The 72089-nt window shown below is 42.7% G+C and overlaps 1 protein-coding gene across 1 annotated transcript; it reads left to right on the forward strand.

Moving 5' to 3' along the window:
* Positions 1-18011: 18011 nt before the first annotated feature.
* On the forward strand, positions 18012-52393 carry LOC309568919 (uncharacterized protein; the record flags this gene model as incomplete). The annotated part of the gene is made up of 13 exons (XM_082274692.1): positions 18012-18447; positions 29024-29251; positions 29380-29460; positions 30802-30900; positions 33268-33494; positions 37265-37452; positions 41318-41390; positions 42439-42536; positions 43216-43296; positions 47745-47916; positions 48769-48886; positions 49751-49780; positions 52212-52393. 13 exons carry the CDS (start codon positions 18012-18014, stop codon positions 52391-52393), a joined length of 2013 nt encoding a protein of 670 aa, XP_082130818.1.
* Positions 52394-72089: the final 19696 nt, after the last annotated feature.

Below are 72089 nucleotides of genomic sequence, written 5' to 3' on the forward strand. Positions count from 1 at the left end.
AAGACTTGGGCTTTTACCTTTTAAATTAGACTGTGTCGTTCACACATGACTGTGTTTTTATCTGGACTTTGTTCTTTATTTATGGCCACACAATAAAGGTTACTTCATGGTTTATATGGAAGCAAGTTTTATTTGTTTATTCATCATCCTCCAATTTTGTTTCTCATGGATACCTTGACTTTACCAGTGCGCAGCATATAACCTTTGCATTTCTGTTTTGGATCTCTATTCCACCAGTGCATTCAGCACAGGACTGGGTCAATAGGATGCATGTTACTACTACATATAACTATTAGCAAATTCTATGGTTGAACGCCTTGGGTCTGTTTGTTGCCCTTTTATTCTGTTCCCACTGTTAGCATCTGTTACTGCACAAGTCAGTAACCCCCACATCACTACAAGGCACAGCAACAGCTTTTGGGTTTTCTAGAATATATCTATTCATCATAGGACCTTGGGCTTCTGATCATATTTAAAAATACATTTTATGACTATAGTGAAAAACAACACAAACTTTTGGTATAAATATCTATACCAAAGATTATAAGAGATTTAATCCCTGATAAGCACATTCATAAACCTGGAAGCAGTCCAAACCCCCTCTTCATTCTGGGTTAAGTGCAGAGAATAACAATATCTCTCCTGCGCTCGAGTGGTATGCGGGAAGGTGAATCTTCTAGGCGGTTTTATGACACAAATGAAGTGGTCTTGCTGCCCCCCTCAGGACCAAGGGCATCCAAAAGGCACTACAAGAAAACAACAAGAGAAGGGCGCAGCGACCTTGTGCATTACCACTTAAACGTTTATTAAAATCAAAGAAGGGTAGCGTACAATATACTCACAAACGTAGCATATGAACAAGCATATAGGAAATGGCCACCGCTCGCTTCCAGGACACTTCTCTACTGCTGGATAGCGTGATGGCGTCCTCAAACCTGATGTGGCTTACGCGTTTCGAGGGAGGACCCTCTTCCTCAGAGCCAAAATCGCCACCCGAGTGCAGAGAATGCCATGGAAGTCTAATATACTCCCAATGTCTCCATTAAAAGAACCTGTCACACCCTATTTGCTATCACATTGGGGGTTTATCATCACCTGTGTAATAGCGACCAATAGACATAGTAAGACCACACCTAACAGTGGGAGTTGCTTTAAGAAGATCTATCAGATGCCACCTTAAGTGTTTCTAGTCAGTAATGAGTGTTCCTATAAATTTTGGTGGTTTGTATTACCCCTTAGGTGTTGCTTGCCAATGATGTGTGTGGCCCCTTAAATATTATGGTCAGGGGTCTGGGCCTCCATTGTCGGTCAGTGGTCTTTGCTCCTCAGTGGTGATTACTGTTCTGCACCTCTATTTGTGGTCAGTGGTCTGTGCCCCCAATAATGGCCAGTGGCCTGTGCCTTGCATTGGTGGCTGCTGGGAGCAGTGTTTACCTATTTTACAATACTGCAGTAGTCTCATGCTGCTTCCTTCCAGCTCTCTGAATTTTTTAGGTCTTTCAGGCCTGAAAACACATTTTCCTGGTGCCTGGGTCTAGCAATAGCTGTACTTATGAAGCAGACTGAGGATAAACAGATTGACTGACTGATGTCCAAAAGCTGTGATATACAGTACTGTGCAAAAGGTTAGGGCAGGTGTAAAAACATTCTGTAAACATTGAAAGCTTTCAGAAATAGAAGTGGTAATATTTAATTGTTATCAATTAACAAAATGGAAAGTAAATGCACTGAAGAGAAATTCAAATCAAAATAATTATTTGGATGTGACCACCCGTTACTTTCAGAAAAGCATCAGTTCTATCTTCAATTCTTCTAGGTACAATTGCACACCGTTTTAGAAGGAACACAGATGGTAGTTTGTTCCAAATATCAGTGCATGTAGGCTTCCTCAAATCCTTCTGTCTCTTTGTGTAATCCCAGACAGGCTTAATGATGTTGAGATTAGGGCTCTGTGGGGGCTAAACCATCACTTTTAGGACTCCTTGTTCTTCTTTAATCTGAAGCAAGTTCCTAAGGACATTGGTTGTATGTTTGGGGCGTTGTCCTGCTGAAAAATAAATTTGGGGTTAATCACATGCCTCTCTGATGATATGGTATGATGGATAAGTATCTGCCTGTATGTCCCCAACTTCATTTGCAGAAATGCAGCCCCAAACTTGCAAGGAACCTTCAGTGTGCTTCATTGTTTCCTGCAGGCACTCAGTATTGTACTGTTCTCCAGCCCTTCTGCAAAAAATAACTGGCTCCTACTACAGTCAAATATTTCAAACATTGACATATCATGTCCAGAGCACCTGCTGACATTTTTCTGCACCCCATTTCCTATGTTTTCATGCAAAATATGTGGAAACAAGAATAAGCGACTCAACTATGTGTAAAAACATTGTGTATTGTGTGTATGTGTTGTATTGGACTGTATTATATTGCTTTTTTATGTATTCTGCCATTTAGAGCAGTTTAGGGCCACTATAACTTGTTTACATATGTGTTTATTATCCCTTCTGTCCTCCTCTCCTGTTTCATGCTAGTAGTTAATTCAAACTTAGCTAGATCCTCCCTGTTTCTTCCATGTTCCCTCAGTCAGTGTAAGTTCTTCAAAGAGACAGGGCTTAGGAAATTCATTGTCTTCTTACACTTTAAAAGACTGGAAAACATTCACTGCACTGATCGCAAGTAAAATATAATTGGATTCAACTTCTGTGTGTTATTGAAGCGTTAATCTTCCTGTGGATGGTGCTAAGTCAGCAGGGGGCCATAGTAGACTGACTGGGTCTGTGGAGGTATGACAATACATAAAGGGGCATTAGAAACAGAATAATAAAGATTAGGATTAGTGTTAAGCGAACACGGACTGTATTATTCGGGTTCATACCGGATAATTGGATTTTTGCTACCCGGACACGGACCGGAAAACTTTACTGTATGTTCGGGTTTAAAATCCATGTTCGGTAATTTTATTTCCTGTTTTGTATGTAATGGCGCGCTTTTAATGGCGGGCTTTCAACAGCCAATCAACAAGCGTTTAACTGGTGTGCCTTAAGCCATCCCAGCCATGCCTACTAATGTATTAGTAGCTGTGATTGGCCATCTGAAGCATGTGACCCATGTCTTTATAAGTTCGAGAGATACAGCGCGGTGCGTCATTCTGCTGTAGTTTAGGGAGAGAGCACACATCATACGTGCTGGCTGCTGATTAGGGACAGACAGTGAAAAATTGTGCCCGAAAAGAATGCAGGGACAGGTCGGAGTGTAGGCAGGGAAAGTTATTTGAGCATTTTAGGGACAGGCTGGAGAGATTAGGCAGGGACAGAACATTCGTCCGTTAGCAATCTACATCGATTTTGCAGTGTGGGGGGTGGTGCAGTGAACAATCTTTTTGCCCTCACTTGAGCCCACTGAGGAGGAGGGAGAAAAAAATATATTTGTATCAGTCTGTTGTGTGCAGCGTTCAGCTATATTTTACTACAGATTGCTGTTCTAATCTGCTATTTAAAAATTACAAAGTTAAAGGGGAATTTTTTTTTTCCCCTTCATAGCCTGCTTGCTGCTGAGCTGACCATGACATAAGACACTGCTGTGTTCACATGTGCTATTGAGTGATTTTCAATTTTATATACTTTTTTCTATTCCACTATTCAATATACACCCTTTTGGGTTAAAAAAAAATTAAATTGTGGCATAGTCTGTACTAATCTGCTATTTAAAAATTACAAAGTTAAGGGGGAATTTTTTTTTTTCCCTTCATAGTCTGCTGCAGAGCTGACCGTGACATAAGACACTGCTGTGTTCACATGTGCTATTGAGTGATTTTCAATTTTATATACTTTTTTCTATTCCACTATTCAATATACACCCTTTTGGGTTAAAAAAAATGAAATTGTGGCATAGTCTGTACTAATCTGCTGTTTAAAAATTACAAAGTTAAAGGGGAATTTTTTTTTTTTCCCTTCATAGCCTGCTGCTGAGCTGACCGTGACATAAAACATAAGACACTGCTGTGTTCACATGTGCTATTGAAAAATCACCAATTTTATATCATATTTTCTATTCCGCTATTCAATCTACACCCTTTTGGGGTAAAAAAAATTAAATTGCGGCATAGTCTGTATCGGTACGTGGGAGATACACCTTTCAAATTTTTTGGGCGCATCTTCCACCGCCGAGGATTGCAGGGTGCTTCAGTTTGCCTCCTGTTCCGAACTCCTCCTACTCCTCATCCTCATCCTCATCCTGCCTTTAGGGTACAAAAAATTGTAATCGGGGCCTAGTCTGTGTTTGTACGTGTGAGATACACCGTTTTATAAAAAAATTTCTATTCCGCTATTCAATATACACCCTTTTGGAGTGTAAAAAATTCAATTACGGCATAGTCTGTATCGGTACGTGTGAGATACACCATTTTAAAATTGTTTGGCGCATCTCCTTCCACCGCCGAGGATTGCAGGGCGCTTCAGTTTGCTTCCTGTTCCGAACTCCTCCTACTCCTCTTCCTCATCCTCATCCTGCCTTTAGGGTACAAAAAATTGTAATCGGGGCCTAGTCTGTGTTTGTACGTGTGAGATACACAGTTTTGTAAAAAAAATTATATTCCGCTATTCAATATACACCCTTTTGGAGTGTAAAAAATTAAATTACGGCATAGTCTGTATTGGTACGTGTGAGCTACACCTTTTAAATTAGTTTGGCGCATCTCCTTCCACCGCCGAGGATTGCTGGGTGCTTCAGTATGCCTCCTGTTCCGAACTCCTCCTACTCCTCTTCCTCATCCTCATCCTGTCTTTAGGGTACAAAAAATTGTAATCGGGGCTTAGTCTGTGTTTGTACGTGTGAGATACACCGTTTTATAAATTTTTTTCTATTCCGCTATTCAATATACACCTTTTGGAGTGTAAAAAATTAAATTACGGCATAGTCTGTATCGGTACGTGTGAGATACACCTTTTAAATTTGTTTGGCGCATCTCCTTCCACCGATGGAGACGCACAGTTTTAAAAGTCTTATGTCGGTGGCTGTCCCACAGTACGTCGTGCCCAGCCACCACTACTTTTCCAGGCAAGCCATCCCTTCCCTGCACAACCAAGTGGGGAAAAAAATCAGGTGTGCACTGCGCAACGCCCTCTGTGGCAAGGTCCACCTAACTACCGATACGTGGACTAGTAAGCACGGTCAGGGGCATTATATCTCCCTAACGGCACACTGGGTAAATGCAGTGGCGGATGGGCCTGAGGCGGATAGCAATTTGGCGCATGTCCTTCCACCACCGAGGATTGCAGGGTGCTTCAGTTTGCCTCCTGTTCCAAACTCCTCCTACTCCTCTTCCTCATCCTCCCTTTAGGGTACAAAAAATTGTAATTGGGGCCTAGTCTGTGTTTGTACGTGTGAAATACACCATTTTATATCCTTTTTTCTATTCCGCTATTCAATATACACCCTTTTGGGGTGAAAAAAATGTAATTGCGGCATACTTTGCATATCTGACTGTGAGATACACCCGTTGTATTTGTATACTGTTTTTCTATTCCGCTATTTAATAAACACCTTTTTCGGGTAAAAAAATTTTTAATTACGGCATAGTTGGCATATTTGACTGTGAGATACACCCGTGCGATACTGTTGTTGTTTTGTTCCGCTATTCAATAAACACCTTTCTAGGGCAAGATCATAAATTACAGAAATATGAGGAGACCGTCAAATAGGGGCCGTGGCCTGGGTCGTGGTGCTGCTGGTAGAGCTCCTGTTGCAAGGAGAGGACGTGGTCGATCTGTGCCAGCTACACGCACAAGTGAAACACCTTCCTCAAGTGTGAGTAGGCAACAGAACCTGCAGCAGTATTTGGTAGGGCATCATGCGCCTCTACAAGTGTTGAGGCGAGAACAAGTAGAGGCGATAGTAGATTGGTTTGCTGCTGACAGTGCCTCCAGTTCCTTCACATTGTCTCCCACCCAGTCTACTGCAGAAAGGTCAGAGTTGGCACCTGCAGCCGATGTCCAACCGTCTTTCACCTCACCCCCTTGCAAATCAGGCAAGCAGTCTGAGCCCAAAGTCATGCAGCAGTCTCTTCTTCTTTTTGATGACTCTGTCAGCAGGGTTTCCCAGGGCCATCCACCTAGCCCTGCCCCAGAAGTGGAAGAGATGGAGTGCAGCGATGCCCAACCACTTATTTCTCAAGATGAGTACATGGAAGGACCATCGCAGCACGTCTCCGATGATGACGAAACGCAGGTGCCAACTGCTGCGGCACTCAGAATTGTGGAGACCGACAAGGAGGGCAGGGGTGAAGACTGGGTGGAAGATGATGTGGAGGACAATGAGGTCCTCCACCCCACATGGAATGAAGGTCATGCAGGTGACCTGAGTAGTTTGGAGGAAGAGGCGGTGGTCGCACAGAGCCCCCAGCACAGCAGAAGAGGGAGCAGGGTGCAGAAGCGGAGCTGCCGTGCCCTAGACACTACGCCTGCTACTGCCCAACGCAGCAAGGGACCGAGCGCACCAAAGCCAGCTCAAAGGAGTTCTCTAGCGTGGAAGTTCTTCAGAAAATGTGCTGATGACAGGACACGAGTGGTTTGCACCCTGTGCAATCAGAGCCTGAAGCGAGGCATAAACCTTCTCAACCTGAGCACAACTTGCATGGTCAGGCATCTAAGTGCAAAGCACGAGCTGAAGTGGAGTAGACACCTTCAAAACCAAGAAAGGTCTCTGGCTCCTCCTGCTTCCTCTTCTGCGGCCTCTTCATCCACCTCTGTAGTGATACCGGCACCTGCCACCCCGCAAACAGACGATCTGTCAGTAACACCACCACCTGGGTCACCAACCATCTCCACAATGTCCCGTGGAAGCGTTCAGCTTTCCATCTCCCAAACACTTCAGAGGAAAAGGAAGTACCCCCCTACCCACCCGCGATCCCTGGCCCTGAATGCCAGCATTTCAAAATTCTTGGCCTTTGAAATGCTGTCATTCCGTCTGGTGGAGACGCACAGTTTTAAAAGTCTTATGTCGGTGGCTGTCCCACAGTACGTCGTGCCCAGCTACCACTACCACTACTTTTCCAGGCAAGCCATCCCTTCCCTGCACAACCAAGTGGGGAAAAAAATCAGGTGTGCACTGCGCAATGCCCTCTGTGGCAAGGTCCACCTAACTACCGATACGTGGACTAGTAAGCACGGTCAGGGGCATTATATCTCCCTAACGGCACACTGGGTAAATGCAGTGGCGGATGGGCCTGAGGCGGATAGCAATTTGGCGCATGTCCTTCCACCACCGAGGATTGCAGGGCGCTTCAGTTTGCCTTCTGTTCCTAACTCCTCCTACTCCGCTTCCTCATCCTCTACTGCCTCCTCATCCGGTCAGCGTAACACCTTCACCACCAACTTCAGCACAGCCAGGGGTAAACGACAGCAGGCAGTTTTAAAACTTGCCTGTTTGGGGGAAAAAACCACACACCACGCAGGCGTTGTGGAGGAGCATGGAACAGCAGACAAATGAGTGGTTGCTGCCAGCGAGCCTCAAGCCCGGCCTGGTGGTGTGCGATAACGGGCAAAATCTTATAGCAGCTCTGGGCCTAGCCGGTTTGACGCACATCCCTTGCCTGGCGCATGTGCTGAATTTGGTGGTGCAGAGGTTCCTTAAAAATTACCCCGATATGTCAGAGCTGCTGCAGAAAGTGCGGGCCGTCTGTGCGCACTTTCGGCGTTCTCACCCTGCTGCTGCTCGCCTGTCAGCGCTGCAGCGTAACTTCGGCCTTCCCACTCACCGCCTCATATGTGACGTGCCCACAAGGTGGAACTCCACCTTGCACATGCTGGAAAAACTGTGGAGTTTCAGCTGCAGCACGCACGCGTGAGTCGCTCTGCGGAACAGCACCACTTCACCACCAATAACTGGGCCTCCATGCGAGACCTGTGTGCCTTGTTGCGCTGTTTTGAGTACTCCACCAACATGGCCAGTGCCGATGACGCCGTTGTCAGCTTAACTATCCCACTTCTATGCCTCCTTCAAAAAACGATTCGGGCGATGATGGAAAAGGATGTGGCACAGGATGAGGAGGAGGAGAAGAAGGAGGATGAAGAGGTAACATTTCCAAGGCTTTCAGGGCAGTCATTCGCAAGTGGCTCCGAGGGTGGGTTCCTGCACACACAAACGCCAGGGACACAATTGTCCAGCAGGGGCACAGTTCTGGAGGATGAGGAGGAGGAGATGGAACCATGTTCACAGCAGGGTGGCACCCAGGCCAGCTCATGGCCTTCACTGGTGCGTGGCTGGGGGGATACAGAGGACACAGACGATACACCTCCCACAGAGGACAGCCTTTCGTTTCCTCTGGGCAGCCTGGCACACATGAGCGATTACATGCTGCAGTGTCTCCACAACGACCGCCGAGTTGCCCACATTCTAACTTGTGCTGATTACTGGGTGGCCACGCTGCTGGATCCCCGTTACAAGGACAACGTACCGTCCTTAATTCACTCACTGGAGCGCGATCGCAAGATGCGCGAGTACAAGCGCACGCTGGTAGACGCGATGCTGCTGGCATTCCCACCTGACAGCGGGGCCACAGTGGAAGCACAAGGCCAAGGCAGAGGAGGAGGAGGAAGAGGTCACCAACGCAGGGCCCCGCCAGCACCTCAGAAGGCAGGGTTAGCATGGCCGAAATGTGGAAAAGCTTTGTCAGCACGCCACAACAAACAGCAGCACCAGCAGCTCATATGGAACGTCTTAGCAGGAGGCAGCATTTCACCAACATGGTGGAGCAGTATGTGTGCACACGCCTACATGTAGTGAATGACGGGTCTGCCCCCTTCAACTTCTGGGTCTCCAAATTGGGGACATGGCCTGAGCTTGCCCTTTACGCCTTGGAGGTGCTGGCGTGCCCTGCAGCCAGTGTATTATCTGAACGTGTATTTAACACGGCTGGGGGCGTTATCACAGACAAGCGCAGCCGCCTCTCCAGAGACAATGTGGACAAGCTCACGTTCATTAAAATGAACCAGGCATGGATCCCACAGGACTTTTCCGTACCTTGTGCAGAATAGAGATGCATACCGACCTTACCCAGCCATTGTTATATTTTTGATCTTTCTCACTCTTTTGGGGTGTACCCTAATTTAAAATGACTGAAAAAAAGCAGTGTTGGCTACCTCGTCCCCCTCCACCGCCGCTTCCACCTACACCGCCACATCAACCGCCACCTCAACCTCCCTCCTACTCCATATGGGCCTCGTCCTTCACAGATGAAGAAAATTGTTTTATTTTTCTTTTTTTTTTTTTTTTGTTGTTTTAAGTTATTTCCCTATCCACATTTGTTTGCAGAGCACTTGCCATGCTCTTAACTACATTTTGCTGCTTTTTGCAGCACTCTAGCCCTTTCCATTGGTGTTTTAGAGCCATTTTAGTGCCTGAAAGTTCGGGTCCCCATTGACTTCAATGGGGTTCGGTGTCCGGGTGAAGTTCGGAAAAAGTCCACACGGACCCGGACTTTTTTTCCAAGTTCGGCCGAACCCGCCGAACACGGACATCCAGGTGTCCGCTCAACTCTAATTAGGATATCTACTGTTAAGACATTTGTTCACACATAAGCGCCTCTACGGTTTACATATCTGCAATCCCTTTTGCAACGAGTGTGTAAATACATGCTTTTGCTGCTGGCAATGTGCACAAAACTTTAATTTCAAAACTACACATGGTTGCTGTCAGAAAGGAGCATACATGAAGTCAATGCTTTCAAAATATGTGATGCTATTAGCAATCGCTCTAAACCGTCCTTGATTTCGAACTAAGTCCCTCTGTCTTTCTTTCCACCTCATTTGTGCTCCATTTTTGTCTGATCTATATAGTTGTATATGACATGCACTTTTTCAGTTTCAAAAAGTGTTTTTCAGTGCTAAACCTTTCATTCAATTTCTAAATTTCTGCGTTTGTAAATTTCAAAAGCCAGTATAAAGGCATAGTAGTGGTAAAAAAAAAAGCACTTGTGGGTTTAACTGATCTATTTTTATTGTAAAATTCTCCTTTAACGCGGCGTGGCAGCAGGTGTGTGCTATGCCTAGATACTTTTGCTAATTGGTGTCCCTCGTTCCCATCCCAAAAAGTTGGGAGGTATGTATTAGCAGTAAATATGCACAGAGACAGTGTTATATAATAATGTTACCAATGGATATAAGGAGAGATACATGTATAAGCTCTTGCTTGGTATCACGAGGGAAAGACCACCTGGGACTGTACACTCAAGATCTAGTGGGCCAATAGAACAACTAAACAGGTGTACCCAGGTACCGGTTCTCACAGATGCGGGATCAGTGTGACCAAACGCAATTGTAGGTGTGCCAGAGTTGTAGGATCTAAGGAGCTACCTTGTCTTCACCTGAGCCACTGGAGGTGTGGATGTTGTGCTGGAAGGCAGCCCTCAAGTTGTGGCTCTCTAGCACACTCATGCGGGCACAGTGCAACCAAATAGCAAGCTGGAAGGACATGGCTACGCACAGGAGACTAGGAACATGGAAACCTATAGCAGCTCGCTAGGAAAGTATGCCAGTTTAAAAGGACACAGGCAGCAAGTGTAAGACGCAGGAGAGTGGGGGATGCTGAGCAATGGTGTAGAGAGAGAGAGACATAGCAAGCTAGAAAGGACTGTAGGCAAATAAGAACAAGAAGCAAAGTGGAGAAAGACACAAATGGCAACAGGGAATAAAGGGATCCACTGACAGAAACCAAAGGGAATATGCACAGCAAGAGGGAAAACACAGAGAACAAAGATAGGATCAAACAACACACAAAATAAGAGAATGCTCAGACAGCAGTGAACACCACAGAAACAGAGGGGTCGGGCTTCTATGTGAAGACACGTTGTTCGAACACTAACACACAGAGGCAAAAGCTTACTCGGACAGGGGGTAAAACACGGTGCCAGCTCAGTACCAGTCTACACAAATTCATTATCATGTGCACTGGTGTAATTATAAAATTCTTGGTGTCTTTTTGGTCAGGCATTAGCAATTTCATCAGTATCATAAAATCATCATTTTAATTAGATTCACTAAAATGAGTACAAACTGTTTTTTCTTTTTTTTTTTTTTTAGCATTCTAAAAACTACAGTCAGTTTATATATGAGCACAATGCTTTCCTCTAGACACCCACTGAATCAAAGTCGAAATTTAGCAGTACACAATTCATGTACAGATATAAGGTCCAAAATCTCAAAATAGACCAAGTTTAGCAAGAAAGACATCCATCAATGTGGCATTTATACAAAGGTATCCCTTGGCAATGGGAACATTTTTTTTACATGATATGCATAACAGCACTGTGAACAGGTAAGTTATAGGCAACATGCTTCAGCGGACTGAGCGATCAGCGATGTCTGATAGCTCAGTTCTCACTGCAGAGCTACAGGACAGATTCAGCATCAGATAAATTGTTTTTGTAAATCCCAAACGTCTCTTTTACTCCCTGTACAATCTGGACTCTTTGACATATCACAAACAAATTTTAAATAGAATTTGAATATTTGAGCTAGTACTGCTTGTACTGCTATATATACAGTATCTCACAAAAGTGAGTACACCCCTCACATTTTTGTAAATATTTTTTTATTTCTTTTCATGTGACAACACTGAAAAAAATTACAATTTGCTACAATGTAAAATAGTGAGTGCACGCCAAGGCTTTCAACTCGGTTGAGTGGGGGTTCCTCTGGAAGTGTTTGGAGGGTTATGGATTCCGTCCTAGCCAATGGTTGGACGTCGGATGGTTTCCCTATTGGCAGGGGTACCCACTAGGGCTGCTCCTTATCCCCCCTACTGTAAGCGCTAGTGGCAGAGCCACTGGCTATTGCAGTGCGAGCACACCAGGGTATACGGGGCCTCTGTGTGGGCTATTTGAAAGAGAAAATTGGGATGTATGTCCATGATACCCTGTTATTTTTTTGCCGATCCGGGAAACTCCCTACTTACCGCCTTAACCCTAATTAAGGAATTCAGCCACTTTTCCAGGCCTTAAAATGAATTGGGATAAGTCCCAAATACTACCAATAGATGATGTGTCCTCATTCCCTGTCAGCCCTGATCTTCCTTTACTCAGGGTGAATCGTATTAAATATCTGTGAGTTCAGGTGACAGCTGCACCAAGCGGATTATGTCCAGGATAACTTACAACCTCTGTTTACTCTGGTTGAGGCTTAAACCCAAACCTGGGCCTGTCTCCTCCTGGGAGTGATGGACCAGGTTAACCTGGTGAAAATGGTGCTCCTGCCTAAGTTACTTTACGTGCTCTGGCACTCTCCAACTTACCTCCCTCTTAGGCATTTTCTTCAGCTAGAGTCCCTCCTCAAGCCATTCATCTGGGGGTCCAATAGATGTAAACTTTCCTGGCGAAAACTTAAGAATCCCACTGACCTGGGGGGGGGGGGGTGTCGCTACCTGACTTCAATCTCTACTATCTGGCGGCCCGGCTCTCACAACTCTTCCACCTTAACAACACTGACAGGTTGAGGTTCCTGGCCCTCATGGCCCCCATTTGCATGCCTGCATCTACGCCTCCGCTGTCCATTGTAGTGACAGGCCTCCGTGGAGCCAAGACACGAGGCAATAGTAAATCTATGCTATTCTACTATAGACGGATTTGGGATGCGGTGTCTGCTAAGCTGGCTCTTCCCCTACTTCACGACCATAGGCCCCTATGGCATGACACCCTACTCCTTGAATTCCATTCCATCCCGGATGCGCATGTGTGGGCCCAGTTCGGCATCAGTTTTCTCTCTCATATCCTCGACCGTGACACGCTTAAGACTTTTGACACTTTACAGAGTCAATTCGGACTGCCCGACTACATGCATTACCGCTATCTTCAGCTCCGCCATGTGTTCCGATCACAGTTCCCCCAGCCACTCAGTGCCATTGCCCCAGTTCCTATATTGGAAGTTGTTCAGAGCTCGGATCCTAAGCATCTTATTTCGATCCTATATGACATGTTACACACGCCAGCCTCTGCAGTACTTGCATATGCCCTCAAAGTTAGGTGGGAGGACGATGTGGGTAGACTGGAAGATGATGAGTGGAACGATGCACTTGACACCTGTAAATTTGCTTCCCCCAAGCTGTCCGACCGCCTCAACCAGCTATATATACTCCACCGCGCCTACCTCACCCCCCTCATGACGGCAAGATACAGATGTGACTCCTCAGACCTATGTCCCATGTTCCAGTTGGATCGAGAAACTTTCTTCCATCTCATATGGAGCTGCCCAGAGCTACAGGGATACTGGACGCAAGTCGTCAGATTCCTACACGACACTATTGGCTCCCCCCTGTCGCTGCACCCCAAGCCATGTTTATTGGGAATCTTCCCCGATACTAGCGTAGACAAGATCACTACCATCTTTCTCCATGAGACACTGTTTCTTGCCAGAAAGATGGTGGCACATAAATAGATGGGTGTTAAACCCCCCACATTTAACGACTGGCTGCGAGAGGTCAACAACATGGTGCCCTACAAGAAGCTATTATATACTCACCGAGGCTGCCCTACCAAATTCAATAACATTTGGGACAGGTGGCTGCAGGCTCCGGAAACGTGTATTTGAGTACTAAGACACTAATATGCAGAGTACGCTACTGCCTTCTCATGTCATATACTTGCAACCTTCTCTTGATTATGTTTGTCTATAATCTTTTTGCCCTGCTTGCCTATGCTGGATGTACCCATTTATATTATGAAATTCTATGTTCTGCTGTGTTCCCATGGATTTTTATCTTGTTTATTCACTTATATGTCTTTTTTTTCAATAAAGAATCATTTGATTTAAAAAAAATAGTGAGTACACAGCATGTATAACAGTGTCAATTTGCTGCCCCCTAAAATAACTCAACACACAGCCATTAATGTCTAAACCCTTGGCAACAAAAGTGCGTACACCCCTAATTGAAAACGTCTAAATTGGGCAAGAAGTGTCAATATTTTGTGTGACCACTATTATTTTCCAGCACTACCTTAACCCTCTTGGGCATGGAGTTCACAGGTTGCCACTGGAGTCATTTTCCACTCCTCCATGACGACATCACAGAGCTAGTGGATGTTAGAGGTCTTGCACTCTTCCACGTTCAGTTTGAGGATGCCCCACAGATGCGCAATAGGGTTTAGGTCTGGAGACATGCTTGGCCAGTCTATCACCTTTACCCTCAGCTTCTTTAGCAAGGCAGTGGTCATCTTGGAGGGGATCATGCTCTGCTTCAGTATGTCACATGTTATGTTGGCATTCATGGCTCTCTCAATGAACTGTTGCTCCCCAGTGCCGGTAGCACTCATGTAGCCCCAGACCATGACACTCCCACCACCAAAGACACACTTGTCTTAGTACTCCTCACCTGGTTACCGCCACACACGCTTGACACCATCTGAACCAAAAAATGTTATCATGCTCTCATCAGACCACAAGACATGGTTCCAATAATCCATGTCCTTAGTCTGCTTGTCTTCAGAAAACTGTTTGCGGGCTTTCTTGTGCATCATCTTTAGAAGAAGCTTCCTTCTTGGATGGCAGCCATGCAGACCAATTTGAATGCAGTGTGCGGCAAATGGTCTGAGCACTGACAGGCTGACCCCCCCCCCACCCCTTTAACCTCTGCAGCAATGCTGGCAACACTCAGGGTCTTGGCAATCTTCTTATAGCCTAGGCCATCTTTATTTAGAGCAATCATTTTTTTCAGATCCTTAGAGAGTTCTTTGCCATGTTGAACTTCCAGAGACCAGTATGAGAGAGTGAGAGCGATAACACCAAACTTAACACACCTTCTCCCCATTCACACCTGAGACCTTGTAACACTAATGAGTTACATGACATCAGGGATGGAAAATAGCTAATAGGGCCCAATGTGGACATTTTCACTTAGGGGTGTACTCACTTTTATTGCCAGCGGTTTAGACATTAATGGCTGTGTATTGAGTTATTTTGAGGGGACAGCAAATTTACACTGTAATACAAGCTGTACACTCACTACTTTACATTGTAGCAATGTGTCATTTCTTCAGTGTTGTCACATGAAAAGGTTTAATAAAATATTTACAAAAATGTGAGGGGTGGACTCACGTTTGTGAGATACTTTATAGTATATAAAGCCTCTGATTCTACTCTGAGAATTCTCAATGTGATTTACTTTGTAGTGATCAGTCGAGTGCCTTCTCTGTTTCTCTCTCTTGACGTGGGGAAAGGCATTTGAGAGAAGCCATTGGGAATATACGACTCAAATTTAGTTTGAGTTTAAATTAGTAATTTAGTACATTTGTTTTTACTGGCCCAATTTTTACTGCTATATTTTCATTATATTCTTGTCCATCCAGTTAATACTTCTAACTAGGGATGATCGAACGGTTCGGGTCGACCATCGGTTCGACCAGAACATTGGGTGTTCGAGGTTCGGCCGAATTTAGAACTTTTTGTTGAAAAAGTTTGTAATTCGGCAACCAGAACTGACCAAAATGCAATGGGCCAGGAAATGGGCTTTAAAAGCCTGTGATTGGACAAGAACCATTAGGAAAAGCCAATTGAGGGGGCAGGAGAATGCTAGGAATGTGATTGGAGTGACTAGGGGGTCCCTAGGCCAATCATTAGTGAATACGCCCCCCAGTATATAAGATAGCCCCCGCCAAATTCCTAGCATTGTAATACAGGGACATGGAAGAGAGTGGAAGCAGTTCTGTTAATTTTACTTTAAAAGTGTCATTTAGCATTTATTAGTGTGAGGAAAGGGATATCTAGTGTAGTTAGGGTGCTCTTTTACACTTTAGTTAGATGCAAAAATTTAGTTTCTGTAGGGAAAGTGTTAAGTGTCAGGGTGACCGTAATGTAGTGTAGGGTGAACTGACACTGACTGCTATGGCAGGGTGACCAAACCCTTCCATATCAGGGTGACCGCTATAGAGAAAAGATAGTTTCTCTTAAGTCACATTCGGTGCACTAATATGGCTTCTCGCCGGTCAGCCTGCTTTTTGGCTGCAGGCGTTTATAGGGATTTTTTGAGGACATGTTTGGAGTCAGGCATGACATCTGAACATGTGTATAGGGGGTATATATACACACCCATGTATGTATATATACACCTGCACATATATAGGTGTGAAAGGAGCAGAAAACACTACTTGCGCTAATGAAATAATTAACACCAATATAGTTACGCTCCTATCACACCTATATATGTGTAAAATACATATAAGTGCGTGTGTGTATATATATATATATATCCCTATACAGAAGTTCAGATGTTTTGCCTGCCTCCAAAGAACCCAAAAAAATGCCCAAAAAAACGCCAGCGTCAAAAAAAACAAAACGCCCAGGTGTGTTGTTGCAGGCATTTTTTTGGGGGTTTTTGGAGGCAGGCAAAACATCTGAACTTGTGTATAGTAGTATATATACACACATACTTATATGTATTTTACACTTACACATATATAGGTGTTATAGGAGCGGAGCCATATTAGTGTAAATGATTTCATTAGCGCAAGCATATATTTCTGCTACTATCACACGTATATATGTCTAGGTGTATATATACATATAAGTATGTGTGTATATATACCCGTATACACAAGTTCAGATGTTTTGCCTGCCTCAAAAGACCCCAAAAAATGCCCAAAAAAACGCCTTTTTTTTTTCTTTTAATTTTTCAATAATTGGCTCTCTATCAAAAATGACAATTTTTAAGAACTTTTTTTTCTGTGATTAATAGTCCCTGGGGTATGACCCAGAACCCTAGGCATTTTTTAGGGGCATTTATTGGGTTTTAGGGCTTCCAAATGATCTTTTTTAATTACCGAAGTTCGGGTCCCATTGATTTCAATGGGGTTCTGAAATCCGGGCCGAACTTTCGGGAAGTTCGGATGTTCTGGCCGAACCAAACTTTTGAAAAGTTCGATCATCCCTACTTCTAACATGCTATCTCAGCCAATCGCAATAACTAATGGAACCTAGCAGTGCTGTATGCACTCTCCTTCTATTTTTAAATAGATCGTAAAGGTTCCTTTTCTTTTTTTTTTTTTTTTAAACAACAAACATGTTATAGCTTACCTGCTCTGTGTGATGGTATTTCACAGAGCAGCCCAGATACTCCTCTTCTAGGGTCCCCTGCTGGTGCTCATGGCTCCCCCCCCCCCCAGCTGAGTACCCCCATAGGAAGCAGCTTCCAATGGAGGCACTCATCTGTGCTTGATCCCGAACCGGGCTGTTTGCGTCTATTCAGACACACAGCCCACCTTGGCCTGTCTGGAATTTTCTGCATATAATTACCCGAAGGGAGGCTCACTAAAGGAAATTGACCCCCTTTTCCAAGGGAGTCAAACACAGGACCTGAAGTTCACAGGCTTGGAGAGACTTTGGGTGGGAAAGGGCCTCAAATCCTGATGGGGTACTGTGGAAAAAGGCAGGAAGCAGCCAGCAGGTGTCCATGAGATGTGATGTGAAGTAGGAAATGCTTGCGAGGAATAGTTTGAAATAAAAAAAATAGATAGAGGGTGCGCATGCATGTCTGCTCCGAGATGCTGGCTTGATCTCGGAGCTCCGCACCACCTCAGCCACTTTAGCCCTGGCAGAGACCGTGCATCGTCCGGAACATCTCTCTGACACCACCCGCAGCACTCGGAACCCCCGCCGCTCCACCACAGATGTCTGACACCCCGACAAGAAGGCACATTATGTCCCAAATCGATCCAGGCCTGCGGACGTCTGGGGCCTACAACATGAAGGCATCAGACCCGCGAGGTGCAGGTACTCCAGCGGCTGCTGCTGATTCCATTGCAGACCAAGGCCAGGCAGATTCTCTCCTGCGCACCCCTACTACCATCACTGTGAGTGCCGGGAACAGCCCTACCCATCCCCAGTGTACACAGAATCACTGTTGGAGCGATCCCTGGGAGACTTTACCCTGACACCTATGGGGGACTACACTAACAGCCCTGACAAGGTGATACAGCACAGGATCTCTCCCCCTGCCCAACTGACTTTGCTTCTCTGATGGCCTCTTTCTCAAAGATGCTAGCAAGGGGACTGGCACATACTGCCACACAAATCACTACCTCCATCCACCAGGACATCCTTCAATTGGGATCAAGGATTGACTCTGTTGAACAGAAGACTGATCAGACTATAGCATGGATGAATCAGAAGTCATCCTGCATCCAGGAACTGCAGGACCAGCTTGACTATGCAACATCTAACATAGATGTTCTAGAGAATAGATCTAGACGGTATACTTTTCGCATGCGGGGGCTCCCAGAATCCATCAAGGATGTCCACTCTGCCGTCCGCGTATTTCTGGGGGAACTGATCCCAGACATCTCTGAAAACCGCCTGGAAGTAGATAGGGCCCACAGAGCCCACCAGTCATCACTTGCTGATGGCCTCCCTCGGGACATTATTGTCAAGCCTCATGTTTACACAGTTATGGAGGAAGTTATGAGACTCATACGTAATGTGGAACAGCTTTCCACACAGGGTTCTCCCATCCAGGTCTTCGCAGACTTATCCCCTTACACCATCCAAAAGAGGAGGCAGGATAGGAGTTGGCGCTTCACACATACCTATATAGCATCAAGGGGTATGCAGTTCATGTATAGTCATTAGTCTGGTGTAGTTGATGGTTGAAATAGATGACACTCAGGGCCAGCTCAGCTGCAGAAAGAAGTTAGCTCTGAAAGTGGAAATAAAAACAAAAAGCAGAGCGCCTCTAAGTGTTATCAGTTTAATTAAAAGGGCAAGGCAGGTACAGGAAAACTGCTCACATTTAAAACAGTATAAAATATCTCATCTGTTAGGTGGTCTGTAGGAACACATGGGTCCACGGCTGGATGTTTGTGGCTCCAAGAAGTGGTGCAGGGGATGGTGAAGGAGGGAGATGTCTGGAGGGCCAAGAGACCAGATAATAGGATGGACAGCGGCTTCAGGAAGGTGTTCTGTTCCTCAGGGAGACACCTGGTGAGCGGAGAGACCGTTAGGTAGGATGGCTGGCGGCTTCAGAAGGGCGCCCTGCTCCTCAGTACATCCGGCGCCGACAGACAGGGGATCCCAGCGTGACAGATCCAGCAGCCAATCGCAATTCCGAGCATGCGCAGTAGCCTCACAGGACTGCACTTGAGAAAGGAGCGCAAACACTCTAATCTAATGGAGAAACCTATATCCGAAGCCGAAATTCAATCAGTCCTTAAATCCCTGAAACTTACTTCGGCCCCTGGCCCTGATGGTCTTTCGAATTTATACTATAAAAAATTTGGTACCCTCCTCGCCCCTTATATGGCTCGTTTCTTCAACTCCCTCTGGGATGGACATGGTTTGGGTCCCAACCTTAACGCGGCTACCATCTCGCTTATACCGAAACCGGGAAAAGACCCTAGCGATGTTGCGAATTAGTGCCCTTTATCACTAATCAATAACGACCTCAAAATTCTCACTTAAGTTTTGGCGAACAGACTGTCCTCCATCATTGCCTGTTACCTCCATATGCAGACCAAGCTGGATTTATTCCAGGTCGCCAAGGCACAGATCAGATATGACAGGCAATCATATCTTTCTATCATCCGCTCCTAACGGGCAACATAATTTCTCTCACCTGCTCTCAATGGAACAGTGGTACCAAACAAGAAGGCTACCTCCTTTCGATTGACCTCCAGAAGGCTTTCGACTCAGTCCTGTGGGCCTACATATTCGCTTTTCTGAAGAGATGGGGCTTCGGCCCTAATATTCAGGGATTGCTTCATTCATTATATTCCACACCTTTGGCTGAAATGCGGGGCAATACTCTTCCTCATTCCATATTCGAAAAGGCACTAGACAAGGCTGTCCACTTTCCCCGATTATCTTCGCTATCACAATAGAGACTCTGTGTAACGCCGCCGAGTGCTCCGGGTCCCGTGGCTTCCCCGGAGCACTCGAGGCGTCCCGCAGGCTGCAGCGCTCCGGTCATCGTCCCCGACCGTGAGCGCTGTTCCCCCGCATCTGCTCTACTTACCCGCCGGGTCCCGTCATCTCGGCCGCTCGGTACACGCCGGGTTCCTTCCTCCTCCCGGCGCACGCGGCCCCGCCCCTAGGGCGCGCACGCGCCGCTGCATTGAAATTTAAAGGGCCAGTGCACCACTAATTGGTGCCTGGTCCAATCAGTACCAAACCATATAAAAACCCACTTCCCCTTCCTGTCTTTGCCGGATCTTGTTGCCTTTTGTGCCTTGAGAAAGCATTTGGTGTATTTTTCCCTGCCTGTGTATCTGACCTTCTGCTGTTGCCCCTGACTACGAACCTTGCCGCCTGCCTTGACCTTTTGCTCCGTCTGACCTTGCCTTTGCCTTGTCCTTCTGTACCGCGCCTGAATCAGCTGTCTTTGAGGTTGAGCCGTTACCGGAGGATACGACCTGGTTGCTACCACCGCAGCAAGTCCATCCCGCCTTGCGGCGGGCCCTGGTGAAAACTGGTAGTAACTTAGAACCGGTCCCCTGGTACGGTCCACGCCAATCCCTCACTGACACAGAGGATCCACCTCCAGTGCAGTCACCTGCCGCTAGTCCGGACTCCGACACTCTGGCTATTGCAATCCGGAACCATCCAGATATTAAAGAGGTCACCTGCGGGACCCAAGAACATAAATGTGCCCTGTTCGTCGATGATCTCTTACTGTTACTCTCACATCTCCCCTCACCTCCACGCCTAATATCCTCAAACTTTTACATGCGTTTGGCCAAATCTCGGGCCTTCACATCAATATATCTAAATCCATGGCATTGAACATATCAGTCCCCAATCGCTTACTGGACAATCTTCGGAATTACTTCCCATTCAACTGGAGCCCTCACCTTATCCCATATCTTGGGGTCAATCTCCCAAGCTCCATCGATAACATTTTTGCGGCAAACTACCCAGGCGTCTTTAAAAAATTAGAAGAGTACCATAATTCTTGGTCCAAACTTAAGCTCTTGTTGATAGGGAGGATCAATACGGTCAAAATTACCCTCTTACTACGTATTCTATACCTATTCAGGTCACTACCCATCCCCCTCAAAAAATCGCAACTGTCGCACCTACATACCAAAATTGTTCGCAGTGGTGCAATAAAGGACACCACTGCCCAAAATCCACCCTCTTTCGAAGGAAAGAAGACAAAGGCTTTCGCCTACCCTACCTGTGGTGGTATTATCAGGTGGTACAGCTCTCCCAATTCTCAATGGTTTACTCCAGAGGTCCAAAACCAGACTGGGTTCATATTGAGAGACAGACGGTCCCCCACCATACAATTGACTACCTCCTCTGGTGTAAACCTAGATATAGACCCTCTGTACTTGCTCCAACACTGTCCCACTCCATCTCTCTAAGCGATAAATTGTATAAGCTCCCTACCCTTATCTCTGTCTTGAAACCCTTTGTCCACTTATTTAACAACCCTGATTTCCCACCGGGAATGGACATTGGGGCCTTTAAATGGTGACTCAACAAAGGCTTATTTAGAATAGGTCATTTTTTTCAATAGATTAGGCCCCCTTAAACAAGGCTATTGCACAAAAATACTAAAGATGCCCCCCCTCGGAATCATTTAAATATTCCCAGATATCTAATGTTCTCCACTCTCTTTGGCTTGACAAACATGAACGCCCCAACTCACCCCATATGAGAGTTGGTGCTCCAATAAACTGGATCAGAGGGGCGGCATTTCCACTATTTATGCCTCCCTAGCAGCTGCTGGGGACAAAGCTTCTTACGCTATATCCTGGGAATCTGATTTGGGCGACTCATTCTCGTCCGAAACCTAGACCCAATGCTTTTGATGCTCTTTCAAAGGCATCCTAAATGTTTCCCTGATAAAAGCTAATGTGAAAGTGTTCACCAGATGGTATAGGGTCCCGACCAGACTAGCCACAATGTTCCCTAACACCTCCCCCCTATGCTTCCATTACTGTGGAATGGTGGGCTCAATGTATCATACATGGTGGTCCACATTAGATCCTATTGGAATAAGATTTTCCATTTGTTACGGAAAATATCGGGCCTGGCTATACCACAGGACCCCAAGATAGCCCTTTTGAACTTTTCCGTTGAACACGCCCCCAAACACATGTCCAGACTGCTCTTTTTTATCCTCCTTGGTGCCAAGATGACTCTTGCTAGATCTTGGAAAAGAGAAACAGTCTCCCTCAATGCAACAAAGTGGAAAATCTCTTGGCTTATGTCTCAAGAGAAACTGACTAGCATTTTGCTTGACAGCCAACGTACTTTTGAGGCAGTCTGTGAACCCTGGGCAGTTTTTACCAACATTCCCCTTGATCCGGGCCACTTATCATCCGATGCTGGCAACCTCTGAAGTGACTTAACTCTCACTCTCTTTCTTACCCTCTTATTCTTCTGACCTTTCACCAGTAGAAGAATCTTCCTCTCTAGCTATACTTTTCCTCCTCTCAACCTATACTTCTTCCTTGTTCTACATCCCTTGGGACCTTCATGGTCACGTGATATACCTGTTCGGCAGACTATTTTCCGTTCAAGTTTCATACACGAATGTTTCAAGCCTAATCGTGACTTTTGCTGTTGCTGAGGACATTTTTATATGTTTATGCCCACTGAGTCCCATGTTCTATGTTTTATGATGCTTAATTAGTCTTTTGTTTTGTATCTTTTTCACCTTAATAAAAATTTATTGAAAGTTAAGAAAAAAGATGGAGTGTTAGGATTGAGTTCCCCTGCTGGTGACACTGTGTTGCCCTGGGCTGAATGCTGCACTTCCATTGTCCACCAGCAGGTGTCTCCCAGAAGCCAGCAGGCTTCTATGATCACCCAAACTGTGTTCAGCTGCCAGGTGGCTATTTAAGGCTGCTCCTCTCTTTCCCAGGCGCGTCACTATTTTGAATGCCTCCTTGCTGCCTGAACCAGTTGTCTGTGATCCTGATCCATACCCTGATCTATCCTGTACCCCTTGCTCCTGCTCTCTGCCTTGTATCCAGTCATCCAGTCTAGTTTGCCCTCTTCCTTGCTGCCCTGCTCCCCTTGTCCTGTATAGTGTATATATTTGTAGATAGTTGGTTCTTTAGTTATTGTGTCTTTGGGGTTGGTTTTTGTTTACTGGCATTTGCTTTGTTCACTGTTGCTGTGTATGTTTGTTTTGTGGTTCACTATAATAAATTTTACTTTAAGGCTATCTATATTGTTTTGGTGTGTAGCTACATATGTCTGGTCTCCCTAGCTGCTGCTGAACCCCGACATGGAGAGAAAGCACGGCTCTTACAGTAGCATTTATTGGAGGACCGAAAAAAGCAGTCAGCAGGTGTCCAAGTGATGTGATGTGGCGCAGGATATGCTTGTGAGGAAGAGCTGTATGCTGTTCATTGCTGAGACACTGCTGGAATATAGTGACCTTTTCTATGGACCCAAACACTGTGAAGGGACAAATGTTACTGGCAGTGAGCTGAAGCTTTACTTTGTTCTAAGGCTCCATGTACATGGGACGCTGGAAATGGCCGTTTAGGAGCAGTTGGGCGTTTTTTTCAGAAGCCCCTGAACCCACCTACATTTTATCTTATCTGTCCATGTACACCAGGTCGTTTACAGTCATTTGCAGGCAGTTGCGTTCAGGGACTGTTTTTAGAATGCAATTATTTGCGTTCGAACGTGTGTTTCCCGGCGTTTCAAACGCACAAACTCATCTGAACGCGTCTGAACGCGTCCGAACGCGTCCGAACGCGATGACCCGCGTTTAGCGTTCACGTTTTTCCATTTTAGGCCTAAAGGGGAATCATTTTTTTGACCTCTAGGAACGCTTCTAAACGCAAACGCCCGCAAACGCTGCTAAACGCCCGCTAAACGCGGGTACAAACGCGACCGAACGGACGTTTCAAACGTCCTAAAAATTCCAGCATTCAAAGGGACTTTTAACAACGTCCCGTGTACATGGAGCCTAAAGCTTATGGTCTGTTTGTGTTTTGATTATGTTGAAGAAAGCCACTTTGTTTTGCCTGTTTTTGAAAATAAAAGACTGTTTGCTTTTACAAACATGGCTGGTAGTGTTTGATGAAGGGTTTAGGCCGAGCAAAAGTTTGGCTAGAACATCACCTGTTCACCCGTTCGGTGAACACCCAAATTTGTGGGGCGCTCGGCAGGATGTTTGCCCGCCAAGCCCCACACAATGCACTACACGCTGCATAGTGCATTCTAGGCCCTAACTGGATGAAGCCTTGCACCTGACCGCTGGTCAGGTGCAAGGCCTTGCAAATTGAGGCACAGAGCACTGTCAGAGCCCTGATTGGACAAAGTTATAATGACTTTGTCCAATCACAGGTCAGTGCTCATAGTCCTACCCCACACTATAAAAGGTTCCTTCCCGTAGGAACCTTTTGCAGTGTTGTTGGAGTGGAGATAGATAGAGAAGGGCTCCCCACTAGCGAGTTAGTGTGTTCACTTATTGCGACTCTGAGTGTAGAGTGTTAGTGTGGTGTTAGTATAGTGTGAGTATAGTGTGTCAGTATAGTGTGTCAGGGTAGTGTAGTGTTTAACCTCTTTACCTCTGGCCACTGTGCTGCTACTGCGGCACAGTGGCTCGTTATCGTCTAGCGACGTAGACCTACGTCGCTAGACTCCTCCCCTGTAGGCAGCGCTCGCGCACCGCTGGAGGCGCGCTCCCGCTGTTTTCATTCACAGCGGGAGTCGGGCCAGGGGAGGAGCAGCGGCGATCGCCGCTGCTCTGCCCCGATCATCGGGGAATCCAGTTTGGAGATCCGCCCGCCTGTGTAAACAGAGCGGGCGGATCTCCTAAGTGACAGGGAGTGACAGATCGGAGTGTTCAGCATAGCTGAACATCCGATCTGTCCCTGGCTCACTCAGTCACCTCCCCCCCACATGTCAGTAAGCACCAGGCATACATTAACCCCTCCCTCTCCAATAAAATTAACCCCTTCCCTGCCAGTGTCATTTTTACAGTAACAGTGCATATATATAGCACTGATTACTGCAGTAATGTCACTGGTACCCCCGAAAGTGTCAAAAATGTCAGTTAGGGGTCCGATCTGTACGCCGCAATGTCGCAGTCCCGCAAAAAAATCGCAGATAGCCGCCATTACTCGTTAAAATAAAAAACACCAAAAATGACAAAAATCTTTCCCTTAGTTAGTAAACGCAATAACTTTTAGTAAACGCAATAACGTTTGCGCAAACCAATCAAAATACGCTTATTGCGATTTTTTTTTTTTACCAAACATGGGTAGCAGAAAACAAATTGCCCAAAAATTTTAAAAAAATTGGTTTTTACATCTTTTTTTGGGGGGAATTTCATATAAAAAATTTTTAAAAATATTGTTATTTTTTCAAAATAAACGCTCTTTTTTTGTTTATAGCGCAAAAAGTAAAAATCGCACAGGTGATCAAACACCACCAAAAGAAAGCTCTGTTTGTGGGAAAAAAATGACGTAAATTTCGTTTGGGTACGGCGTCGCACGACCGCGCAATTGTCAGTTAAAGTCGCACAGTGCCGAATCGCAAAAAGTGGACCAGACGTAAGACAGCAAAATGCTCTAGCGGTAAAGTGGTTAACACAGCATTACATAACATTTAGTGATGTATACAGTGCTGCATACCTTTCTTTTGGTTGCTGTGTGTTTTGTTTTTTTGGGGGGTTTTTTGTCCCCTGCTTGCCCTTTTTGTGAATTGTCAGCTGCAGTTTTTCTGATTGCAACACTGGTGTTCCCCCTTTTTTAGTTATTTTTTTTTTTTTTAAAGATTTTACATTTCTGTCAGCATCAGTCCTCAATTTAAAGTGCACCAAACGCCACTTTTCATTCAATAAAGTGCATCCAATCATACATTTCCCACTTTATAATAAATGTGGATAATAAGCCCCCCCCCCCACTTCTGTCATGTCTGGGAGGCCCACAAGGAAAGGCAGACGTTCCCATGCCACTGTGGGGGGGGGGGGGGGTGGGCAGCAGTGTCTGTGTCCACAGGAAAAGGTGGATGTGGTCCATCCTAAGGCAGGGTCCATTTGTCTCTATGTAGTGATGTTGCCCGTGCTATCCAGCCACAGTACAAAGAGGAGGTGGTGGACTGACTTACTAAACCATCCCCATCCTCCTCATCCTCTATCACCCAAGCTGAGACTGCTGCAAAGTCCACCACAGCTGCCAGAGCAGCTTATTCTGCCACCTTTTCCACAGCTATTTCTGCTATAGCCCCAAGAGCTGCATTATTTGAACATAGCATCAGCCGCTTGCTTCTTAAAATTCACAGGTATTACTTGATTGTGATATTGGTTCTGAGGTTGAGGAAAGGAGTAACATGAGCTTACAGAGAGGGGAGAACACAGCAGATTATCCGGCAATTCGGGACGCGCAACGCAACTTGCACATGGGCATTGCGCACCCGGCTGCAAAGCCACAAACTGTCACAGCTGGGTGTCCACATTAGTGATGCCTGCGCCGTGGAGAGGAAAGGGAAAAAAACCAAGGCTTCAGGCGGCCGCATCCCTGGATCATGGGTCAGGTGATAGTGTGTTTATTAAAAGTCAGCAGGTACACTTTTTGTAACTGCTGACTTTTAATCAACACAGAAACGGCTGGAACTCTGCTTTAAGCTGTGTAAGTGGTTCTTTAGTGTTAGGGCGGTAAGGATGTGGCATTCCCTTGCATAAATGGTGATATCAGTAGAGAGTATAAATAAGTTAAAAAAAACCTTTAGACGTATTTCTTAGGATACGCAATCTACAGTGCTATGCAAAACAGTAGTCACACACACACTCTGGTTGAACTGGATGGACCAATGTCATTATTCATCCTTACAAACTATGTAATCATGTATTAGCAATGTTTTATGTCAAACACTAATTAAGTATATGTTTTTCTTTGATAAAGTAACTGTATGCAGTGCCAATCAAATAAAGTGTTTTACAAAGCACATAAAATATACAAAATATATAAAATAGTAAATATTCCTTTGTGCAAATATATAAACCAGCAGCATTTCTATGACCAGCTTTAGAGACAAGATTGCTCCCAATATTATAGACCCTCGGCACAAAACAGAATTTGTTTACCTACATAAAAGGCTTCTTCACTTGTAATAGATGCATTATTGCTGAACTGAATAGATTAAGATGTAATAAACTTAAAAGTTTCTGTTCACATACACAGAAGGGAATTACAATGTGCACTCTTTTATTTTATGTAATACTAGATTTGTCATCTATTTACTACAGTGCCCTTGCGGCAAACAATATGTAGGCAGGACATCAAGAAGATTGAGGATCACCTCAGAGAACATATTTATAATATTAGGTGAGGCTTTAAGGGACACAGTCTGTTGGCGCACTTTAGGAAGTACCATAAAAAGAGACTAAAGGGTAAAAAATGTGTAGCTATTGATACAGTAAGTTGCAGCCCCCTAAATTAGAGATGTGATGAATCTAAGAATTAAGAACATATTAAATTGAAAGCTTCAAAAAAAAAAAGTGTTGCTCCTGTTTCTGGATAACTGGAGCGCTGGAGCGCTCAGACAAATAACAGTGTTCATTAGTTTCGATTTATGGCAACATGGCTGAAAGGTCCATTCCCCCTTTCATGGGAAGAGTAGCATTGGCTACAAAATAAAAGTGTTGGTCAGCACTAGAGGTCCCATGAAGACATCCTATTGGATGAGACACGTCAAAGCGGGGTATAGACATCATACCACCGTTGCACAATGTTTGTTGGCAGGGACTTTACATGTGAATTTCTCGTGTTCTTATGTTTTACTTTACCTGTTTAATGGAGGATGAATTGTTTGTGATATCTTTGTATGACATTTTTGTTTGCCACAGCACTTACCGTTATCCAACATGGGAGAAAGGCAATGCCTGTGAGCTGATGTATGCTGCATTTGTGATGGTTCTTACCATGAGATTCCATTTGCAACATTCTTTTCTGCACATTGCATAAGGTGGTGGTATGGATCCATACACTGAGGGATCTGGCATCAATTTGGATTGGTTGGTGGTGGATTTATTTTCTTTATACACATAGATGAACTTTATCTTAATGGACTTCTTTGCACATTTGTTTATATATTTGCACTGAAGAACATTTACAATTTCAAATTGAATTTTGTCATGGTATAGTTTGTGTCTTGTGATACGCTGTATTTGATTTGCACATATTTTCTTAATTGTGTCACAGTATACTTTATGTGCTTTGTGATACCCTTTATTTGATTCGCACTGCATACTAAAACTTTATCAAAAAACACCATAAACGTTATCAGTGTTTGACATAGAACATTGCCAATGCATGGTAACATAGTTGGTAAGGTTGAATGAAGATTTTCGGCCCATCCAGTTCAACCTTAGTGCATGTGTAACTACATGCACATAGCCCCTCGCATTGTGTATGCTAAGAAATACACCTAGAAGATTATTTTTAACGTATCTACACTCTCCACTGATACCACCAACTGTGGAAGGGAATGCCACATCCTTACCACCCTAACAGTAAATATCGTGTCACACATATTTAATGCCTTGTGATGCACTTTATTTGATTGGCGCTGCATACATTTACTTTATCAATGCTTTTTAGGATCTGTATATCAAACCCCGTTTTTTTTTTTTTTTTCTAGCAGCCAGTTGGTACCACAGAGCAGACTGGACATTTGTATTCAGCTAATTGTTGTTCATTAACTGGCCAAAGCTTCCAAGACTTTATATTCACACCCCCACCAGTATTCACAAATAAAATATTACTTTTTTAGAGATAAAGAGAGTATACTAACACAGAAAATACAATGTTCTGTTCTGTTATTAATGTTCTGATTAATAATTGCTCATATTACGCCTTTGGAAACAAATACAGTTGTAACCGCAGTCTTTTTTGGAATTGTCCTAAAGGAAGAATTAATATTTACTTCGTCATTTCAACTATTTGTTCATAACAATGTCTGTACATAACTGATGCTTAAAACAAACATATAGCGTGGTATATCTGTGTTTTCTTAGTCCATGAAGAAATCTATCCAAGAGCTCAGAGCCATATTCCCATTAAACTAACATTACTTTGCAGCAATGCCTATTGTGATGGCTCCTATATGGAAACTAATCTGTTTACTTCCTATTGTGATTGTGAAGGGTGAGCTGTTGAGACTGAAATCTCAGAATGCCTACAGCCCCCAGATAGAATATGAGCTGATGCTTGAAATAATCACATTCCCATCTTCACAGTATAAAAAGCTACGAGAACTCATATTCATAGCCAACCTAAGATCTACAGCCACCAAAATGTCCTTGGCAGGTAAGGAATATTTCTACTCTATAGGATTTTGCAAGGTCTTCTGAGATACTGTAAACAGTTATATATATTTTTATTATTCAATCCAAACTATTGGTTACAGGTCAATTTAATGGTAATTTTTGTTGCAGGTAAAAGGTGGTTGGCATTGTTTGAATTCTTTAAAATTGCCATGTGTATGGTCAGTGTTACAGCAGAAATAGCTGAGAGCTGTAAGAAGCCAGTAAGGAAGTAAACCCACCTGCATACACTTATAAAAGATATAGCAATAGTGGACTTAGCATATAGCTTTTTTTGTTACTATATATCCTTTTAAACAGGAACTCTGATCTCCCAAAAAACCCTCTTTTAGTTTTTAATGGTAGAATATTTTTAATGTCTGTGAATAACAGCAGACACAGCAAAAATATGATACTTTGACTATTGACTTGCTGCATATCCAAACCTTTATTATGTGATAGCACACAGATTGCACAGATTTACTAACCAAAGTAAACACTCCAGTCTGATAAAAGAGTGAAGCGCGCATCTCTTTTTTAAAAGCGATATTAATGTCTCATTTTTTTGTTTAAAAATAACAAACATATTAGACTTACCTGCTCTTTGTAGTGGTTTTGCACAGAGCAGCTCAGATTCTCCACTTCTGCGGTGCTCTGTCAGCACTCCTGGCCCCTCTCTCCTGCTGAGTGACCCCACGGCAAGCAGCTTGCTATAGGGGCACCTGAGCCGAGCCACAGCTCTGTGTGTCCATTCAGACAGGGAGCCACGGTTCGGTCCAGCCCCTTTATCTCCTCATTGACTCACTGACTTTGATTGACAACAGCGGGAGCCAATGGCGCCCTGCTGCTGTCTCAGGAAATGAGGAGGGAGAGTTCCAGATAGCCTAGACTTTCATGCAATATCACTGGATCGAGATGGGGGCTCAGGTAAGTATGAAGGGCTGCTGCACACCAAAGGTTTTTTATCTTAATGCATAGAATGCATTAAGATAAAAAACCTCCTGGCTTTAGAACCACATTAAAGTGATTGCAAAGTCTCATTTTCTTTTTTTCTATTAAAATAACAAACGTGTTATATTTACCTCCTCTGTGCAGTGGTTTTACAGGGCAGCCCAGATCCTCGGGTCCCCGGCTGTAACTCCTGGCTCCTCCTTCCTGTTGAGTGTCCCCCACAGCAAGCAGCTTGATATGGGGGCACCCGAGCCAAGCTGCAGCTCCTTGTGTCCATTCAGATACAGAGCTGCTGTTTGGCACCGCCCCCTCTCTCACCTAATTGTCTAACTGGCGCGGCTGCGGAGTCTCAGCCAATTGGGAGAGAGAGTCCCGGGTGGCTGAGGCACTTGTGGACATTGCTGGATAGAGACAGGGTTTAGATAAGTATTAGGAGGGCCGCTGCACAAAGAAGGATTTTTATCTTAATGCATAGAATGTATTAAGATAAAAAAATCTTCTGACTTTAAACCCCTTTAATGTTAGCCCTCAACTATCTCCCAATATAATTTTTATGTTTTCCATACACTATACAATTTAAACTAATTATGATTTTTCTTTTAGGTGTAATGAACACAGCTGCTATAGTTCTATTTTGTTTAATGACACAAAAGTGTCTGGTAGAGGCATTCAATTGCTCATCCCTCTATGACAGGTATCCAGGTATGTGCAATCTATCTATCTATCTATCTATCTATCTATCTATCTATCTATCTATCTATCTATCTATCTATCTATCTATCTATCTATCTATCTATCTATCTATCTATCTATCTATCTATCTATCTATCTATCTATCTATCTATCTATCTATCTATCTATCTATCTATCTATCTATCTATCTATCTATCTATCTATCTATCTATCTATCTATCTATCTATCTATCTATCTATCTATCTATCTATCTATCTATCTATCTATCTATCTATGTAAAAATTATAAGAAACTGAATGATACGCATTACTATTACCCCTTTCTTGCTGACATCATTAACATATTGGCTAAGGATAACAGACGTTTGCATTAAACTCGTGGTGCTGGCTTATAGGCTTTGTATAAGCTCCTGGTCGCCATCATCAATTTCATAGTTTACTGAACTCTTTTAGAAGTAAGGCTGTCACCTGGTAGCCTAAAGATCATCGATCACATTTCTATGGACTCAAACATTGGCATTTCTGATTGCAGACATATTTCCCTTGAAACTGAATATTGTATTGGTTTTATGTGAAAAACAAAAATACTTGGTATAGCAAGCACAGTTGCGTCAGCCCTAACCCGTTGTCTTTTGCTAAAATACTAAATCCTAAGGTAAGAGATTGGATAAGGCAGGTAATTAACATGTATAACCTGGAAGAGCTATATCATAGAGGAGAAGATAAATTAGATAAATTAGATAGATTCGAGAAAATATGGAAAGATTAGTTAAAGTTTAAAGGTAAAAAGAAATATGTGGAAATGGCAGGTGTGTGGAAAAAAAGGGAATAGAAAAGGGAATGTGAAGAATATAGGTGGGATGAGAACAAAGATCGGACAAAGGACGGGAGAGGAGGGGATGGGGTGGGAGGTATTTATTATACTTGTGTTCATTAGGAATATAAGAATGAGGGTATTCTTTTTTCTATGGACATGTACTTCCTCCTTTTAGATTTTGTTTCAATTCAGAATTAAAGTTTGTAACAAGTATAATGTAAAAATAATAAAGTTTATATAATAAAAACAAAATACTAAATCCCCCCCCCTCCAAAACAAAGAGCGTAATTTTTCTGTAGTCCAGGAAAAGAGCTAGGAAGGTGAATTAGACCCCCTCAGATAACACAAAAGTTTGCACACGTCGGCTTAGAATTGCTATTAACTATTCCTAAAATGTGATGCTGAGCCCAAAAATGGAGGGGCTGCCAGCTGTACTGAAGATTAGTGCTATATCAGTGAGACCTTTGCGTTTGGAACCAGATGAAGAGGGCAGCTGGTCCTGGGATACTGGATCATGCGGGCAGAATACAGAATGAGGGTAGCAGAAGCAGATCATAGCAAGCAGATCACAGCAGGCAGAACAAGACAAGAGGTGAGTTCATGAGCAAGTGTCAGGGTCAGAACATGGTAGTCAACAGAGGAGAGATCAGGAACATAGTCAGGGACTAGCTGAGGTCATGCATAGAAAGCAGACAGAAACAGTCGCGGAGCAAGCCAAAGTCAGAGCCGGAAGAGATGCAAGGGAAAGTCCAGAAGCAAGCTGGGTCGGTAACAGGAAATCCAGATTTATAAGCACATAGGTATACAGGTAACAGGGAGCTAAAGACCAGTCAGAAAAGTCTGAGAGCATCTGTCATCCTTGTAAAGGCCAGAGGGTGCTAGAATCTATCGCACATGGTTTGCACCAGTGTGCACAAGCATGCGGCACCTAATTTCCATTATGTTTTTCTGTGCAAAAGGGCACAACCATACTGGATATTGGCAAGTGTGCTGGGTCTTTGAGACAATCTTCTCGGGGCTTATCTCCTGACACAGAAGGAGACGTTGGCCCCTGTTGCTTTCATTTACAGCCAGTGAGGAGGAAGAGGGGACAGGTCCAAGCCACCCTCTGTGTTACTTGCTATAGTAAGCATTTGGTGGAGGGAAAGAGTAAGGAACACTGAAGAGAAGGATTGGGGCTGCTCTGTGTAAAACCACTGCACAGAGCAGGTAAGTATGTCATGTTTGTTATTTTTAAAAAAATGGGTTTAGCACCAATTCTTAATGGCAGCCCCACCGCAGCATGTTTTCCCATGTTGGGAAATGCATAGCAATATATAGTTTCCCTGTGGCTGCCATTTTAGAAAAGGTGCAGATACCTTTTTCCTGTGCTTGCACAGGTACAGCAGCCCATTAAAAACGAGGCAGCAGGGAAACCACAATAGTGGGATCCTAGCCTAATAATCTTTGTAGTATGAACTTTCTTAAAGGGGAGATGATCTGTAACACTTACAAGCTACATTTTAAATGTTGTATTTTCAGTACAAATGCATTTTATGTTCTTGTTCTTTCTTCATCAGTAAACAATGACATGGCGGTCACTTGTGGTCCATCCAGTATTGTACTGTCCATTAATGCCTGCCCCATTCAGTACGCCGTGTTTGACCCTGCGATGCTGGCTCTTAATGGAAACCATGGTCTGGGCTATTGTAATGGAACTATTGACACTTCTGTTGAACCTCCAGTAGTAACTTTTAACTTCCCAATTAATGATACAACACAAAATTCCTGTGGAAATTTTATCACGGTAAGCGTTAATCTTAGGTTTATTATAAACACATTAAGCTGGTATTTGTCATGGAAGAAATAAAAGCAAAACTGAATGTGATCCTTAATGTTTTCTTCAATTAAAAGTAACATCTTGTCCAAGTATAGACATTACAAAGATGACCTTTTCTCTGACAATATGTAATTCTAATTCCTGCCAACTGCCACCCTCTTGTCCAATAATGGTACCTCTGTGGCCAATAAAGAGACTCATTTTGGTGGGGTGTCAACTGACCAACTGGCCAACAATTATATGATCAGGTTTTGTGCTGTGTCTGCTGTTTGGCAGGATATCTGATTTTAAAATCTTAAAGGCAAAACTTTTTTTCTTCATTTTAAATAGAGTAAGGGAAGATTATAACCCCTGTCAGTTTAATAAAATTAATTAATGAATTCATTTTTTTTTTTTTGGGGGGGGGGGGGGTGTCACACAGGGGATATTATCCTTTACTTCCTGTCCCATAGCCAAACAGGTGAGTGAGGAATCCAAAACAAGTGGGAGGAAACCCCTCAAAAGTGGGGGAATCCAGGGGTGTCACCAGGGTCACCAGAACTAGTGTCCCTATTGAAATATTTTTCCTGTATTACTGTTCCGGTCTCAGCCCAAAATGTACTGCTTTTGATGAAAGCAGTAAACAGGACAAATAGAGAGGGTGAATCTCCCTAGGGACACAGACAGCAGTAATAACAATGAACAGGAGTTCTAATCCTTCTTCAATCTATCTAAAACTAAAAAAAAAAACAAAAAAAAAAAAAACTTTTGCCTTTAGTTATACTTTAAACTACTAATACAAGCAAAAGAGTGGTAGCACATTCACTACATTTATAATATTGAATAAGGTGAATATACCGGGGGTATATTGAATGTTCTGGCTTATACTGTATAATATTTTCACAAAAAAAATACACAATCAAAAGCATTCCCAGGTGCTAGCTACCATTCAGCATATCCATACCTATTCAATATACAGTATACTGTATAAACACATACCCAATGATAACACATTCTTCATGACACACCTTTAAATTGATAGATTTAGTTGCCTTTTAAATTAATAATGCTGGTTTAGTGTTGTTTTTAAAACTAGAGTAAAAATTTGCTTTGTTGGCATAACCATTATCCCCATATAAAATCTCTAGCAGTTTCTCTACCTAGTTTTCTCTTTACCTATGTCCCTTAAAGCTTTGCATGTTTCCCAATTTTGAGCTGGCTATACAGATTTATGAAGGGATGCTTTTACAAACAATTGTAAGAAAAGTCTCATTAGTACATTTCACGACTTGACCAATGTTGTTTAATAGTACTTCAAAAATGTGTTTGCCTTTAACGTTTGATTTTGGAATGAATGTAATTTCCTGAAGGAAAATCGCATTCACTTAAAACTTTGTTCAAGAAAAAAATTCCATCCTGCTTTTTTTCATTTCCTCGTCATTGCAGTCAAAACTGAACATTGATTTGACTCCATCAATGATTTGAAAATTGAATAAACATGCCGCAAAATAACATTTTTAAACAAAATTCTTCTAGTGCATGGCCAGCTTATGCCAGGCTACCTTTCTTGGTAAACTTTATTTTCGCCACAATCTGCTTCATGGAATTCAAGACCTCTATATTCATGTGTCTTTTTATGTAATCCCCGTACTATACCTGTATATATTTCCAGTCTTCTCTATTGTCTTTATGATCTGTTGTATATGCTTCATACTAACCTCAAGGGATTCTTCATAATCTGTTTTATGGAAATCTCTAAGGCTAGGTTCACACATACAGTATGCGGCTGTGGTTTCAGACCGGTGCAGTTCTGTTCACCGGTTCAGGTGCGATTCAGGTACAATTTTTTATCTGAAATCGCACCTAAACCAAATCCAAAAATGCACAAGATCCTTTTTAAAATCGTAACACACATGTGTGAACTGGCTTCATTGAAAGCCGCTCACATTTACGTTATGTGAATTGGATGCGGTTAAAAACACATCCAATTCGCATATATGTGAACCAAGCTGCTGTTAAACTACTCTACAGTAATCCCTGAGAGAGCACTATTCCTGCTGAGCCCCATCTCAAATATATTCTATTTACATAAATGTATTATCACATTTTTACACTTATAATTGTAACAATGTAAGATCACAGATGATAGGGCAATAGTGCAGGAGAGTGTTCATAGGTCCCAATGCTTTTTGCAGTTTATTTGTTTCATCAGGAGACCCTAATATGTTAAGGAATGACTCACAATTTATATAGAGTATATATATAAATATAAATATATATATATATACTGTATTTTCCGGCCTATAAGACGACCCCCCTATTACATGATCTACCGGTAATACTTATACTTAGGTTACCTTGGAGATATTCTACTCGGCGTATAAGACGACCTCCCATTTTTAGGGGATTTTTCTGAGGTTCAAAAGTAGTCTTATACGCCAGAAAATACAGTATATATATATATATATATATATATATATATATATATATATAACAAACAACAGAATAATCAAAAGATAGTGCGTCAAGATTGTTAGCTTACAAACAGACATATCACTGTGTAAATAGGGCAGAAGCCTAATTAGTTAAGTCTTGGTTTCAATCATACACAATAGAACAAAAAAAGGGAAAATATATAAGGTTGTGTGTTCACTTTTCCTGGGGTTATGTTTGACACCCTAAAGTCCCCCCCTTTTTTTTCTGTTACCTTTAAACCAGGGCTATGTAACGAACAACATATATACAGTGAAGAAGTCAGGATTTTTAGGTCTTGTGATATTTGCACAAATGTCTATCAAAACAACATTTTCCCAAAAAATACACTAAAATCATCATTAGGAGACTCAAAGACAGCAAAACATACAAGATTCCACCTAAATTCCAACTAATTCCTAAAAAAATTTGGGAGGGGGTTTTGGTAAAACATCATCTAAACAGACCCCTGAGGGACTGAAGACAAAGAGTCCTCATGTCTTTTCTCTATAGCCCTACAGATGAATGAATAGAAGTCTCCGCACAGAGGCTTCCTATTTATTCACAAAGTGAAGCATCGCAAACAGAGCAGGAGGAGGGGAAGCCCGCCAGGAGTGTGGCAAGTGGGAGGGGGGCGTTGTGATATTGGTGAGGGAGTGGGCTAGTACAGGGGCGGGGGTCAGAGCAGTGGTGGGTGGAAATCTATTTGCAGAGTTAGAGCCCCCTGTGGATCCCCTGCATCACATGAAGCCGGTGGAGGGGAGAGGAGGAGAAGCCAGAAGCTGCATGAGAGCCACCAGCGATCAGTGCTGTGGGAGATCAGTTCGATTACTTCCTGTGTGCAGCATGTGATAGGACAGAGTGTGCCCTGCACACACTTGCACACACAATGATATGCCATTGATGTGTGATCAGACTTATTTTTGCTGTGATTTTTTTTTGCAAAGAGATAGTAAGTTAGCCAAGTCAGGTTTTGTTTTTGGCTTATCACTATTTTTTCCTATGAAACAAGGCTACTACTGAGCTCCCTTTCCTTCAATACATTAGCAAGCATGCTCAGGTAATACAAGAAGTATGCATAATAATACAGAGGTCATTTGAAGAATCGATTGTTGGACCATTGGGTAATTCCTCTATATCTGAAAACAATCTACTGACTATGACAATTAAAATACTTTAACATTACCATAATTAAATTTACAGCACCTGTTACCTGGTATTAAATGTGTTTACGGAACTGTCTAAAAAGTTTAAAATCTAAAGAAAATAAATCTTTTTTTTCACAGATTGAGACCAGTGTTGGAAGTGGAGCCTTCCAACAATACTCAGAGGTACAGACAGTGGTCATCTCGGGATATGTGAACACTCCAGTGTCATCAGATACAGGTCTCATTTCCTACAGTACTAACTTGAACTACAATTTCTCCTGCTACTACCCCCTGCAGTACTTACTAAGCAACATTGAACTGCTAACGTAAGTATATAAATTATAGAGTTAAGTAAAATAAAAAAGTATATATATATATATATATATATATATAGTGGCAACAGTGCTTTGCTCTGCGTTGAAGGGCTCCAGTATGTCACTTCTGTGTGGATAAAGTTGGGTTTTCAGCTTTCTCCTGGTTTTGTAATTGGGTTCTGGACTCCAAAGGCTTCAAAGAGTCCTGGGTGAGATGACACCATTTTTAACACCTGTGTCCAGGTATTACCAGAAACCAGCAGACTGTGCATGAGCAGGTGTGTACACTTTTTATATTTAAAGGCCTAACAACAGTTCAGGACTCTATGTAGGAAACAGGGTTCTTCACCCAGGAAACAGGAGGACACCTGCTAGGACAGGGAGTGGGTCCTGTGATGAAGGGAGCTGTGAGTTATATTAAGAGGATCCTTGAAAGAGATGCATAGATTGCACGTGAACACAGTAGGTACGTTGAACTACTCTGAGGGACCAAGCCAAAAAGGTCTGGGTTTGAGGCCTGAGCTGCAGAAGAAGCTGAAGGAAGCACCTCTGTGTTTTACAGAATTGGAGGAGGAATGCTTTACACCCTTAAAGGGGTAAACTTTCCGTTGTGTTTAAAAATTTGTGATGGAAACCCCTGCAAGGGCAACCGTTTATTTTGTGGAATGTTTACTAGTTGTGTTAAATAAAAGTCACCAAGCCCTGAAAAACAGTTCTTGGCTGGCTTGATCTACGGTATTTAAAATACTACCACCATTAGAGTTTTTGAGTACTGCAAAGAACGCCTTAATGTAACGTCTTGAGCCAAGCAGGGAATCGACTTTTATATTAACCTGCCTGATGCTCATAAAACACAGGTTTCTAATAAGTAGAAAGGGAGGATAAATGGCGCTACCTGATACCAGGAAAGTAATGGGCCAGTGGGAGAAATTGAGTGAGTCTAACATATGTCAATCTTCCAAAGAATTATGTAGAAAAAGTTCTAGTGCAACAAGAAATAATGGCAGTGTAATAACTAAACAAGCAGATAAATAAATAAACTAAGTACCCAACATCTTGTTTTTTACTGCTTGTTTGTGAGTATATGTTTACTATTTAAAATAAACCATGTATATTTACGTAATTACGCTATGTAGTTACTTTTATTCCAACATATCTGTGGTCACTGAGACGGACTTTTCAAGTATACTGGCATTTGTGGTCTGCACATTTAAAGTTTCCAATACTGGGCATATATATAGGAGCCATCCTAATTGTGATTGATGTTCGTTACGCCTGTGTGAGTTCGTCTCTTTGGTGAGTGCGGTCCTGGGAGAGAGGGGGAGCACGTGCGCCTTCACAGTCACGAATCACCGTTGAAGACTAATTAACCATTTGGCTTTCTGACTATACCAATTTTCTATAGACTTACTTTTTTGGATTTTTTTGCACAGATGTCACTTTTTTTGCACTTGTCACTTAATTGATGTTGTTTTCCCTGTTTTGGGTACTTAGTTTGTTTATCCGCTTGTTTAGTTATTACACTGCCATTATCACTGTATTTTTGTATACATATTTTTTGTCGCACTAGCACTTTTTCTACATAATTCTTTGGAAGATTGACACTTCTTAGACTCGCTTAATTTCTGGCACTGGCCCATTACTTTCCTGGTATCAAATAGCGCCTTTATCCTCTCTTTCTACTAACAATAAATATCCCTCTTTTGGGATAATATATGAGGTAGGCTGCAGCCTGTTACATACATCATAGTGTGGAATTTTATACAATTTTTTACAGGTTTCTAATAAACTTAATACTAAAACACCTCAGGATTTTTAAGCACATTTTTAAGTGATTTTTTAAGTGAATATGGAGATTCCTTGCATATTCTAAGACTTCTTTACCTCCAACAAGGCCAGGAATAGTAGAGGTATTTCCCCTTTTTATATACTCCTCTCCTCCCTTCCCCATAAAACCAATACTACCAATATGATTAAATGGGAAAAAGACCTATCTTAAACCTCCCCGTGGGAAGCATGGCAGAAAGCCATAATGATTATTAGCTCAGTTTCATCATGCATTGAGCATTGGGAAAATTCTTAGAAAATATTATGGTATTTGACCCCATACAGACTATCCAAGATATTCCCATCCTCATCTTCCACATGTTAGAGGGGTAATACTCACACTGGCAATCTAATACTTGCATTATGTGAGTGTAAAACTTTATATAACTTCTGGAAGACAATCTCCTCCTTTATTGCATCCCTTACAGGGAATTTAACTGCACTCACACCATCAATGGCCTTATTAGGATTAAACTTCGACCTATACCCGCTAAATTACAGGACTATTGTAGCCAATATCTTAATAGCCGTGAGAGTCAACATAGCTAAATTATGGAAATCCACTTAAGTTCCTAATCTATCTGATGTTATTAAACTCTCAGGCTCATTACGGGCTAGTGTTAGCCCACAAAAATTGTTCCGTAGCTAAATTTATAAAAGTCTGGCAAGCTTGGATGTCACATCCCAGAGCTTGGAACTATCTGAAAGATCAAAAAATCTATTAAATCTGTTATTGCTTTGCAAATTCCTCCAAGGTTTTAGGATTCACAAGGTAACTTCCATCCATTCTTTCGTCTCCTCTCCTCTATTTTATTAAGCAACATTCCGTTGTTTACAGCATGTTCTCTTTGGGGTATTATATCAGGGATTATATTAATGGTTAATTATCTCAACAGCTCTCAGGTTGATTAAAGTTAAATAAAGTTGATACTTGTAATGTACCTATTGTATATTAGGAAGCCCAATATATACTATTTTTTTACACGATTGGATCAATCTGTAACTTTATTATACTGCACTTACCCTATCTAGATTATAGTGAAAAGAATATATTATTAAAGAAATAAGATAAGAAGAATGTGTATATATTAACAAAAAAATAGCAATTATAAATCCCATAAATATTAAACAATTATAAATACCATGCAGTAATCAGCAAAGTGCATACAAAGAACACTAAATTGCATAAATAGTCCATTAGTGCATGTGTGCTTAAGCTACACAAATGATGATACTTTAAATGAAAGTGCTCTTGTGCATAGGAACCTCCTCCACAGCAATCCACCATTTGTGTCCCCACCAGGGTTTGCACTCACCCTCCAGATTTGACCCCCTAAATGTACATTTTAGGGCCAGAGCAAGCGTTCCTTTGTTTACATTCAGCTTGTCAAGATGCACTGTACCTGAAGGCAAGCAAAAAGAAGAAGGAATGCATCTGCTCCACACACCTGTTTGATTTAATGCCTTTATTGCCAGGAGCCATATACTGTATAATTATTTCTGTTTTGCAAAGTACCCCTGTAATCTCAAGAGATCAAAAACTGGTAGAAGCAGGCACACTCTGCATGAGTTTAGGCATCATATAAGAACAAGGATAATATCATCAATATAAACCCATGCAGGGGCTGTCTACTTATAACTGTTTAAAAAAAAAAAAAAAAAAAAGTTGTATCAGCAAAATGGCATTTTTTCTCTCAATATGTTAAATTGTAACATGTTTTAAAAGTATAGTTATCCTTTTAAATACAGCCCTGGTAGCATAAATTGTCAAGACATGTGGTTGCACAACATCTGTGCTGGGACTGCAAATAAGGTTCCACAATATTCTTTGGGGTTTCAGGGATTAGGAAAGATTTCCCCAATGGAACTCTGTCAAGTGATACAGTTTTAGACCCCGGAAATATAGAAAATTTACAGGAACCTGAACAATTAAATTAAAAGCAGACACAATCTGTTATTGTTATATAAAATATGCTAACATTAATATGTTGTAATTTAAAATATAAGTTCATTTAATTAACTAATTATATCAACATGAATTTATTTTCAGATCTTCAGCAAATGTTGCTGTCAACACAAATAATGGTAGCTTCATTAGCACCTTAAGTATGGAACTATATGCTGTAAGTATTCTTTTTAGAAACAGTGCTATTTAAACCCTTCACTATATATAATGTTTATATTCATACCTGTAATAATGGAATTGGCATTTATTGTTTTGTAAAATAGTGTGCAATTGCGGGCTAATTATTTATTCTACTTGGATTTGGTCTAATAGTGAAGGCTGATAATGGTGTGAGGAGTTCCTCGTCTGTGGGCCTCTTTGGTGCCTCCCGTTACAGTCTGCACTGAAGAGAAAGAGCGGACTTGTCAAACTCCCATTCTGGAAATGCTAATAGAAGCAAGAATAAACAGAAAGGGCATTGTTTACCACTGCCACGTCCCATGGCACAAAAGAGTGGAATTCTCCTAATCCTATCTCTTTAGCAGACTAATATAGTGGCTGACTTACTTAAGCAAATAGACTGTTTACTTTGCAAGGGAAGTTGCACTTTGCAGGGGAATTGGCCCCAGAGCTTAGTAAATGTGGTGAAGTTTACTTTCTAAAAAATACCCAACCATATGCAAGGAAAAAAAAAAAAAAAGATTTTTGTTTGCACATGATTGGATGATGGAAGTTAACAAAACTTCACCTCATTCACCAAGCTCCGAAAATGACAATGTCCCTTGCAACATGAACAACCTATTTTAGTTTAGTAAATCAACCCCATAGTTGCTTCCAATAAAAGCAACTACTCAGAGGCAGCTATTTCTGGACTACTTCTTTTAAATGCTGGTTGCCTGGCTGTTATTGACTTTTATGTTTTCTCAGTCTCCCATCTGGAACAAACATGTAACTAAGACAAAAAAAAACAAAGAAACAGAAAACTCAGAATTCTTTATCTATACGCTTGTTTCAGTTGAGTAGTTCAGAAATTGGTGAAGTTATCATCAGTATGATAGCCAGGCAGCTAGTATTTCATAAGGAAAATTAGCAATGGCAGCCTACAGATTTCTCTTTATAAAGGTTTCCATTAAGTGCAACACCTTGCTTGTAAAAATAAAAGCAATTCAGTGCTGTATACAAATCTATATTTTCATGTTGCCTAAAGGAATATTTTTTTTTTACAGGATGCAAATTTTACCGTGCCACTGCAAGTTAATGGAACGGCACTTCCACTGAAACAGAATGTATATGTTCAAGTGAAAGCCACAAATTTAACAGCAAAGTAAGGTTTTGTTTTGCTTCTTACCCTAAATGGGCTTAGAGAATAATGCCCCCACTGTATAAAAAATAAAATAAAAATGAAACCCCCTGAATTAGGAGATGCTGTATACTTACTCGGTGGGCCATGCCTTTAAATCCAATTGTGTAGCAGATCCTCCGCCAGTGCAGGTATCCGAGACTTCAATTTGTGTCAAATACCTGCTCCTCCTGCTATACACTTTCCACTATCTACGTCAATACAGGACATATGCTCCATCCAGAGGAACCACAGAGGAGCAGCTATTCAACACACTCAGAAGTATTTCATACCTGCAGTGGCCATGGATCTGCTATGTGATGGATTTTTAGGACAAAGTCTTCCAGAACAGTATGTACGAAGTATTTGCTTTTGGGTGTGTGTTTGTGGTTATTTTGATTTGAACCCCATAGTGACACAGTCACTTTCAGCTACCTACATATTTCAGGATTGTAAGAGGTTACTGAAGCACACCTATGCAAACTTCGGCCTCCTGGTATACAAACTGCAGATTTGGAGCTCCCAAATATACCTAATGCATAATTATAATATAAAATAATTAGAAAATACTAGCACCAAATTCAAATATGTATTTATATCTTCCACACTAAACTTATAACGGAAAATCAAGCTCTAATTATGTTTTTTCCCCTTTTTCATCTAGCTTCAACGTTCTCCTGGATGAGTGTTTCGCAACTCCATCACCACTGTCAACAACTAGTGACAAATTTAGCCTATTGACTGGGTATGTTGTGCTTCAGTGGCTTCAGCCAAAATACCTGCTGTAGAGGTGTATGTTCACAATGAGCAGGCTCCTTTCTTATAGCTTCAACTGTATAGAAGTAATGGCTAATTTAGTAAAGTGATGTTCATGGGTTCTCTTGTCTGTTTGCTGAACTGTTACCTTCATGAAGGGGTTCTTTCAAGTCCCTAAAACATTGCACATGTTGATTATGACTAAATATAATCACTGTTTGATTAATCTTAGGGGGTTGGTAACTGGAACATAGTCACTAGAGCGCTAACTACTTTATAACAGGTATAGGATGTGATTTGTAACTTTACCTTTTAGGTGACGTAAACACAATGCACAGGTTAGGTATAAAAATATATCAATAAGGTAAGAGGGTTTGAAGACTCATTTAAATGCTCCATGCAGGGCCGTCTTTTCCATTGGGCATACCCGGCGGTTGCCCGGGGGCCCCACTCGCCAAGGGGCCCCACATCAATCGATGGATTGGTGGCATGTGATGTCCCACTCCCTGGTGGTCTAGGGCCCCCCCTTTCCGTTGTCCGCCGGGCGTCCGGGCCCCCCCCCCCTTGTTGCCTCCGGTCCGGAGTCCGGCGGCGGCCGTGGGTGGCTCCAGTCTGCCCTGCACACACTGGTTGCTAAGGCCAGCCCGCTTGGCATCTAGCAACCAGTGATGTGACAGCAGAGCAGACCCAGGATGCACAGCGCCGCCGCCGCACGCAGCGGAGGACTTGGAGGAGGATCCTCCTCCTCGTCGGCTCTCCTCCAGTCCTCACTCTCCTCTCCTCCGCCTCCGTCCATCGAGTCGACCCTACAAGAAGACTGGCTCCGCCTCCGCCTCCGCCTCCTCCCACCTCCTCCCATGCCATGTGCAGCCGCGTAAGGGTAAGTTTGCCAGTTTTTTTAACTCAGTCATTCTCAATGGCATGATGTGAAGTCATAATGATGATGGCATTGTATAGGAGCCTACCAAATGTGTACAAGTAGCCAAATTGAAGAATTAGATAGTTAGAATAGAAAAAAAAAAGTGCTTTACTTTTGTTGCTGGTCATCTAAAACTCTGCATAGAGACCAACGCTGGTGTTGCATTGGGTTCATTGTCCTGGTTATGTCACAGTAAATAAGGTCAATAACTGTTTTGTTGCTGATGTCAGTGGAAGTGCAGCTGGAGTGTAGGAGGTAGTAAATAGTAAGATGTTGGAAGAAACAGTCAAAATGAGAACAAGTTTGAAAACCTAAAGAGACAGTCTTCACATAGTTAGGGATGAATTATTCTCTTCATTAAAGGTTTGGTAAGGCTGTATGATGATGGGGATCTAATCGATGTGACAGTCAGTGAGTGACAGTGACACAAGAGATAGTCAGACAACTACTACTACCTGTCCTGGCTGGAGGAGGATATACTACCTACTATATATTGGTCCCTGGCCTATATGTATATAGTAAGGTATATATTATCCTCCAGGTAAGTAGTTGTACTCTCTTGTAGTATATAGTGTTCGCTGTAATGTGTATATAGTCTATACAGTCTATATACATATTACAGGGAACACTATACTACAAGAGAGTACAACTACTACCTGGAGGATAATATATACCTTACTATATACATATTACAGGGACCAATATATACTACAAGACAAGAGACAACTACCTGGAGTATATTATATACCTTACTAACTATATACATATTACATGGAACACTATATACTACAAGAGACTCTTGTAGTATATAGTGTTCCCTGTAATATGTATATAGTAAGGTATATACTCCAGGTAGTTGTGCTCTCTTGCCATGATGAATGCATGTCCTCGCTCACCTCCTCCGGACTCCTCTCCACCCCGCCTTCTCCCTCCAGGCGCCCCTCCCATTGGCCGCCGGGCTATCGCTGCTCCGCAGGGGGCCCCAGTGCACTGCATTGCCCAGGGGCCTATAAGGCTCTTAAGATGGCACTGGCTCCATGACCTAACCATTAGCTCAGTCCAGACATTTTGAGAATGTGCTCTACCTTTCATAGAAATTTGGGAGCTTTAGAGGGAGGAAAAGGCTAGCAATAGCCTGAGCTGTAATTTGTTCACTACATAGAATGTGTCTTGTCTTCCCATTCTTCCCAGCCTTTAATGCATGTTCTTTGTTCTCCTTTGAGGGGGAGAAGGATAAGAACACCTGTCAGTTTTCTTTTGCAGTCTGTGCCCCCCTTAGGACGATTCACTCTCCCTATTTGTCCTGTTTACCATTATTGTTGAAAGTAAAAGTAGAAAAAAAATCCCAAATTTTGGGTTGTCTCCAGAAAAGTAATGGCGGGAAAATCTTCCAATGGGGACACTAGTTCTAGTAAACTTGGGGTCCCTGAATGAATTCTCTTAATTTACAGTAATTTCTTTTCACTTCCTGTTGGGCCTTGGGGCAGGAAGTGAAGGGAAGTCTCTGCTATGGGACACAACGGGCATATAAAAATCTGCCAGGGAATATAACCCTCCCTTACTCTATCCAAAATGAAAAAAAAGTTTTGCCTATAGTTCTTCTTTAAGGCTTCAGAACTGGGTGCTAAGTTTACTGTATGGCTGCAATGCTTTGCTAATCACTATTAGATTGTTCTTTTCACTACTATGATGGATGTAATTTAAAGCTGTAATTTAAAGCAACAGGACAGCTCTTATACAAATAATTTCTTCCATCATAACTATTTCATTAGGGCTTTGTACCCCCACTGCCAGTTGATTGAGGTGTTTGCTGTGGCACTTACTAAATGTGGGAATCAAATGGTACACTAATATACTGTGTATAGTAGTGCAGTTATCTGGTCATCTTTAATTTTTCACTTAAGTAGTAAAGCTAGCAGTAGTTATTCTGGACATCTTCTGTATTCTTGAATACATTTCACAGCTTGCCCAAGCCTCTTTTGCAGTTCTAATGAGTGTCAGCCATGTAAATCAAAGGATTAACACCTATGCAGACTTTCTGACACCAGGGAACGGGGTTGTGTAATTATACCAGATCTGCACTTCCATAATGTTTCTGGTCAATCAGTATCTACCTCAATATATCCTATCATGCCTGAATAAAGATGACTGAGCTACCCACATGGCTATAAATGCTTTGGTATGTGGTGAGTCTTAATGAGCTAATTAGAACTGAAGATGCTCCATGGGTAAGCTTCAAAATGTCTTCACTACTACATTATAAGACCAGTTAAATCTGACTAACTACTACTAGCTATATACTTATATAAAATATCAAAATAACAAACTTAAGTAGTAAAGGTATTTTAAGGCCTTTTGCACACTGCTGCTGATGTTTGTTGCCTTCTGGACTTTTGTTCCTGAATGCACATGGCCATCAATGCTGGTATCACTCAGTACAGCATTCAGCCCACCCAGCCTCTGCCTGCCATAGTCTTCGACGAGCTGCCTGCAGTGGTGAGAGATGCTGCACCTGTCCCTCCCAGGTGCACTAAAACCCCAGTAGGGGCGTATTGCAGCTGGATAGCTTTATGTGCAAGATACCTAAAGCCAAGAAAAAGTAAAACACGTGAAATAACACATGTATGTACAGTATGTACTGTATCTATCACATTTCTTCACCCAGCTAATTAAGTTATGCTTTATGAGCAAAGTTTGCAGTATACTCACTTGTCTTTTGACATCTGGTTTATACTGGATTCCATTTCCTATTGCCATATAAGTGATATACATAATTCTCATTTTGTACCCATGTACACTCTGGGGTTGATTTACTAAAACTGGAGAGTCCATGATCTGGTGCAGCTGTGCATGGTAGCTATTCAGGGTCTAACTTCGGCTTGTTCAATTAGGCATTGACAAAAATAAAACTGGAAACTGATTGGTTTCTATGCAGAGATGCAGGGATGCACCAGATTTTGCAATCTCCAGTTTTTCTAAATCAACCCCTATGCGTTCATGCACACATAGGCTTTTCTGAACACAGAAGAATCACATTCAAGCGAAGAGAGATGCTAGATGGGGCAAAAATTCTAGATGGGGCAAAAATGCACGTAGATGTGTCTAAACTCGCGTTAACGCTAGGCACGTCTAGAGCTTAAGCATTAATTAATTTCAATGTATAGAATAATGACTTATTCTAGCCAGTGAAAAAATGAACACCCAAGTATTTGACGCTGCAAAACAGGGGTAAATGGAGCTAAAAGTGGTACACACATTTACCAGCGCCCAGAGTTTTTCTGCTGCCTGCAGAAAGGCTTCTAGAGAGCTTTCAGCGTGCATAAACCCTAATAACTTACAATGGCATATTTAATAAGCAAAGAACAAAGCTAAACTGTAAAGTAGATAAGAAACCAATAGGGTTTTATTCAGATAGTCAGCTGGTCTAAAGATGGATTCTAATTGATTACTACACTTTGCCTTAGTACATTTTTGCATGATAAGCTTTTAAACTTTTTTATTTGCCATATTCTGTTTAGGTGTTCTTCAGCCAACAAGACCACTGTTATTATAAATGGTGCTGGAAAATCAGCCGGATTCAGTTTTCAGACATTCCGGTTTTTGCAGCACAGTGGCCTGCCAACATCAACCATCTATATTCACTGCATAACAAGGCTGTGCCAACCTCAGACATGTCAAGCCTATTTGCAGGTATGGTTATTAATTTACAACAGACAGAATACAATCCCAACTACTCCCAAAACTGGAAACTTAGCATAATGAATAAAATAATGTTTGAACTCATTTTCTGATAGATATGATAGGAACAAATATGGCTATTTAATAGAGAAAACCACCTAAAATGAATTTCTCCATTCTTGGTGGATGGAGCTCTGTTCTATAACAGCTGGGTCTTCCCAGCAGTCTGTTTATATTTCCATTTAACTCCAGCATGGCTTTAATAGGCTAAGAACAAGTTTTTAGCTGAGCTGCAAGTGTTCCCAGTCTCCAAACATTTAAACTAGGATATTGAGAAATGCTATACTCTCTATACATGACACTAAAACCCTACCAAAGACCCATAAGCAAGCATTTTGGTATAAAAATGTTCATAGTTAAGATGTGCACAGTTTAAAGAAATTGACTAATACATAAGGATTATCCAACATATATTTATAAAAAAAAACTAAGCACTATCATTTATAATGAAAGAAAAAGTGTTAGATAACATCCTTTCTATGTTTTTTATCCTACTAATGCACCAATAGTCAGCTTACACAAATAGATTCTTTTTACCTGTGTGCATTATCGGGTAATGTCACAAGGAAAAATAAGGCCAACCAATTTCAAATGTAATCTTTGAGCTTTACCTTTCCCTTACAATATATACTTGAACTTTGCACTCTTTGTTTTTTAAAACCCATGACTCTATTCTGGGTAAAAAGCTAGGACTATGCTAATTATGTGAAAATATATATTTTTATTTCTAATTGCTGTAAACGCTGTACAATATGTTAACACTATATAATTAAATATCTATATTATATCAATCTAAAAATACAGGCTTGCAATGGTGTAAGCAATACAACCAACCCTGGAGCAAGAAGGAGAAGAGCTGCAGAAACTGGAAGCACAGAACAGGTCACTGTGTCATCCGGACCTATTGCCATAAGCGATGCAGGTAGGATGAGCCAAATATCTATTTATCAATGTTAAGAAATGTTCTGTATGTATAGAATTTAATTCAGTTCTGGACTATTTACTGCTGCAATCTCAAATGGTAATTAAACCTATTTGATAACTTTTATATTGTAAAAAAATAGCTGTTAAATCTTTCATTTTTAGAATATATGAATTGCATATTTAGTGCATTGGCTTCTCATCAAGCTTCTACCGCACCTAACACATTATAGGGGAATATGCATTATTGAGATAGAAAGCAAGAAATCCTCCTTCATGGGGAAAAGACAGTAATAATATATTAGAGTTAATATAACTTCCCCCGCTCTGTCTGTAAAAAAAAAAAAAAAAAAATGTAGAATGTTGTGCTGGGAACTCCAGGAAGACTTTTAATCTAAAAACACAATTTAATTTAGCCATGTATTCACAAAAAATAAAAAAAAATTATTTTTGCTTCAAACTTACATAGGTACATAAGTCTGTCTTGATATTAGCCTCTTGTAAACACTACTGCAAATTGGATAGTAGGGGGCTATTGATAGCTCTGTTGTTGCTGTAAATCAGCTTAAAAATTGAAAATGTGCTGGTCCTCTTTCACTGTCCAGTCACAGACTTAGGGAAGGAAGGTGTCTCACTCAGGTATAGTGACCAACTACACTGAGGGCAAGTGGGGTCACTGACTTGGCTAGGCTGTCTGGTAGGGATAATTGGATAACAAACCATTTGGATAGTGATACATCCCTTATATACTGTATGCATTTCAACTTTGTATTTCGCTGTTTGCCTGAAGTTTGGGAATTATATTGTTCTCATAATTAGTATTGTATTGCTTACAAAATTTTCTTTGATTTTTGTTTTCTTTTAGCATTAACAGACCTAATCTCGAGTCAGTCAGGTATTGAATACCTTTAATTGTTTTTTGCTATTTTCATTGCTATTTTAATTGTTTTTTGCTATTTTCATTGAGGTTAACTGTATACCAACCCATATTGTAAACATATATGTTTGGTCTTATTCAACAAATGGTTCACATTTTAAAGAATTGCTCTTTGCAGGGTGAATTCTAACTTGTTTTCAATATGTCAATACACTTAAAAATTAGAACTTAAGAATACAAACTGCACGTTCAATAAATCAGGAGATCACTAAATAAAGAATGTCTAAAAATTATAAAATTAACAAATAACTTCCACTTTATGGCAATAATTTAGGACAGTTACTTTAGATTATTGAAACATTTTAGAACTACTATTGAACCCTAAAAACCACGACAAAAAAGAAAGGAGAGAGGGCTTCCGTTACTTAACAATATAGAGCATTGTGACGCTCTCAACATCCACTGTACTCCCTTATACCTACAGTTCTTTTGCTGCACCTAATGCTACAGTTTTCCTGTAGTGGCTAGAAAAGGAAAAAAGTATTGCAGATTGTAAATTTGATACTTGGTGGCGCCCATGGATCTCTCAAACCTTCATGCCCCAGACCATGCCAATGGGTGCTATTATGGTAAATAAAGCTTCATCAATACATTTAAGATACCTATACAATTCAAAAAATTTTTACTTGGTCTGAACAATGCAGACACAAATAACGGAAACATTTTGACTATTCCTGCCTTGGCCGAAATGATCAAGCAACTTGAACAAGAAAGTTAGTATTGTCTGACCAAAAAATGGCATAAAGGAGGCAGCAATAGCTGGAAATCTTGTAGCTGAGGAAACCTAAAGTGTATTTAAAACTGGGAACAAAAGTATAATATTTTACCTGGGTAGTAACTATATCAGTTTTTCTTTTCTTAAGGATGTTTGTTTCCTTTGTCTTCATTGGGTGATTCTGCTGTTAACACACTTCTTGTTCTAGGGCAGTGATGGCAAACCTTAGCACCCCAGATGTTTTGGAACTACATTTCCTATGATGCTCAACTATACTGCAGAGTGCATGAGCATCAAGGGAAACGTAGTTCCAAAATATCTGGGGTGCCAAGGTTTGCCATCACTGTTCTAGGGTGACATTGTCACCCTAGCCTATTTGCTCCTGATTTGGGCTACAAAACACAGAGGGAGGAGTTGTCAGAGTTGTATAAAGTACTCGAAACCCATACTTGAGTAAAAGTACAAGTGCTCGATCGAAAAGTGACTTGAGTAGAAGTGAAAGTGCTCAATCAAAAAGTGACTTGAGTAGAAGTACTAAAGTATTCAACATTTTTTGTACTTAAGTATTGCAAGTATTTTTTTTTTTAAATTTGCTACTCAAGTACTGAAAGTAAAAAGTACCAGTAGTTTTGAAAAAAAAATTGCTACTCAAGTACTGAAAGTAAAAGTACAAGTATTGTGTTATGTAGTTATTAAAGAAAGAAGTCAAAAGTTTGAACATCATATTGTTTTTTATTATTTCTAATGCAGCTTTTATTTATACATACAGTAGCATTTATTTTCGTATGCGCTGATAATACACATGTGTTGAGCTTCATGAAACCTGCCATCTACTGTTCTGGCAGTGGTAATTTTTATAATAGTAACGAGTAACTATGCAGCACAAAAAAAAAAAATATCAGAGTAGAAGTATTGAAATCATCGAAAAAATGTAGTGAAGTAAAAGTGGAAGTAGGAGAAAAAAATTCTACTGTAGGAAAGTACAGATACCGCCTTTCGGTACTTAAGTACAGTAGTGAAGTAGTTCTACTTAGTTACTATACATCTCTGGGAGTTGTGTTGTCCACAGAGGGGAACTTGACAAGGCTGATAATGCTAATTGAGAATTTACTGTAGAGCGCACAGGAAGTTAGGAGCTCACTGGATTTCAACAGACACATTCTGTACTTGCAACATTTTTAAAGCAGCAAAATATGCATGGATGTGCACAGGTTAGAGAGCGTGCTTAATTTATTTGCCCAGGCAACTAATTATAATTATTCCTTAATGTTACGAGTTTCAGAGGCAGGCTGCCTTGACAATAAAAAAACAAGCTTAGCATTAACTACGCAATTTTAGTAGTGGGATACAAAACCACAGCGGAAGCGCACCAACCAAGCGATGATTCCTGTCAAAATCCACTAATTATATATAAAAAAGTCAGCACAACATGTAATCCTCTGCAAAGAGCTTTTATAATATTATCAGATTGATGCATACATGAATGAAAAAAAGATAATTTAAATATTTCAACTTTTGAGCATGATTACTTAAAATACTGTATTATTTATTTCAGATCACATATTTTTTTTTTTTTGCATTTCTACAATACAATGCAATGACATATTTGTAGTTATTATTTGGGTTTTAGATAAAAAGATAAACCATTATGGTGTTCTGTATTTTTTCTTTTAGGTGGGTCAGACATACAGAAGCTTGAGGGAACTTTGATTGGACTCATTGTTGGACTAGTTATTGCTGTAATATTGATAGCTATATTGGTGATGGCTGGTTTCATGTTATATAAAATGTCAAAACACCGGGCATCTCAGACTGAGAAGATGGGAGTGGATAACTTCACCTTTAATGGAAAATAAGCACTTTAACAAAACATAGTAATATATGCCAAAAAATTTTCTCCTTAAATCACTTTAAATTGAAGGACGTGTTAAATTTATCTCTCAGGGTGATGCAAATTAATTTTTAAACTTGTAATCTGTATAATATAATTTAGTTATGATTGTTCATTACATAAAGCATATTAGTCTGATTTATTTTTCCATATTGCAATGATTACTTGCCTAATAAAATATATGATCAACTTTACTTGGTTTTCTTATTTAAACACTTATTAAGACTCTATTGAACCAATACATTTTTATTATTGTTCTGTTTTTCTAGGCAGATCCAAAGTTAATGTGAGTGTGATTGAGATACTTTAAAACTTTAAAAACGTTTTTTTGCTATGAGGAAAGATTAGGAAACGGAATGTATTCTCTCTTGAGAAGAGGAAATTAAGGGGGGATATGATCAACATGTATAAATACATAAGGGGTCCATATAGTGAACTTGGTGTTAAGTTATTGACTTTAAGGTTATCACAGATGATTTTCATCTCAAAATACGGAAAGATTTCTTCACAGTAAGAGCTGTGATAACATGGTATAGGCTCCTTCGAGAGCTGGTTCTGGCCAGCTCAGTGGATTGCTTTAAAAAAAAGGACTGGATTAATTCCTAAATGTAAATAATATAACTAGATAGTACACTTTTATAGGTAAAGTTGATCCAGGGTATTTTCGATTGCCTCTCGGGGGATCAGGAAGGAATTTTTTTCCCCTGCTGGGATTTTTTGCCTTCCTCTGGATCAACTGGGGGTATAGGATTGTATGACTTTTCTTTATTTTAGGATGTATATATATATATATATATATATATATATATATATATATATATATATATATATATATATATATACATATATATATATATACACACAGTATATATATATATATATATATATATATTTATATAATTTCAAGGTGGGACACCTCTGTTGTGCTGTGTAACAAATTCATTTAGAAAGGCTTACATCTGATGTGGCACTCCTTTTTGTTTCCACCAGACATTCATCAAAAAAATTGGAGATGCAATCCAAATTTGTATATATCTCATTTACTTCATATTTTCATGCTTTTACAGGTAAATATACATTTTTCAAGCAACTGCACAGTTTTGGACATGCATATGTCCTTCATCAAGCTGCATGTGTAGCACTAATCTAGTCGACAACCTTTTATCTTCCTTCTCACAGTGAGTCTAGCTTTAAACACAGGTGTATCCCATTATCCAAAATTTTCTTGAGTACATGAATTAACCCATTTCTATCTCATTACTTCCACCTATCTAGAGATAAATATTCTTATAGGTAACTATCATACTCGTTAGGGTATAAGTCATAATTAAAATCTTTACACCCATATGGGTTGAATAAGGTTTATGAAATATACCTATTTTTATACCTATTTTATACCTATTTTTGTAGAACAGAGAGATTCTTCTAACTGTTATAAAGCGATGCAAAGAAAATTCGACTTAATTGATTTGGATTCATTATCACCTCACGCCCACCCTTATTTATTTTTTCCCATTTAAGACAAAATTGTTCAGAAATTTCTCTGGGGTTTCCTTTGCCTTCCTCTAAATCAATGCAACAGTGATTCATAAAGCAGACCTCTGTAAACCTCACATATTGTTGCAAAACAAATACTATGTCAGTGCTTGGGTGTAAACAATATAAGTCAAGTACTTGGCTAAAAAACTCTTCTTATACACATGCAGTTCGGACGATGTCATGGAATTGTTCACATCCTTGCTGCTCTCTCCACATGGGGAAAATCTTCAATCAGTACTAAACATGCATCAGATAGCACAGAGACCTTGTGCAACACCATTGAGACCTCTTTATTAAATAAAATAAAAACTACTTACAAATGTGGAAAAATCACAGGCATGAAACCAATTAATATGTTCATATTTCCATCATCTTGGTGGTTAATTGAAGTCTCTCCAACAACCTTTAGTTGATAGAAGTTATCTGATACATTTTCGAGAGGCATGCCCTCTTCCACTGAGAACACAGTGTAACGCTACGGTGTTTGTTTAGTGAACTGGATTTACAGCTGCAGAATTTCCACTCAGTAGTCGTGTAGAGATGTGTTGAATTACCATATCCAACTCTCCAGACTCATCATTGTGGCCCAGCCTGCCTCAGCATGCAAATATACAGACACTCAGATAAGATGTTCCTGGAGTGATAGGTTGTATACGATAGTATAGAGGTGATGTGCTGAAAGGACAGGCGTGAGTAGTGATAGCAATGATAGGCACTCAATAGTAATGTTCAGGAGTGTTTAACAGATGGTAATAGATAGTATGCAGATAGGTTAGTGTAACGCTCCTGCGTTTTTGTAGTAGGCTGGATTTGCAGCTGCAGAATCTCCACTCAGTAGTCATGTAGAGATATGTTGAATAACCAGATCCAACTCTCCAGACTCATCACTGTGGGCCTGTCAGCTTCAGCATACAGATATACACACTCAATAAGATGTTCCTGGAGTGATAGGATGTATATGTTAGTATGAAGATGATGTGCTGAAGGGACAGGTGTGAACAGTGACAGAGATGGTAAGCACTTGATAGAAATGTTCAGGAGAGTATTAGATGGTATTAGGTAGAATGCAGATAGGTTAGTAATCGAGTATGGTAACAGGTGGTAAGGACAGCAGATGACAAATACAGGATAGACTAACCCAGTGCAAGGATAGATGGTAGTAGACTCAAGAGCTAGCAATCTATGTAACAGTGCAGATGATAGAATTAGTATGCATAGATAGTAACAGTCCTTAATGTGCAGAGGTAGGTAGTGTAAGTAAGGTTATGGAGGATTCCCCTGTGGGGTACTTATCACTAGTAAGGTTAGTAGTAGAAGGGTCCAGTAGTGAGGGAGTGATCCAGTAGCGAGATACAGGGATCAGTAGCGAGGTTCCGGTCTGTTTCCAAGTAAAAGAGAATAGCTGGAGGTTCCGGTAGCAAGACAAGTTTGTAAGCATGTGGGCACATAGGCAGGTTGAACGAACAATGTGAGAGAGAACGCCGGCGGTTGAAATAGCCGCTCTGCGGCGCTCGGCGATGACGTCATCCGTCTTAAAGGTGTATGCGTACCACCTAATTAGAAAGGTGGGACGCATATCAAAAGAAAATAGAAAATAAGGGTACCAGAGGTACCAGAATCTTACAGTACCCCCCCCTTAAGGCCGGCTCCGGAAGGCCTATAGCACTGGTTTCTCCGGGTATTTCGAGTGAAACCTTCGTATAAGCCTAGGTGCGTGAACATCAGTGGTATCCAACCAGGTGTCGTCTTGGGGTCCATAGTTCTTCCATCTTATGAGATACTGGAGTCTTCCTCTGTGGATACGAGAATCCAAAATCTCCTTAATCTCATATTCTTCTCCGCCTTCAACTTGTACTGGAGGTGGAGGCAAGATGGTAGGCCTTATTCCTTGATTAGGAACATGGGGTTTCAGTAGCGACACATGGAAGATGGGATGGATCTTGAGATCTGCTGGTAAGGTGAGCTGTACTGCAGCTTTTCCAATAAGTTTCTTAATTGGGAAGGGTCCCAGAAATAAAGGTCCAAGCTTTTTGCTAGGGATCTTTAATCTTAAATTTCTTGTCGATAGCCAAACGAGGTCCCCAATAGCATACTGAGGAGAAGGTCTTCTACGTAGGTCGTAGTACCTTTTTTGTTGGCTGTGGGCGTGTGAGATAGTGGTATTAAGTAAACCCAGAGAGTCCTTTATTTGGGTGAGATAGTCTGAGGCTACTGGGTTACTTGATGGTAGGATGTGTGGTGAAAGAAGTGTGGGATGAAACCCATAGTTCAAGTAGAACAGACTTTGCTTAGTAGTACTGTGGGTTGCGTTGTTATAAGCAAATTCCGCCAGAGGGAGAAGGTCCACCCAATCATCCTGTAGGTATGATGTGTAGCAACGCAGATATTGTTCTATACACTGGTTGACTCTTTCAGTCTGTCCGTTGGTCTGAGGGTGGTAGGGAGAAGTGAGCTTTAGCTCAATCCGTAATATTTGACAAAGAGCTTGCCAAAATTTGGAGATGAACTGTGAACCACGGTCGGATAAAAGAGTCTTTGGAATTCCGTGTAACTTGAACACATGTTTCATCAGTAGTTCCGCTGTTTGTTTAGATGAAGGTAGTCTACGGATAGCGATGAAATGTGCCATCTTTGTCAGGTGGTCCACTGACACTAGAATGGTATTAAATCCTTTAGAAGGTGGTAGTTCTACTATAAAGTCTAACGACACAACTTCCCATGGAACCTGGGGTATTGGTAGACTGCAGAGTAGACCAGATGGTTTTGTAGTGTCAATTTTGGACCTTGCACAGATGTCACATGAAGATACAAATTTTTGTACAGACGTCTTCATCTCAGGCCACCAAAACTGCCTAGTAAGCAAATGAAGGGTTTTCGTCATACCCATATGTCCTGCCATGGGCACATCATGTGATAACTCCAAGATCTTGGTACGCATAGTAGGGGGTATGTAGAGTTTGTCGTTGTAGTAGAGGAAGCCTTCTGCATCAGTACTTAGTTGTGGTGGAGGTGAATCCAATCTTATACTGTGCAAAATCTCTTCCTTCAGGGAACGAACAACCCCAATAATACGTTCATAGGGTATTATAGGAATGGAAGGGATTTCAGCGCAGTTATCTTCGGTTAATCGTGATAGCGCATCCGCTTTTTTATTTTTGTCTGCAGGCGTGTAGGTCACTAAGAAGTTGAATCTTAGGAAAAATAATGACCATCGTACCTGCCGGTGGGAGAGAGTTTTGTTAGTCTGGAGGTATTGAAGGTTTTTGTGATCTGTATATATTAGTATTGGTAACCGGGTACCCTCAAGTAGATGTCGCCAATTCTCCAGTGCCAGTTTTATGGCAAGCAACTCCTTTTCACCGACTGGGTAATTCACCTCTGGGCTGCTTAATGATTTTGAAAAGAAAGCAACTGGGTGGAGTGGTGAAGTATTTGTTGGTCGTTGGGAGAGAACTGCTCCTACTGCCATATTTGACGCATCTACCTCCAGAATATATTGGAGGGATGGGTCTGGATGGCGTAGTATGGGAGCAGAAGTAAAACTTGATTTTAACAAGCAGAAAGCTCGATTTGCTTCTTCTGACCATTTGAATGGTTTCTTTATACTTGTCAGTTGTGTGAGAGGTCTCACAATGGCAGAAAAGTTCTTGATGAACTTCCTATAGAAGTTTGAAAATCCAAGGAATCGCTGTAATGCCTTACGAGTTGTTGGTATAGGCCAGTCCAGAATACAGGATATCTTGCTCATATCCATCTTAATTCCGGTTTTGGATATGATGTATCCTAGGAATAATATTTCTTCTTTATGAAATAGGCATTTTTTTAATTTCACGTATAGATTGTGTGCGAGTAATCTGGATAACACAAGTCTTACATGTTTTATATGTTCAGAGAGAGATCGAGAATAGATAAGTATATCGTCCAGATATACTACAACACAGACATCAAGTAAGTCTCTAAAGATGTCGTTTATGAACCTTTGGAAGGCTGCGGGAGCATTACACAACCCGAATGGCATCACAAGATATTCGAATAATCCATATCTGGTTCTGAATGCTGTTTTCCACTCATCTCCGTCACGGATTCGGATTAGGTTGTATGCCCCTTTCAGGTCTAATTTAGAGAAGTAAGTAGCCCCACGCACTTGTTCAATGAGTTCAGGGATGAGCGGTAAAGGATAGCGATCCTTTATTGTAATCATATTTAATTGCCTATAATCGATAATAGGCCTAAGACTTGAATCCTTAGTGCGGACAAAAAAAAGTCCTGCAGCTGTGGAAGAAGTAGAGGGTCTGATGAACCCTTTTGTCAAATTCTCATCCAAGTATTCCTTGAGATGAGAAAGTTCATCCTGTGAAAGAGGATAAACATGACCGAAAGGCAATTTGCTGTTAGGGAGTAGATCGATAGTGCAATCATAATCCCTATGGGGAGGCAACATTTGAGCATTTTTTTCAAGGAATACTTCGGACAGATCCTGATAGCATAGTGATGCAATCTCATCTGACACCACAGACAGGATCTTTCCATAAGATGGGAGGTTACACGTAATCTCACAATAGTGAGAAGGGAAAGTTAAAGTCCGTCTTTTCCAATCTATGATTGGTTGATGTGTGTGTAACCAGGGGAGTCCCAAAATAATGGGAAAATGGGGTGAAGGTAGTATATCAAAGGAGGTGGTCTCCATATGAGACTAGTTAGCAGTGACAAGGAGTGCTTGTGTCTGATTGGTGATTGGACCAGAAGATAGCGGGATACCGTTAATGAAACTAACAGAAACAGGTTTAGGTTTTGAAATAATAGGTATTTTATTTAAGGTAACAAAACATGTATCAATATAGTTTCCACAAGATCCGGTGTCGATCATAGCCTTGGTGGTAATCCTAGTCTGGTCCCACTGTAATGTCAAATGAACAAAGAGATAGGGGTTAGAAAAGGAAGTCGTTAATCCTCCTAGCAAGACATGTGAACACTCACCCTCTTTTTTGTGGACAAGGGGACAGACGCTTATCAAATGATCCGGGGATGCGCAGTACATGCCGAGGTTTCTGGATCTTCTTTGGCTTGTTCAGTAGTTGATAAAGGTGGGCGTATGGTTCCTACCTCCATGGGAGTAGGGTCAACAGCCGACATCCGAGAAGGACTAGACAATGGCATTCCCATTTTCTCAGGCCTTCTTTCACGCAGTCGCCTGTCGATTTTGATACTGAGTTGTATTAAGGCATCCAAGGTGCCAGGTAAATCCGCTCGGGCGAGCTCGTCTTTAACAGCTTCTGACAACCCGAGTCTGAATTGAGTTCGCAGAGATGTATCATTCCACCCTGAATCAAGGGTCCATCTTTTGAACTCAGCTACAAAGTCTTCTACAGGTCTTCTTCCTTGTTTTAAAGCCCTCAATTGAATATCAGCAGTGCCTGTTGGGGTCATCATATAAACTAGCGAGTTCCACTATGAATAAAGAATAGGAGTTGAGAAGCTGATCATTTTTCTCAAAGAGAGAGTCTGCCCAGGCCCGTGGATCACCCGTTAAGTATGAGATAACGGTACAGACTTTAATTTGATCAGTAGGGTATGTACGAGGTTTTAACAAAAAAAGCAATTGACATGCGTTTTTGAATTCACAAAATTTTTTCCGATCACCTGTAAACACTAGAGGAGGGTTTATGTTAGGTTCAGGGGGTTGAGCAGCAGTGAGCCGTGAAAGACGGGTTACCTGCTGTATCAGAGTCTGATTTTCTTCTTTTACTTCAGTAAGAGCAAGCATTAATGCATTTACTTGTTGTGTTAATTGTGTCACTTGAGTGGGCAATTCTGCTGAATCCATTTTTTAGGTTCGTTCAATCTGTAACGCTCCTGCGTTTTTGTAGTAGGCTGGATTTGCAGCTGCAGAATCTCCACTCAGTAGTCATGTAGAGATGTGTTGAATAACCAGATCCAACTCTCCAGACTCATCACTGTGGGCCTGTCAGCTTCAGCATACAGATATACACACTCAATAAGATGTTCCTGGAGTGATAGGATGTATATGTTAGTATGAAGATGATGTGCTGAAGGGACAGGTGTGAACAGTGACAGAGATGGTAAGCACTTGATAGAAATGTTCAGGAGAGTATTAGATGGTATTAGGTAGAATGCAGATAGGTTAGTAATCGAGTATGGTAACAGGTGGTAAGGACAGCAGATGACAAATACAGGATAGACTAACCCAGTGCAAGGATAGATGGTAGTAGACTCAAGAGCTAGCAATCTATGTAACAGTGCAGATGATGAATTAGTATGCATAGATAGTAACAGTCCTTAATGTGCAGAGGTAGTGTCACGGAACCATGAACCAGACGTACAACAACAGATAAGTGAAAATAAGAAAGCTTTATTGAAAAACAAGCTGTAAAGCAAAAGTCCAAACGGATGGCGAAACTGATGCAGAGTCTTTGCGAAGCCAGGGGTCAGGAACCAACAGGGTAGTCAGACGAAGCCAGGATCAGGAACCAACAGGGTAGTCAGACGAAGCCAGGAACAGGAACCAGAAACAGCAGCAGTCTTAGAAGCATGTGAACACAGGAGGACCAAGCAGGGAACTGAAGCCACAGACCTCCTATATATATGAGCTAGGCATCCAGCTCCTCCCAGTGGGAAGGAGGAGCCGCAGGGTGGGAGGCTATAAGAAACCCAGAAACCAAGATGGCCGCCAGCACATGTCAAACGAAGGAGAAACAGCAGAAGGTAAGACCATGACAGTACCTCCCCCTCAAGGGCCCCTCCTCCGCGGAGCAAAGAACGGTTTCTGAGGGAAGCGTGCGTGGAAGGCTCGGAGCAAGGCAGGAGCATGGACATCTGCGGAGGGAACCCAGGAACGCTCCTCTGGACCATAACCACGCCAATGAACCAAAAACTGCACCCGACCGCGGACCAGGCGTGAGTCCAGGATATTGCTCACCTCATACTCCTCACGATTGCCCACTCGGACCGGACGAGGCCGAGGAACCGAGGAAGTGAAACGATTACACACCAGTGGCTTCAACAGGGAGACATGAAACACGTTGGAGATCCGCATGCCAGGAGGAAGCGCAAGGGCATAGGCTACCGGGTTTACCCTGCGAAGCACTCGGAAGGGACCAACAAAGCGAGGCGCCAGCTTGGGAGTGGGCACTCGAAGGTTGAGGTTGCGGGTGGACAACCACACACGGTCTCCGGCCTGGTAGGAAGGAGCAGGTGCTCGTCTGTGATCAGCCTGGAGTCTCTGGCGCTGCGCAGAGACCTCAAGGGACCTCTGGATCTGTACCCAAGAAGCACGTAGGACGGAAAGGTGATCCTCCACAGCCGGAATATCCTGGGGAGAGAATACCTCCGGTAACACGGCAGGTTGGAACCCATAGTTGGCCATGAAGGGAGACGTCCCAGAGGAAGAGTTCACCGCCGTGTTCCTGGCAAACTCAGCCCAAGGCAGGAGGTCAACCCAATTGTCTTGGTGATCGGAGACATAGCAACGAAGGAATTGCTCCAAGGCCTGATTGGATCGTTCTGCGGCCCCATTGGACTGAGGGTGGTAGGCCGAGGAGAAGGAGAGATGAATCCCCAACTGGGAGCAAAAGGCGCGCCAGAACCTGGACACAAACTGACTCCCCTGATCCGACACAATCTCCTTGGGCAAACCGTGCAACCGGAAGACCTCCCTGGCAAAAATCGTGGCCAACTCCTGTGCAGAGGGTAACTTCTTGAGAGGAACACAGTGGCACATTTTGGAAAACCGATCCACAATCATGAGAATGACCGTATGACCTCGGGATGCAGGGAGGTCCACAATGAAATCCATCCCCAGGTGTGACCATGGGCGCTCCCCGGTGGCTAAGGGTTGCAGAAGGCCCAACGGAAGGTGCCGAGGAGACTTACTCTGGGCACAAATGGAGCATTCCGCTACATATGCGGCGATGTCGGAACGTAGGGAAGGCCACCAGAACAGACGTGAAACAGCCCAGGACAGCTGATTCTTTCCAGGATGCCCCGCGGTCTTGGAGTTATGGTAGGTTTGCAACAACCGAGTGCGCAACTCCTCAGGCACAAAACATCTGCCGTTGGGTCTCCCAGAGGGAGCACCAGATTGAGCCGCCAAAATCTGCTCACCCAGGGGAGAGGTCAGGCTGGTGCGAATGGCGGCCAGGATCTGATTCGGAGGTATGACCGAAGTCGGAATAGACTCCTCCCTGGACAGGTCGGAGTACTGCCGTGATAAGGCATCCGCCCTGATGTTCTTGGAACCGGGTAGGTAGGAGACCACGTAATTAAAACGTGACAAGAACAGAGCCCATCTGGCCTGACGTGGTGTCAATCTCTTGGCCTCAGAGAGGTAGGTCAGATTCTTGTGGTCCGTCAGGATGAGGACCGGAACCACCGAACCCTCGAGCAAGTGCCTCCATTCTTTAAGAGCCTGCACGATGGCCAATAACTCCCTGTCACCAATCTGGTAGTTGCAGTCCGCGGAAGACAGTTTCCGGGAGTAAAACCCACAAGGAAGCAGAGGACCCTCTGGTGTTCTACGCTGAGACAGAAGGGCGCCTACTCCCGTCTCAGACGCGTCCACCTCGAGGACAAAGGGCAACCCAGGGTTGGGATGCGACAGAATCGGAGCTGACACAAAGGCGGACTTTAGAGCCTCAAAAGCTTGGATGGCCTCGGGCGGCCAGACCTGGGAATTACTGCCCTTCCTGGTCAGATCCGTGAGAGGCTTGGCTAGCACGGAAAAGTCCCTGATGAACTTCCGATAATAATTGGCGAAGCCCAAAAAGCGCTGCAGGGAGCGAAGACCACTGGGCTGGGGCCACTGTAAGACAGCCGAAACCTTCTCAGGATCCATGGAGAACCCCTCAGCGGAAATGATGTAACCTAAGAAGGTTACCTGGGATCGGTGAAATTCGCATTTCTCAAGCTTACCGAACAGCTTGTTCTCTCGTAACCGTTGCAACACTCGTTTGACATCCAGAATGTGGGTCTCCATGGACTCAGAGTATACCAAGATGTCATCCAAATAGACCACCACACACTGCTGCAACAGGTCACGGAAAACATCGTTGATGAATTCCTGAAAGACTGCGGGCGCATTGCACAGCCCAAAGGGCATAACCAAGGATTCATAATGACCGGTCCTGGTGTTAAACGCGGTCTTCCACTCATCGCCCGCCTTGATCCTTACGAGGTTATATGCCGCCCTCAGGTCGAGTTTGGTAAAGACCGTGGCCCCTTTAAGGCGATCGAACAGCTCGGAAATCAAGGGTATCGGGTAAGCGTTCTTGATCGTGATGCGATTGAGACCCCTGTAATCGATGCAAGGCCTCAACTCACCGCCCTTCTTTTTCACAAAGAAAAATCCAGCCCCTGCCGGGGACGAGGATTTGCGAATGTGTCCGCGTGAAAGCGCCTCCTTCACGTACTCCTCCATGGCCTCATTCTCCGCTACCGACAGTGGATAGACTTTGCCACGAGGAGGAACGGCACCAGATTGTAACTCGATGGCACAATCGTATGGGCGGTGCGGAGGTAGGGCAACCGCGCGCACCTTATCGAATACATCCCGGTACTCCTCGTATTCAGGGGGCAACAGAGAGTCCGAGGAAGTACACAGCAACTTGACAGGCCCATGGATGCAACTAGCCCCACACTGCGGTGACCACGTGAGGATCTCGGCCGATCTCCAATCGAAAATCGGATTATGCTTCTGGAGCCAGGGGTACCCCAAGACCACCGAGTAGTGTGGAGACGAAATAACCTGGAAGCAGACCGACTCTCTGTGGACTGCACCAATGGCTAACCCCACTGGAAGGGTCTCATGAGTCACGTGTGGCGGCAGAAGGGGTCTGCCGTCTATCGCCTCAAGAGCCAGTGGAGAACCTCGAGCCTGCAGAGGAATGGAATTGGCGGCAGCGAACACACTATCAATGAACAAACCACCAGCACCAGAGTCCACCAACGCCTGGGTCGTCACCGAGCCCCCGACCCAGGAGAGGACAACAGTGATCAGTGGTTTGTCAACACGGGAAACCGGGGACGAGGAGACTCCACCCAAGATCTGCCCCCGACAGGATCTCAGGTGCGAGCGTTTCCCGGACGGTTCGGACATGCCAACCGAAAATGCCCACCGAGACCACAGTACATGCATCGGCCCTCGCGTCTCCGGAGTACCCTCTCCCCCTCGGACAGGCGAGCAAACCCCAGCTGCATGGGTTCACCCCCAGACAAGTCATCCCCAGGAGGCGTGGGAGGAGAGGGAGGCACGGGTGGGACAACAAAGGTAGGCGCCAATCTGTTAGGAGGCCTCCGCAGACTCTCCTTAAAGGAAGGTCTCTCCCTGAGTCTGGTGTCAATCAAAATCAGGAAAGAAATAAGAGACTCGAGCTCCACTGGTAGGTCCTTAGCTGCAACCTCATCCTTCAAGGCATCCGAGAGACCATGAGAGAAAGCAGCGACCAGAGCCTCATTATTCCAGCCCACCTCTGCTGCCAGGGTACGAAACTCAATGGCGTATTCAGCTACGGATCGTGAACCCTGTCTGATGGACATAAGGAGCTTCGCAGCAGAGGCAGCACGAGCCGGCACATCAAATACCTTCCGAAGAGAAGCAACAAAACCGGAAAACTCGGCAACCACCGGATTGTTGTTCTCCCATAAAGGGCTGGCCCAGGCCAAGGCCTTGTCCGAGAGCAGCGAGATTAAGAAGCCCACCTTTGATCTCTCAGTAGGAAAGGCATGTGGCAGCAACTCGAAATAAATGCCCACCTGGTTAAGGAAACCTCGGCACTGAGTTGGCTCTCCCCCAAAGCGCTGTGGAAGGGGGGCAGAACCGGACATACCCCGAAACACCGCAGGCGCAACAACAGGTGTCGGGGTAGACTCTGGCGCAACAACCGGAGCGGCAGTAGGAGCGGGCCCAGGAGCGACAACCGACCCATCGGCAACGGGAGCGAAATGAGCCGTGCGTTCAAGCAGGGTTTGCAACGCCACGGCGAACTGACCCAACAGGTGATCCTGCTGATCAAGTCTGGCAACCAGCGTGGGTAGCGAGGATGGCCCTGTACCGTCAGAATTCATGGCTTGGTCCTAATGTCACGGAACCATGAACCAGACGTACAACAACAGATAAGTGAAAATAAGAAAGCTTTATTGAAAAACAAGCTGTAAAGCAAAAGTCCAAACGGATGGCGAAACTGATGCAGAGTCTTTGCGAAGCCAGGGGTCAGGAACCAACAGGGTAGTCAGACGAAGCCAGGATCAGGAACCAACAGGGTAGTCAGACGAAGCCAGGAACAGGAACCAGAAACAGCAGCAGTCTTAGAAGCATGTGAACACAGGAGGACCAAGCAGGGAACTGAAGCCACAGACCTCCTATATATATGAGCTAGGCATCCAGCTCCTCCCAGTGGGAAGGAGGAGCCGCAGGGTGGGAGGCTACAAGAAACCCAGAAACCAAGATGGCCGCCAGCACATGTCAAACGAAGGAGAAACAGCAGAAGGTAAGACCATGACAGGTAGATAGTGTAAGTAAGGTTATGGAGGATTCCCCTGTGGGGTACTTATCACTAGTAAGGTTAGTAGTAGAAGGGTCCAGTAGTGAGGGAGTGATCCAGTAGCGAGATACAGGGATCAGTAGCGAGGTTCCGGTCTGTTTCCAAGTAAAAGAGAATAGCTGGAGGTTCCGGTTTGTAAGCATGTGGGCACACAGGCAGGTTGAACGAACAATGTGAGAGAGAACGCCGGCGGTTGAAATAGCCGCTCTGCGGCGCTTGGCGATGACGTCATCCGTCTTAAAGGTGTATGCGTACCACCTAATTAGAAAGGTGGGACGCATATCAAAAGAAAATAGAAAATAAGGAAACCAGAGGTACCAGAATCTTACAGTTAGCAATCATGTACAAATAACAGGTGGTAGGGGACAGCAGATGAAGTGTACAGGAATTGCTAACTCAGTGCAAGGATATAGATGGTAGTAGACTCAAGAGCTAGCAATCTATGTAACAGTGCAGATGATAGAAATAGTAATGCATGGATAGCAACAGTCTTTAGTATGCAAGAGTAGATTGTGTAAGTTGATAGGAAGGAATCCCCTGTGGGGTACTTATCACTAGTTGGTTTAGAGAGATGAGGGGTCCGGTAATGAGATAAGGATCACGTAGCGAGATACAGGATCAGTAGCGAGATACAGGATCAAGTAGAGAGACTCCGGTCTATCCAGATACTGGGGAAATAGCTGGAGGCTTCGGCAGCGTCAGACAAGGCTGTGTAACAAGCGGTTTGCACGAACACCTTGTGAGTGAAAGCCGGCGATTGAAATAGCCGCTCAGAGCGGCGCCTAGTGATGACGTCATGAGAGTTAAAGGGACAGGTAGCTATATGCGGAAGAAATGGGCTGGAAGGGTACCGAAGGTACCAGAATCTTACAGTACCCCCCCTTAAGGCCGGCTCCGGAAGGCCTATAGCACTGGTCTCTCCGGGTATTTGGAGTGGAACCTTCGTATAAGCCTGGGAGCGTGAACGTCAGAAGTATCCAACCAGGTGTCGTCTTGGGGTCCATAGTTTTTCCATCTTATGAGATATTGGAGTTTCCCTCTGTGGATACGAGAATCCAAAATCTCCTTAATCTCAAATTCTTCTCCGCCCTCAACTTGTACTGGAGGTGGAGGCGAGATGGTAGGTCTTATTCCTTGGTTGGGAACATGTGGTTTCAGTAGCGACACGTGAAAGATGGGGTGTATTTTAAGATCTGCCGGTAAGGTGAGTTGAACTGCAGCTCTCCCAATGAGCTTCTCAATTGGGAAAGGTCCTATAAACAAAGGCCCAAGCTTTTTACTGGGGATCTTTAACCTTAAGTTTTTCGTAGATAGCCAAACGAGATCCCCAATAGCATATTGAGGAGAAGGTCTTCTACGGAGGTCGTAGTACCTTTTTTGTTGGCTATGAGCATGTGAGATGGTGGTGTTAAGTAAACCCAGAGAGTCTTTTATTTGGGTAAGATAGTCAGAGGCTACTTGGTTACTTGATGGCAGGATGCGTGGTGGAAGAAGTGTGGGATGAAACCCATAGTTTAGGTAGAATGGACTTTGCTTAGTAGTACTGTGGGTTGCGTTATTGTAAGCAAATTCTGCCAGAGGGAGGAGGTCCACCCAATCATCCTGTAGGTATGAGGTGTAGCAACGCAAATATTGTTCAATGCACTGGTTGACTCTTTCAGTTTGTCCATTGGTCTGAGGGTGGTAGGGAGAAGTAAGTTTTCGCTCAATTCGTAGTATATGACATAGAGCTTGCCAAAACTTGGAGATGAACTGTGAACCTCGGTCAGATAAAAGAGTCTTTGGAATTCCATGTAGCTTGAACACGTTTCACTAGTAATTCCGCTGTTTCCTTAGATGAAGGTAGTCTGCGAATAGAAATGAAATGTGCCATCTTTGTCAGATGGTCCACTGACACTAGAATGGTAGTAAATCCTTTGGAAGGTGGTAATTCTACTATAAAGTCTAAGGACACAACTTCCCATGGAACTTTGGGTATTGGTAGACTGCAAAGTAGACCAGATGGTTTTGTAGTGTCAATTTTGGACCTTGCACAGATGTCACATGAGGAAACAAATTTTTGTACAGACGTCTTCATATCAGGCCACCAAAATTGCCTGGTGAGCAAATTGAATGTCTTAGTCATACCCATATGTCCTGCCATAGGTACGTCATGTGATAATTCCAAGATCTTGGTACGCATACCAGGAGGTATGTAGAGTTTGTCGTTAAAGTAGAGGAAGCCTTCTGCATCAGCACTTAGTTGTGGTGGTGGTGAATCCAGTCCTATACTGTGCAGAATCTCTTCCTTCAAGGAACGAACAACACCAATAATACGGTCATGGGGTATTATAGGAAGTGAAGGGATTTTGGCGCAGTTATCTTCGGTTAGCCGTGATAGCGCATCCGCTTTTTTGTTTTTGTCTGCAGGCGTGTAGGTCACTAGGAAGTTGAATCTTAGGAAGAATAATGACCAACGTACCTGCCGGTGGGAAAGAGTCTTGTTGGTCTGAAGGTATTGGAGATTCTTATGATCTGTATATATGAGTATTGGCAATCGAGTACCTTCAAGTAAATGTCGCCAATTTTCTAGTGCCAGTTTTATGGCAAGCAACTCTTTTTCACCCACTGGGTAATTCACCTCTGGGCTACTTAGTGATTTAGAGAAAAAAGCAACTGGGTGGAGTGGTGAAGTATTTGTTGGTCGTTGGGAAAGAACTGCTCCTACAGCCATATTTGACGCATCTACCTCCAGGATGTATTGGAGGGATGGGTCTGAATGGCGTAGTATGGGAGCAGAAGTGAAGCTTGATTTTAACAAGCGTAAAGCTTTATTTGCTTCTTCAGACCATTTGAATGGTCTCTTTACACTTGTAAGTTGTGTGAGCGGTCTCACAATAGAAGAGAAGTTCTTGATGAACTTCCTATAGAAGTTTGAAAATCCAAGGAATCGTTGTAATGCCTTACGAGTTGTTGGTACAGGCCAATCCAGTATACACGATATCTTGCTCATATCCATCTTGATACCGTTCTTAGATATGATGTATCCTAGGAATAGTACTTCTTCCTTATGAAATAGACATTTTTTCAATTTTATGTATAAATTGTGTGCGAGTAATCTGGATAGCACAAGTCTTACATGTCTTACATGTTCGGACAAGGACTGAGAATAAATGAGTATATCATCCAGATATACCACAACACAAACATCAAGTAAGTCTCTGAAGATGTCATTTATGAATCGCTGAAATGCTGCGGGAGCATTACACAACCCAAAAGGCATCACTAGATATTCGAATAATCAGTATCTGGTTCTGAATGCCGTCTTCCACTTGTCCCCATTACGGATTCGGATGAGGTTGTATGCCCCTTTTAGGTCCAATTTTGAAAAGTAGGTAGCTCAGCGCACTTGTTCAATGAGTTTGGGAATGAGAGGTAAAGGATAGCGATCCTTTATCGTAATGGTATTTAATTGCCTATAGTCAATAATAGGCCTGAGACTTAAATCCTTATTGCGGACAAAGAAAAGTCCTGCAGCTGTGGAAGAAGTAGAGGGTCTAATAAACCCTTTCGCTAAATTCTCATCCAAGTATTTCTTGAGATGAGAAAGTTCATCCTGAGAAAGAGGATAAACATGACCGAAAGGTAGTTTACTATTAGGGAGTAGATCAATAGAACAATCGTAGTCCCTATGGGGAGGCAATACTTGAGCATTTTTCTCAAGGAAGACTTCTGATAGATCCTGATAACATGGTGGTGGTGAAATTTCATCTGACACCATGGACAGGATTTTTTTTATATGATTGGAGGTTACACGTGGTCTCGCAGTAGTGAGAAGGGAAGGTTAGAGTCCGTGTTTTCCAATCGATGATTGGTTGATGTATGTGTAACCAGGGAAGTCCCAAAATAATGGGAAAATGTGGTGAAGGTAATACATCAAAAGTGGTGGTCTCAGCATGAGACTCGTTAGCAGTAGCAAGGAGTGCTTGTGTCTGATTGGTAATTGGACCAGAAGATAACGGAATACCGTTAATAAAACTAACAGAGACAGGTTTAGATTTTGAAATAATAGGTATTTTATTTAAAGCAACAAAACTAGTGTCAATGTAGTTCCCACAAGATCCTGTGTCGATCATAGCCTTGGTGGTGATCCTATTGTGGTCCCACTGTAAGGTCAAATGAATAAAAAGATAGGGATTAGAAAAAGAAGTCGTTAATCCCCCCAGCAAGACATGTGAACACTCACCCTCTTTTTTGCGGACAAGGGGACAAACGCTTATCAAATGATCCGGGGAGGCGCAGTACATGCAGAGATTTTCAGATCTTCTCCTGGCTCGTTCAGTAGACGATAATGGTGGGCGTATGGTTCCTACCTCCATAGGAGTAGGGTCAATGGGCGAAACCCGAGAAGGATTGGATAATGGTACTCCCATTTTCTCAGCCTTTCTTTCTCGCAGTCGCCTGTCAATATTGATGCTGAGTTGTATTAAGGCATCCAAAGTGCCAGGTAAATCCGCTCAGGCGAGCTCGTCTTTAACGGCTTCTGATAACCCGAGTCTGAACTGGGTTCGCAAAGATGCATCATTCCACCCTGAATCAAGGGTCCATCTTTTAAACTCTGCTACGAAGTCTTCAACAGGTCTCCTTCCTTGTTTTAAAGCCCTCAATTGGCTGTCAGCAGTACTCTGCCTATTTGGGTCTTCATATAAGCTAGCGAGTTCTGCTAAGAATAAAGGATAGGAGTTAAGAAGAGGGTCATTTTTCTCAAAGAGAGAGTCTGCCCAAGCCCGTGGATCACCCGACAAGTATGAGATAGTGGTGCAGACTTTAATTTGGTCTGTAGTGTAAGTACGAGGTTTTAAATTAAAAAGCAATTGACATGCGTTTTTAAATTCACAACATTTTTTCCGATCACCTGTAACCACTAGAGGAGGGTTTATTTTGGGCTCACGAGGTTGAGCAGCAGTGAGCTGTGAAACACGGGCTATCTGCTGTCTCAAAGTCTGATTTTCATTTTTCACTTCGGCAAGGGAAAGGATTAATGCATCTACCTTTTGTGTTAGTTGTATCACATGAGTGGCTAATTCTGCTGAATCCATTTTTTTTTCCAGGTTCGTGCATTCTGTAACGCTCCGGCGTTTGTTTAGTGAACTGGATTTACAGCTACAGAATTTCCACTCAGTAGTCGTGTAGAGATGTGTTGAATTACCATATCCAACTCTCCAGACTCATCATTGTGGCCCAGCCTGCCTCAGCATGCAAATATACAGACACTCAGATAAGATGTTCCTGGAGTGATAGGTTGTATACGATAGTATAGAGGTGATGTGCTGAAAGGACAGGCGTTAGTAGTGATAGCAATGATAGGCACTCAATAGTAATGTTCAGGAGTGTTTAACAGATGGTAATAGATAGTATGCAGATAGGTTAGCAATCATGTACAAATAATAGGTGGTAGGGGACAGCAGATGAAGTGTACAGGAATTGCTAACTCAGTGCAAGGATATAGATGGTAGTAGACTCAAGAGCTAGCAATCTATGTAACAGTGCAGATGATAGAAATAGTAATGCATGGATAGCAACAGTCTTTAGTATGCAAGAGTAGATAGTGTAAGTTGATAGGAAGGAATCCCCTGTGGGGTACTTATCACTAGTTGGTTTAGAGAGATGAGGGGGCCGGTAATGAGATAAGGATCAGGTAGCGAGATACAGGATCAGTAGCGAGATACAGGATCAAGTAGAGAGACTCCGGTCTATCCAGATACTGGGGAAATAGCTGGAGGCTTCGGCAGCATCAGACAAGGCTGTGTAACAAGCGGTTTGCACGAACACCTTGTGAGTGAAAGCCGGCGATTGAAATAGCCGCTCAGAGCGGCGCCTAGTGATGACGTCATGAGAGTTAAAGGGACAGGTAGCTATATGCGGAAGAAATGGGCAGGAAGGGTACCAAAGGTACCAGAATCTTACACACAGGGGCTAAAACATGAGTATTGTGATTTTTAACCACTTTAGCCCCGGAAGATTTTGCTGCTCAATGACCAGGCCACTTTTTTCAACTTGGCACTGCGTGAATTTAACTGACAATTGTGCGGTCATACAATGCTGTACCCAAACAAAATTTGCCTCCTTTTTTTCCCCACAAACAGAGCTTTCTTTTGGTGGTATTTTTTTTTATTTTTTAACAGAAAAGTTTTTATTTATGTGCAAAAACAAAGGACATACAGAACAAGGTACATCCAAACATTAACAGAACACAAACTTGGGGATTACAGTATCGAAAAGAATTAGAAGCGAGATACTTAAGCAAGCGATTGAATCATAGCAGTTAATATAAACAACAATAGTGCATAGTACACATGTCACAGTGCTGAGATTGAGGTAGCTGTAAGAAAGTGGAGGGGGGGGGAGAACAAACAATGAGGGGTGACAGTAAGAAAAAAAAACTGAAAGGGACATGGCAAGGGGATCTGGGAAAAAGGAGAAAGGGTAAGAAGCAGAAAAAGAGGAGAGGGGGGGGGGGGAGGGGGAGAGGGAAGGGAGGGGGGGGAGAAGGGAGGGGGGGGCCAGAGAAAGAGTGGGGTTAAAGCG

Source organism: Pelophylax lessonae (genome assembly GCF_965119305.1).
Source record: "Pelophylax lessonae genome assembly, chromosome: 12".
NCBI lineage: Eukaryota > Metazoa > Chordata > Amphibia > Anura > Ranidae > Pelophylax > Pelophylax lessonae.